Genomic DNA, 72089 nt, shown 5'->3' with positions numbered 1-72089 from the left:
AATCCTTATTTCCAATCATTCCTTCATTGGAGTATCTATGGCATCATTGGCAACCAGAACGCTCACCACCTGTCTACTCAGGGGCCTTTTCAATAGTTCCTAGCCCATAGTACCCGGCAATATAATCACTTATAAAAATCAAGATGGAATCTCCGTTGAAGATCAGCAAGATCAACCAACAGATCCATATAAAAGAGCCATGGACTAATTCGTTGAGGACCAGCAAGGTCAATCAACCAGATCCATGCCTGGTTTCATGCTTGGTTTCAGAAAACAACTCTTACTCCTTGTTCCAATATCTTCCACGATGCACGTGTGGGTATCTTTGGCGACCCAGAGCCCGAGCACCATATGGTCAGCACCATCTAGGATCCTTCGCAGGTCACCTATTGCTTCAGCCCAAGTGATAGTGCCCCATGAAATCATATAGGTCAAGGTCAACTTGTCCATCACAAAAATGCAAAGAATCCATTACCAAACCTGTAGAGCCTTCAGGTAATCCCAAAGACAATTTCCCTGAGAAGCTTGAGGGTGGTCGCACCTCAGACAAGTTGCTAGTCGACCACCAATGGCCAACCACCAAACTCCTATGTGCCAATAGCCAAATAAAGTGGGTGATCTTTTGAGGCCAAAATTTTTCCCAAAGCCACTTTTGAGAATCTGAGAGAGCATTGTGAGAGGCCGTGTCATGATGGCTAGTCTACTACTGTCAGGGTACCCTCAACCTTTGGCATCTCAATCCTTCAGCCTAGCCACACAGTGTATGCAAAGAATGGGTTACCCAATATGTCCTCTTGGTGTGCAAGATCATGCCAAGTTCAATCCCATGGGTCCCACTAGAGGCACATGAGGGGCCGGCTCTCCCAAATCCATAACCACCAAAGTCTCTCCCTAGCCACCTTGGCGAGCGAGGGGTCAATGTGCCACTCATGTGCCTAAAATCTGATCACTCGTGCACCTAGGGTGCAACAAAAATCATCTAGAGAGGGCTTTGATCGCTCTAATCTACCATGGGGTTCAATAGAAAAAGTGAGCAAAGCACAACTTTTATCAATGCCATGGACTACTAAGAGAATATCATGCCTAGTAAACATGCCCAGCCCCACTGTGGGGGGGTTAGGTCTGGGATAGGGGTCAGCCACTCGTGTGGCGAATAGTAGAGTTGATGCCAAGGCTGAATCTCTCTCTTGAGCCTCTAGGATAAGCTATCTAAATGTAAGCAAATCTCCAAAGGGACCTTGGAGTTCCTATTCTCAATCCTCCCCACCATGATACATGAGGTTGTTCCCCCAAAATGTGGCCACTAGGTAAACGGATGAGAGGGTTCCAGATTAGGGGCTACCAAAGATGCTCCTTTGATGCTACCGGAGCTAACTACTGAAGGGCTGGCCTGAGGTGATCCCAATCTTATAGTAGGCTGGCTCTGCGAATCTATCCTCAAAAGCTTGGATAAAGCCACAGGCCCACATCTCTGCGAATATCCGTCTAGTGCTCTACAGCCAGGGGCCCCACACTCAGAGTACGGGCTAAAATCCGAGCCAAGAGGAATTCCTTCCAAGGCTCACCACCTGGAAGACGTCCTCTAATAATCAACTTTTCTAGCAAGGTGTGGCTCTAAATGGGAGGGTCAATGATGCCTAGGCCCCCTCTACGTCATAGTTGAATGATCACTCTCTAGGCCACCTTAGCTCACGTAGGCCTCCCATCATTGTTGGCCCACAAGAAGTTTTGGGTTGACCATTGTACCTAACCAATGCATGCTCAGGAGAGAAGGCCCAACACGAATGTACCACATGGTGGCAAGAAGGACCTAGTTCACCACCACCACTCAGCCACCTAAGAAAAGCCTCATAGAACTCTAGTACAAAAACTTCTTCCAAATGCTCAGAATAAGAGGGGCGAGCTGCTGCTCTGGGGAGATATTGATGCCCATGTGGCATCTATGATAATAGACTAGAGTTCCCCTCACAATCCACTAGAAATCCGTTGGATGCAAAGTCAAGGGGTGGGTGTAGAGCCTACCCAAAAACCACACGCCTTGTGCTAGTTGATCTGTGCTCCTAATGCACAACAAAAGATCTCAATTGCCTCTACAAATCTTTGGAGATTCCCCATATCTCAAGATAGATATGTTATTTTTTCATCTGTGAACTCTAAGTCTAGTACGACAAATAGGAAGAGGTAAGGTGCTAGTGGGAACCAAGTGAGAAAGAGGGAATTTGTCACCTCGGGATCCTTAAATGAGGACCTAACTATGAGAGGCTAAGTAGAGGTTTGAAACACTATAGATCCACTCCACTAGAAACCCCAATCCAATCAAATCTATTATAAGCTTTCTCAAATTCTAAGAGGATCACAATGAGCTCCTACTACTATATCCTGGCTGAAGCTATCACCTCCCAGAAAGTGATGTTGTCCAAAATGCTCCGATCCTGAACAAAACATGTATGAGTGTCATGGAGGATCAAGTAGGGAGGAAAGGCTAAAGTCTTCAGCTAATGGCCTTGGCTAAAATCTTGTAGGTGGTCCCAACAAGGAGGGTGATGGATCTCCAATCTATCACCACCCTCCTTGGGATTCAAGTGCGTAAACCCTTTGAAAGCCTCTCTAGCATGGAACTTCTAGTCATAATCTTTTTGATCTCATGGAAGGCTGCTCGAAGGAGGTCGCCTTCCATGAGATCCCCTAGTGAAGAAAGAAGGAAAGTCGAAGCATGTCTGCCCCCCGAGGCATTTTCCCCTAGGGAGAGCTTCCAATGCCTCTACACTAGCTCTTCTTTTGTGAATGGAGTAATCAGAAGATTTGGAGAGCGGGGGGAACCACCTTTCTCATGTGCCTCGAGACCCTCTCATGCATCCACCACTTGTGGGGATAATGGGGCACCCATCAAGGAGGGATCTTTAAAAATCCATGGCAATGGATCTCTTATGGGGGTCAAAAACAACAACTCCATCCTGGCCGCCACGTAACTTGCGAATGAGGGCCTATAATCTCAAAGAAGTCCCCCATGGCTCCACCTTTGTCTTGGGTCCAGAAGGAAGTTTTGGCATGGTATCTGTACTCCAGCCTCCTCTCCTTGATGATACAGGCATCAATAGCTAAGTTGACTCTTAATCTAGGGGCTATCCGGGGGAACTCTCTTGAAGATGCTAGAGAGAAGCAAGACCCCTTCAAATTCTCCTCTCCTACTCATGAAATCCCTCCAATCTTCTTTGTGCTGCCTCTCCTACAAAAAGCTGCTGAGATCTTGCCCAGGCCCACATCCAAAGTGCATGCTCTGCAAAACCTAAGGTAAAATCTAGTCATGTTGATATTTTCTATATCTTGTTTGCAGATCTAAGGGTCCTATAAGAGGCTTTTCAGGGAAACCTAGTGCTCACATGCATGTCTACCTCTAGGGGTCCTCCGCACGGGCAGAATAACTAGAGCATGATCAAAGAAAGTGGTGCTCACCAAGATGCCAATCATGCCTGTTACATTCCCGTAACGCCTACGGGCGTTACCACAAGAGGGGACGGCCTCTGGCTCACCACCCAACCAGCCATAGAGGAAGAATGAGGATTGCCCCTCATCCCCCAGGCTATATAGTGTGTGGCCTGCCGTCCACACTAGCCTGGCCGCCCATGACTTCACATGGGCGTCCTCTCCCACTGAACCCCGGATATAGCCATCCGGTCTGTCGTCGGTCACAGGCGCTACAGCCTACGTGACATTACCCCCCCCTTAAGAAGAGTTTTTGTCCTCGAAAACAAACTGGGGAAACCTTTTGGAAATTGCACTACGGCGTTCCCAGGTTGCCACCTCCTCATCCCTATCTATCCATTTAACAAGTACCTTGTGGTACACTTTATGTCGGGTTTGTCTGTCTCGATACCCAAGAATCCTTTCCGGTTCATGTGGTATCTTTGGTGGAGTGATCAATTCCACCAAAATATCTAGAGAAACTGCGTTCTCTAACCCGTGAACTGATTTCTTCAGTTTACTAACATGGAAGACAGGATGAACTTGAGAACTCTCCGGTAACTCAAGTTTGTAGGCTACGTCCCCAATCTTCTTAAGGACCTTGAAAGGACCGCAAAATCTAGGAGAAAGTTTATCACACTTTCCCGTTTGCATGGTTGCTGACTCTGCGCAGGAACCTTTAAAAATACAAAGTCACCTTCTGCAAAGGTCATTTGTCTGCGTCCTTTATCGGCAAATGTATTGGCGCGATCTTGTGCGCTACGGATGCTCTCGCGTGCAGCTTTAAGCATATCGTTCATTTATCAAGGAATTCCTTGACAGATTGAATCTTCTCCTTTTCCAGGCCTACAGCCATCGGAGATCTCGGCTAGAATCCATACATTAACATGAATGGTGTAAATCCAGTCGCTGAGTGTTTGGAGCTGTTATAGGCAAATTCTAATAAGAGCAAGTATTCTTCCCAATTAAATTGCTTCTTACTAATATAAGAACGCAACATATCCTCTAGAATTTGGTTAACTCTTTCAGTTTGACCATCAGACTCCGGATGATCTGCTGACTCATACTCAGAGTAGTATCCAACTTTTTGAAGACTTCCCTCCAAAAATGACTATTGAACTTTCTCTATCCGACACTATATCTGCGGGCAGGCCATATAGCTTGTAGAGATATTCAATAAAGAGTTTTGCCAACTTTGGCGTTTTTACAGTTTTCTTCGTGGCGATAAACTTTGCCATTTAGTTATCCTGTCCACTACCACCCACACTGAGTCATTCCCTCGACTCGTCTTGGGTAAACCGGTAATGAAATCCATGGAAATGCTTTCCCACTTCCCTTGAGGAATCTCCAGCGGATGGAGTAGTCCTCCAACCTTAAGACGTTCATGTTTATTGACCTGGTACTTACTGCATTTCAGCACATAAGTTTGGACGTTCTTAAACAAACTAGGTTAATAAAACTGTCTTTTTACTAGTGCATAGGTCTTCTGAATCCCAGGATGACCCGCACTTGGACTATCATAACTATACCCCGAAGACTCGGCTAGCCTCTCCGGACTAACTCTCGCCTCGCTACCCACCGCACCTACGGCCAGTTTTTTCGGACTAGCATTACGTGCCGGCGAGGAAGGTGGGCGCGGCTGTGACAAAGTGCGTACGCGTACAGCACGCCAGACCTCTGTAAAGACAGGATCATGCTCACACAAGCCATGATTTGGTATTTCAACCAAAACCTTAAGGCAAATTTCATGCCTTATTTTGCATCATGTCATTAGCACAGAAGCTAATGTACTGGAGAACATTCTAGTAGCGCAAGTTCTTAGACCATGCTACTAGATATTTGTAGACTACGCTACCATGTTACATCACCAACTTGTTAAAACTTCTCCTTGGAAAGCTCTACAGCCATAGGAGAAATAAACTAGAGCCAATCTAATCATGCATCACAAGAATTAGTTCTAAAGTTGAGAGATACTTTCTCTCTTAGAGTAACATCTTTGCACAAGCATATGCTCTAGAATCTTGTTGAGTTTCTAACTACCATCAATCTACGGATGGTTAAACTCCACTCTAACTCAGAGTAAATGTAACTGTTTTGAAGATTTCCCTTCAAATATAACAATCAAACTTCCTATCTCTTATGCCATACTATATATGCGAGCAGATCATATAGTATGTGGAGATGTTTGATAAAGATTCTTGCACCACTACGGGTGTCTCGAGTTACATCCAATCACTTACAACTCTTTGTTGCTATTACCAGACATATCCCTTCAAGTATTGTCTGGACTCACACAACTATTCGAGTTTATGTGATATTTGAGGATATCCCTCCTTTCCCTCAAGAAAGGTTTTTGTCCTCAAAAACTGTACTCTCAAGCGGACTACGCGCTAGTGTCATAGGTCCAAGAACAAATCTAGACCGTGTTAAATATATTTTTATTCTTGAGTCCTTCCAAGAAACTTTTAAACATCTTGCACCGAAGATGTGGTATAGTGTCTACGCAGATATGGTGGTACTATTGATAAACTGTTTTGCAACAGATCAGTGGTTTCACACTTGTAACAAAGTGCTTCATTGTTGCATATTATTACCCTTCATAAGCGGTTACACACTTATGAATCATTTGGGTGGGTTGTACCATCTATCAAGAAAAATTTCAAACTACTAATAACCACATTATCAATCCACAGATAATGACTGAGCTTGCTGCGAAGCCATAGGTTGCTAGATAATTGATGGTAATTACACAAGCCCAATGTCTCATTACATCATACATTCAATATAAATGCAAACATCACAGTACTTCGTGATGATGAACTTAGGAATATCATCCTATCCCTGTTTGGTGTTGGTCTGAAGTATAACTATGAGAACATTATTTGCTGCCTCCTCATTATAGCGGCAAAGCTACCTACCCCCATCACAGGTGGCAATCTCTACCAAGCTATAACCAATGACCATTAGGAACTCAATGGAGTCTTCTTGGGCCCTTTAATTTGGATGTTTAGTGAAATGCTTAAAATGCTAAATAATCTTTGACCAAGCCTAGAGGCCTAGTTCTAAAAGCATATATTTGATTTTTCACAAAAACAAAAAAAAAATAAAAAAAAGGAGATATTCCTAGATCTGGCCACCTAGGTGACTTTAAAGCTTTGTAATGGGCTGTCAGTCAGTAATCATAGCCTGCAGCAACCTTTTCGAACTCCAAACATTCCAAAAATTCGTCACTTTCTTCCCCCCTTTTTTGTGTGTACACCAGATCTCTTTCTCTCTCTAAATCTTCTCTCTAAAATGCCCTGCACTCCTTCTCCATGGAAAAAAGCGTCTTTCTCTACTCCAAAAGCCATAGCTAACAGATCTGTACTCCTAAATGAGCCTTCTCTCTCCAAACCCACAGTAGTAGCCATGGCTTGCAGGGAAGAAGCTTACCATGAGCATTCTCTCTACAGTACTTGGTCCTCTCTCCATAGCTAACAGGTCTGTACTCCTAAATGAGCCTTCTCTCTCCAAACCCACAGTAGTAGCCATGGCTTGCAAGGAAGAAGCTTACCAGGAGCATTCTTTCTACAATACTTGGTTCTCTCTCCAAACCCACAGTAGTAGCACAGAAGAACCTTTTCATGAAGTATTCTCTCTCTATATTGCTTAGCAGCCATAGCTTGCACTAAAGAAGCTTCCCATGATGCATTGTCTCCTTTGCATTTTCGTCTCACCATTGCCAACCCTCTCTATGTTTCTTTGGCTCCCTTTCTGGCTTCTTTCTCTATCCACAATGTAGCTCTAGAGAAGCAACCCTCATCTCCATTCTTCCCATTATTTTTTGATACCATATCCTGCTCCTTCCACTCCTATTCAACCCAAGCTTACAAGCCTACTTTCTTGTAGATGGCACTACAAGACATCACCAATAAGCCTTCTAAGATCCGCCTTCAGGTTGATTTGGAGACAGAATACGCAACCCTACGCAGTAGGCATGTTGCACCCAATATTTCATACGATCAGCTTCGAATGCAAGGAGCAAAGGCCATTGATCTTTGGATTGATGGAAATCTTTATCCACCAGATCCAATAAACGAGTACTCTTGTAAGAACTTCATAACCATATCTCACACCAAACTCATAATCACTACGGATTAAATGCCAGGGCTTGCAAAATTGAATGTTGTCTGATAGGTAGAGGGGATCATCAAACTACGGATGACCTCGACAACTCACTAGGACTAGTGATGTGTAACTTTTAAGTTACTCCACTCTCCTTGCTTATTCCATACCATCGAACAAATCGGTCCCTCGATTTGAGCAACGTCTACATATTTTTGAGTACCTCGATACTCATGGATTGTGGTTCGGTAATTTAAAATGTTGATCTAGAGTTCATCGAGGATCTTAATTTTATTAGCAGCTATGTGTTAGTAGTGAGTAACTACGTACCCACTATCATCACACTAGTAGCTCCATACTACTCTGTGAGTAATTCCGTACCCAATGGCGTACCTCCCCCGAGTGGGAGTACCATATACAACCATCTATAACAAGATGCTTAAGTCACTTGCTGCTAAGAAGTGACTACACAAATTGACATACTAGTCTATGAGTAACTCCGTACCCAATGGCGTACCTCCCCCGAGTGGGAGTACCATATACAACCATCTATAACAAGATGCTTAAGTCACTTGCTGCTAAGAAGTGACTACACAAATTGACCCCTCCATTGCACATTGCAGTACAATTTCTGGTATTACAACACGAATTTTTGGACGTCCTTATCATAGAGGTCAACTTAAAAACTAGTGCATAGGTCTTGTGGAGTCTCGGCCGACCTAACCACACCACTGGTGACTTTCTACAAAAAATGTGGCGCCGAAGTCACCACCTATGTACTTTAACTCCGTAAAGTACATGGTCTTCATCTATCATCTATGGAAAGTTGTAAAACATTCCTGCGATGGATTTTTATCACCCTAAAATTATTGTGCACTATTTTAGTGTGAAGAGCTTTTTTCCTGGGTACCATGGTTCACTCCAAGCTCATCTATTGCTAAATTCTCCGATTTAACAAAAGATATGTCTGCCTCCAAACATTCCAGTTCAGCCCCAGACTTTGAGTTTACTTCTTAACACTCTGGTTAAGTCAAAACTCACCAGATACAGTAGGATTTACCACTAAGCTCTCCAGCTTAGCCTTCTATCCTAACTCAGCCCAAGTTTATGTACACTTCATATGTCGTATCCGATACTAACAACTGTAACCAGGCTCATCTGGAGTGAGATACTACTCACTATTGCCATGTAAAACCTTATTAAATCCATGGAATGCTCCACTCATTCCCAAGGGGTGTTACGACTTATAGGGTTTACATGCACATGAACTTTGTAAGCAAAATAGCCTGTCATGCAATATTACAATTGCTTATGTAGGAAAGTAATATATTTCCCAAATTCATATGGTAGCATTTAAAATGTGATCACAATTGCACACTTATGTTGAACATAGGCAAGACTACGCTTGCAAAATGCTATAGGGCGTCCCCCATGCATGAAACTGTCCAACCAAACTAGTCTTACTGCTAACCTCTAGATTTAGATCACTTCGGAACTAAATCACTCTGTTAGCACTAGTACACCATCATGGTCTTGCTACCTAGAGCTTCTCCGAACTCTGTAACTGGGTTTTATCCCAACTTATGGCTATATTTGGTAATTTTTAAAGTTCAAATTTTATCTTGCACACTTTATCACTACAGACAAGTGTACATACAGACCTGCCAAAGAGTCAAGTTACATGCACAAGCCTTGGTGTCCCATTCCACCAAGACTACAATCGATTCCGTGAGAATTTAATGTCCCATACCATCAAATTACCACCAAACCAATTGATGTGACATATAAAAAGGCTCTTTCCCCCCTCGAAAGATCACCACAAACTCTCGAGCAGTGGGATGTCGACGCATGGCAATAAAAAGAAGAGAAAACCATGCTAGTAAGTTTAAGAACAGTTCTCTTCGATCAACTTGTATAAGGGCATTGAGCATTACATCTCAAGACTATACCCCTTCAGATTTACCTTTGATTTCTACAAATCAATCCTAAATCTGCTATTATTATCTAGGCGTATGCTAATCCCTCAGATTAGTACTCCTAGATAAACCATTCAATTGAGTACTGCTAGCAGCACTACTAGCCCCTTTATCCCAAGTAATACACACCTTAGGGATTACTTTTACCAGGCAATCACGTGACTAAATCAAACTAGTCTCACTACTCTGTAGGCCCAAGTAGTGACACTATTTTGTTACTTTTAACAAGGGCCAGCTTGCCTCTATGCGCCAAGGCTCTCTTGTTGCTACAAACAGTAAGCAACTTGTTTGGACACAAGGCATAACCACATCAAGACTACGCTTGTACATGGTTCTCATTTGCCAAAGTTTATCACAATCTTCTAGCATCTGTTAAAAGATTGTGAAGGGTTATAAGCACTACGGCTCAATTAGGCTTACCTAGATTTCTCGTGATAAGCACTTCGTCTAATTTGGGCACAACTGACGCCATTGCCGGTCCTCTTAGCCCAAGTAAAACACACCTCAGTTTTAGATTTACACTAGCCAAACTACGTGACTTTGATGGTCAACACTAAGTCTATGCTCAGCTTAAATTTAGTTTCTCTGAACCAAATGTGTGATCACCACATGTGCTATTTTCGAGGTGCTACGGTCATAGACGTGTTCACTAGGCACAACGGCCATAGAACGGCTCCCTTCGAAGGATTCGGCACTACGGCCGTGGGATTTGTCTCTCTCTTAGCACGCGGCGCTACGACCGTGTGCGGTGGTTCTCTTTCGTGGAAAACGGGCACTACGGCCACACGACGCTACGGCCGTGTTGGGTTTGTTTCGTGGGGTGTACTGTTGTTTTGTGTGTTTTGTTTTGTTTTATTTTTAAAAAAAAAAATAAAATAAAATAAAAGAATAACGGGCCGGGCCGGCCCTCGCCGCTTCGGGCGTGGCCGCCCGCTTATGGGGAGTGTCCTTAGGGCCGAGTCTGGCCGCCGCCCCCGCTGGCTGGCCGCCTGCTGGGCTGGCCGCCCGTTTCATTTTTAATAAAAAAAATGAACAATTAATATATATATATATCCGCCGCCCGCTGGCTGGCCGCCTGCTGGGCTGGCCGCCCGTTTCATTTTTAATAAAAAAATAAACAATTAATATATATATATATATATATATATATATATATATATATTTGTGGCGTTTGCTGGGCTGGTGGCTGGCCGCCGTCGCCCCTGGCTGGCCGGCCGCGCCGCCTGGCTGGCTGGCCGCCTATGGCCACCCACCGGCATAGCCGCCTGGGGCTGGCCTGGCCTGGCTGGCTACGCAGCATAGGCAAAGGCGTATCGCCTGTCTCTACGCCCTCCTTAACGCAAAGGTTTTGTCTCTCTTCAACGCACGCGGTCGCCTAAGGTTGGCCACGCAGCCATCGCTTTCGCCTAAGGGTGGCCTGGCCGCCCACTGGGGCTGGCCACCGTGGGGCTATTCGCCCCCCCCTCAGACGGCGCAAATGGACATTCGCCCCACCACAAACTTCAGCAGTCTTCAACGCGAGTAGTGGGCTCTTCGCGTTTCCAAGGCAAGCCCCCCCCTTGTGAGGTACGGGGCTGCTGTTCGCCTTCCCCCACACTCAACGCAAGTCACAGACAGTGGGGCTGGTCTGCGCGCGCCTGCCTTTCGCTGGGGGCTGCTCTTCGCCCCTTCAAGGCGGGTTCCCCAGTCAGCGTAAGTCTCCATGGGCTCTGCGCCCCCCCCTTTCCACACAGCTTCAACGCATCTTTGGCAGACATTCAACGCAGAAAATTTCAATCGTATAGAAAAAAAAACGAAAATTGCTTACCTCCATTGCTTGCTGTGTGTGACGGGGAGAGAGAGAGAGAGAGAGAGTTCTTCCCTTGCATTCTTCCATGGCCGCCTCCCTCCACACCCTCCATTCGAGATAAGGATAAGGAGACGAATGGTCGAAAACCATCGAGTGGGCTCCGGTCCCCCGGTCACGTGCGGGCTCTGACAATCCCATCGAACCACGCTCTGATACCAGTGTTACATTCCCGTAACGCCACTACGGGCGTTACCACAAGAGGGGACGGCCTCTGGCTCACCACCCACAACCATAGAGGAAGAATGAAGATTGCCCCTCATCCCCCAGGCTATATAGTGTGTGGCCTGCCGTCCACACTAGCCTAGCCGCCCATGACTCCGCATGGGCGTCCTCTCCCACTGAACCCCGGATATAGCCATCCGGTCTGCCGTCGGTCAGGCGCTATAGCCTACGTGACAATGCCCCTGCAACCATAAGCCCACTCATCCACATAGAATCTATCAAGTTGAGAGAGGTTGGGGCTGGTAGTGCTCCTCCTATATCAGACCACAAGAAGCACAAGCTCTTGGGCTACACCCAAACTCTAGAAGATGCTAAGGTCATGCCCCTTGAGTGCCATGATCAACTCCTCCCAAGTAGAGTAATCTCTACTTGTTGAGACTATAGGCATGCCTTGTCCTCTAATGACTTGATCATGTTAAAGTCTCCACCCATGCACCAAAAGTAATCCTAAGGAAGGTCCTGACAAAATGTACTCCATAAGATGGCTCTACCTACTGTGACATTTGGGGCATAAACATTGAGGAAGCCCACACAATTCTCTCTAATCCTAGAGGCTGAGTACAAAGTCATAAACCACCTCAGTCTATGAAGCTATATGGCTGAAAAGATGTTTACAAAGAACTAGGTCTTTATGGAGTCAATGGTCCTACTATTCTTTGTGATAACATATTAGATGAAGCCTTAGCTAAGAATCCAGTCATGCATCAAAAGACCAAGCATATTGAAGTCAGAGAACATTTCATCAGGGAGAAGATACACTCTGGTGACATAGTATCGCAACATTACAATACCAAAGAAAATATTGCATACATCTTCACTAAAGCTCTAGGAAAATAGCTCTTTTTCAAACATAGAGTAGGCCTTGGCATGATCGATCTTTCCTTAAGGGAAGGCTCAGGGAAGGTGTTTAAAAAGTAAGGGAAGACTCCACAATTTCTCCATGCTTGGAGCAAGGGAAGGCTCAATAGTCTTTCACAAAATAAACATGTTTTTTTTAAGTTTTTCATTTTATAGGTTTAAGTTAGCTATCTAAATCAGCTATCAGAGTCAGCTATCTGAATCTGCTGACTAAAGTAGCTTGTGGAGTCATCTTTCGATCTACAAAGTTTGTCAAAGTCAGCTTTCTGAATGAGCTGACTAAATCAATTTAGCTGAATCAATCTATCGAGGTTAGTTTTTGACCTACAAAGTCAATTGTCTAAAACAAAGTTTCACAGATATTGTTGATCTTAGAGAAGGTGCTAAATGATGCAAGTTCACACCATCTAAGGTTTGCAAATCCTTGGAAAAATGCGACGCACCTAGTTGGTGAATAGAATTCCTACCATCAAAGGAGGAATTGGAGGTCCATGTCTTCTCTAGAAACATTTCTGCCTAACCAGTGTAATTTAGTTGATATAGGAAGCTGCAAAATTTTTTGGTCACACCTACCTTATTACAGCGCGGCAGGATTATGAAGATGAAGCTACAATCATGTGATGCTTCATAATTTTGTATAAATATTTTTTTGGAAATTCATGTTAGGAAATGTGTAGAATGCTTTACTAGAACATCTAATGTGTTTTGACAAAATTTTGAGCTGTAGGAATTGTTTTGGTTTTGGTCATTTTCAGGTAGTTACCATTTTTGTGGGTGAGTTTTAATTAGGTTAGAGGTAGAATTAGGAGAAGTTTTATATGAAAGAGTTTTTCCATATTGTACATAGAACAACTTTGCTAGAGTGAAAATTTTGTGATTCACATTATTTCACATCCGTTTAGTGACTCCAAAGTGGTCTTTGAGTGGTTTTGTGCTAAAAATGTGCCTAGGTTTTCATGTCAAGACATTGCAAATCCTAAATGAAGGTCAAGGACAAAGATTTAGCCTTGGATGAACAAATATAAAGTCGAAGAGGAGGATGGAATGTTCGAGATGAGTTATTGAGCATCCTCATCATTGAGGCGCAAATGGCATGCCATGAGAAAGGACTATTTTCCCAGTGTTTTTTTTTACGTTCTCATGGGAACAATGATCGCGTGTGAAGAAGGCTTCCCGAATGTTGAGATTACAAGCTCGGGATTTAGGCACGATATGTGTTGACATGGTAGACAATAGCCTGAATGTGGCCAAAGTTTCTGATCCTTTTCCCACTACCTTTCTCTGATTCTTCTTTACTTGATGATGTTGCTTGACATGAGATGTATAGTTTTCTTAATGGTTTGAATGGTTATAACCAAGTTCAAATGGCTCCTGAGACAAGGATAAAATAGATTTATGGGGTGTTTATGCTAGTACTATCATGACTTTTGGATTAAATATTGCATGTGAGAATGGTTCAAGCTAATTTTCTAACTTCCTTCATGAGCGGTTTTCTTTATCATTTTAGTATTTTTGGTAAAGCGATGGATCATCTGACTTCTTTGAGGCTTTGTTTGGATAAATGTAGATCGATCAGGCTTAGTCTAAATACTGCAAAATGTGCCTTTAAAGTTAAGAGAGGTGTCCTTTTGGGTCACATCATTTTAGAATTGCCATTGACCCAAGGAAAGTAGAAGCAACTAGGAAGGCACATAGACCTAATAATGTGAAGGAATTGAGTAGATTTATAGGTCAAATTAAATGGCATAATAGATTTCTTAGGTATCTAGCTCATATTTGTGTGCCCCTAACCAAGTTGACAAAGAAAGAAGTGGTGTAGATTTGGGGTGGAGATCAAGAATATTCTTTTCAAATCCTAAAGAAGATGGTGGTTGGACCAATTTTACAGCCACCCGCCGATTGGAGTCTTGGTTTTCATATTTTTGTGAATGCCTCCGATATTGCTTTAGGAACTATTCTCACGCAAGAGAAAGTTAAGGGCTGGTTCAAACGTGTCTATTATGCTAGTAGGGTGATGACACCAGCTAAAAGGAATTATTCAGTTACTCAAAAAAAAAGCATTGGGAATGGTGTACTCATTGAATAAATTCAAAAATTATTGGTCGGGAGAATAAATTGATATTCCATGTAGATCATTCAACCTTTCTGTATTTGGTCAAGAAACCTCATTTGACTGGTAGACTAGCTTGGTGGATGCCTCTTTTCTTGGTATTTTATTTTTTTGTAATACATACACCAGGAAAGAAGCATGCCATTGTAGATTACCTAAGTAGAATTGATTCAGGGGAAGCGATTGTCGGCGGGGTTCAAGATCAGTTATTTGAGTCCAACTTGTTTCTGACTCAATCTTTAAATATTGATGATTGGTATGATCAAATGTTATTATTTTCTATTGATGGATTGTTTCGAAGTCATGTCCAAAGATTGAAGGAGGAATCTATCTCTAAGGACTAATTCACAGGCTGGATTATGGTGGCTGACAATCTTAAAAAATGCTCATAAATTTGCAAGGGAATGATTGATCTGTCAGAAGGTGGGTCAGCCACTACTACAAAAGATGATAGAATGCCACATCACCATGTATTACCCTTGGAGCCTTTTCAAAAATGGGACTTAGACTTTGTGGGAGCAATCAAACCTCTAACCAAACTAACAGCAAGTAATCAATATATTCTAGTGACAATTGATTATTGCACTAAATGGGTGGAAACAAAGACGCTCAGGGACCATAAAGCTTCTAATGTTGCCAAGTTTCTGTATCAGAACATCATGACCAGGTTTTGGTGCCCCATTGAGTTGGTTAGTGATCAAGGGGTACATTTCTTGAATAAGGTAATTGTTGGAATTAACCACCACACATATGATTGTTCATAAAAAATCAACTTTGTATTATCCTCAAGACAATGGCCAAGATGAAAGTTCAAATAAGATTTTGATTAAAATTCTGAAGAAGATTGTTTCAGAGAGAAGAATAGATTGGGACAAAAAGTTGGATTCTACACTTTGGGCATTCAAGACAGCCTTCAAGGTTAGCATGGGGATGAATCCTTTAAAATTGGTGTATGATTTAGAGGAGGTTGTCCCTATGGAGTTCATATTACCCAATTTGAGGGTGGTTGTGTCTAAAAAACTATCTCTTGAAGAATCTCTAAATCATAGAATGCAACAGCTTCTGAAACTTGAAGAGGATAGAGTGTTGAGTGCTTATACTTCTGATATTATTCAGTAGAGAAAACAAGCATGGGTGAATAGAAACGTCAAGTTCAAAGTGTTTGAACATAGAGATTTAGTAATGCTTTACAATTCAAAGATGGGGCCACATCCAGGGAAATTGAAGTTCGGCTATGTCGAACCCTTCTAGTTTGCCGAGGTATTGGGACACGTGATATTCCAAGTGGCTGACTTACATGGTAATGTGTCTAAAGTGAGTCTAAAGGTGTTGTAAAGCAAAGAAGATATTAACTATAACTATATCCAAGAACATAAATATGGCATTCAAAAAGAGGCAATTAGAAGTGCCCATTTTCCAAGATAAAGCACCTAAAATAGATAAACCAATTTAGGATCAAGTAATCTTGAATGAACAGAAACTTGATAACATGGTTGATAGTATAGTGGCTAGCTTTTCTTCTGGAGGATTGGAACACACAAGTGGGTTTACTGATGCTATTTCTAATATACATAAGCTTTCCATCTTTGTCAATCAGCAAGAATTACTTTTGCAAAAATCTGTTTAGAAAGAGAAGGAGCTATTGGTTCAAAAGGAGGAGTTACAAACTAAATGTCAAGATCAGTTAGCTAAAGTAATGCAGTATGATGAATTGGCATTGAAATATGTCAAAATGGAATCTCAGATGCAAATAGAGTTAAAGGCAAAGAATGTAGAAAATAAAGACTTGAAAAGAGATATATTGGATGCTCAGTTCGCCAAGCAAGATTTGAAGACACAAACTAACAAGATGGAAGATCTGTTTGGAAAAGAGCTTGCTAAACTATCTCACAAAAATCCAGAACTTCAAGCTAAGGTTTCGGTCTTACAACAGAGAATGCAACCTTTACTATCCATTGAGGAGAAATTGAAGAATTCATTGGAGGATGGTGTAGAGATACCAAATGGGGTATACATAAATGTGCTAAAGGATAACATGGTAGAAGTGGGACAGGAGATCTAGAGTGGCATTAAGACTAGATTGTCTAATTAACTCTCATGAATAAGAACACATTTGGTTCATGCTTCTATCATTTTTCATAAATTAGATAAGCTTGTTCAGCATGTTGAGCTTAGTAATGTACTTTCAGGAAAGCTTATACCATCGAATTGGGAAGAAATGTATTATATTCTGAAAGCACATGATAAAGATTGGGCTGCAAAATTTAAAGAATAGTAGTGGGTTGAAGACCACAGCAGAGCAAATGTTCGTATGGATATTCATAATCTATACTTAGATGAAGACAATGCTGAGGCAAAGAAATTAGATCTACTTAAAGGAATAAAGAGTCTAAGTTACTACTAGGATTTGCTCGACATTTCCAAGATGAACAGTTCATAGCTAATTTGATGCAGATTGCAAATCCAAAGCTGGTGATTGGTACCTTATTACCTCAAGATGTTCCATTCCCACTTCCTTCTATAGATCTCTAGGAGTAGATTATTTTCTAGTAGAGATAAAAATATCTTATTATTTTTGAGTTTAAAACTCCTCCACACATGTGAATTAGGCGCCTCCTTGAAGGCTCCCCCTTTCCTTACCAAGGTGTCAAAAATGAATGATTACTTCAAAATATCTCATTTTTTAGTAATATTTCATAATTTTTAACTAATAAATCTTGTACTCAGTCAACTCTTCATGTTATGTGGGCATTTACTCATTTTTGGGTATTTTCTTTTATTCATTGGATTTATCTCATCCCAACACTTAGATTAATCTTACTGGTCCATAGGAACCTTAATTGGATCATAATCCAAAATTTTTAGAAAAGCTTGACCCTTAGGCTAAGGTCTTTTAAATCATTTTTAATTAATTCCAATTGCACCTTCGAAAATTTATTTTGATTTTCTGTTTCAGGGAAACATATTTTTGATATTTATAGAATTTATATATCCAAAAATATCCTAATATTGAATTACCACTCTCTAGAAATTTTTATCTCACTAGGCCAAAACAAGAAAAAATAATATTTTCTTGTATTCAAAATCATGGAATGATTACAGGGGATTGAAGTAAAGGCTTATTCATTATTCAGGCTGAGGAGGAATCTTACATCCTCTCCCACTTGAAAAACGTGAGATGTCCTCATCTCGCAAAGTGGGGATAATCCTTCGCCAAGTCTTCTTCTTTCTCCCAGGTGGCGTCTTCTAGAGGGCAGAACTTCCACTTTACTAAGAATTCTCTGAGGACTCTGCTCCTGAGAATCTTCTCCCGAACATCAAGGATTTCCTCAGGTTGGAGTACCATCTGGCCTTGAGTCGCAGAGATCAATTGTTCGTCATCAAGCATGTGACTCGAGCTGGGTACATATTTCTTAAGTAAATTGACATGGAAGACATTATGTACCTTGAGATGGGGAGGCAGAAGATGTTTGTAGGCTAGATCGCCCACTTTCTTTATAATAGTATACGGTCCATATAGTATCTGGGAGAGAGCTTCTTGTACTTCCCTAAGGATAAGGAACTTCTTTTTGGTCGTACTCGAATGAAGACTATATCTGATTCTTCAAACTCTCTCTCTGATCTCTTTTTATCTGCATACTGCTTTTGTCTATCTTGGGCTGCCTTTATAGCTTTACGGATTGATTGCATTTGCTGGTCCATGTCATCAAGCATTTGTCTGGACATTTCGATTGTCATCAATGGGTCAAAATTGATTCATGTATAAACTTTTTGAAACATGTTTATTTATGTCAAACAGTGTGGTAGGATTAATTAGAAAACAAATTGACGCGTGAGTAGGGTGGAAAGTGGGAGGATGGAATGCCCCGAGGGCACCATCCTACTACGGACGGGTGGACCCGATTAGTCGGGTAGCTTTCCAACAGATTAAGTGAAAACCCTACGCTAGATAATTAGATTCTTGGGCAACTCTATTCTAGAAGACTAGGTCAGCGCGGCTGTGCCTTGCATGGATGAGGAAAAAAGCGTTGCGTCTAGAAATCAAGTCTAGTAGTTGCCCAATTTATGATAAATTACCCTATGGGTGATTTGACTTTTAGAAGATCACGCTTCCCCTCCGTTTATTTTGGTTCGTCTCGGTACCCCTAGGGCCGACACCTCTGTGACTATAGATGGGATTCGCATACCTTAGGATCGCTGGGTGTATGACCAAGTGATGCAGATCTTACCTACTGATAGAGTAGCTATGTTGGGACCTACCCCAATCCAGAGTCTACCACCCTTACCGTTAGTTTTTAGAGTCTTAGAAACTACAGCGGATCCCCCATATTTCACCTATGTGGACCGCTCTACCCTTATGTCATAGTCAAGCTTAGGAAATTCCCTTGATGGCAAATAAGACTAATTATATTAATCTCAGATCTTTGTAATAAAACTCGTCCTTGTAAATCTTTGAAAATAAAATGATTTCAATGTTTTACTCTCCAAAAATAAGCGTTGTGCAAGTATGAATCTTGTAATCTTAAAATTGTTTTTACAATGATGGCCAGGACGATCACCCTCCACTTCCCAATGCGCTTTACACTGATACCCAAGAGAAGAAGCTCCTGCTCAAGCAAATGCAACCTCCTTCCTTTAAAGGAGAAGGTTCAAAGGTTGAGAAGGATGCTGAAGTCTGGGATTGAGGCGATGGACGATTATTTCTCTGCCACCACCGGTACTGGAGTAGCAAATCAGTCTATGCTTGCACGGTTTTGCCTCATCGGAGATGCTAAATTCTGGTGGAAACAGTGGTGCCGTGACAAGGAAGTCACCGAGCATTCTCAAACGTGGGAAGACATCAAGCAGGCAGTGAAGGAAAGATATCTTCCCCCATCCCATCAATCCATAAAGATGAATGAGTTTTTTAGTCTTAGGCAGTGCAGCTTAACTCTTGAGGACTACTATTCCAAATTTATCACTCTTCGGAAGTATGCCCCAACTATGACTACTTCCCAGCAAGTGGCTCATTTTTGCCAAGGGTTAAATGAACCCTTAGATTCCTGCCTTGAAGCAATGAGGCCAAACACATTACAAGATGCTCTCATACGAGCAAAGCCCCTTGTGAAAGAAATGAGGACTGACAAACCTAAGCATCAAAAGAGATCTTACCCTGAGGAAAATCCTAAAGATCAACCCTACAAGAAACCCCAACAAAATTTTCCCTACTACAACAGAGGACGACAAGGCAACTCTTTTGTCCCCCTCTCGTATGCTGCTTCTTCCAGAGAAGGCCCTCTGTGTTTTGAGTGCAATGAGCCGAGATACTTTAGAGCCAACTGTCCCAAGACGGCAACATCATTTCCCCAAGGTAGCAGAGGAAATCAAGGCCGTGGAACCCCTATCCACCAAGGTGCAAGAGGCAGTGGGCATGGCAGAGGCCGCGGAGGAGCAGTTGCTAGGACCGCCTGTATTATAAGTGAAGAACCGACCTTGGAAATGGCTGAAGAAGAGCGCACCACCGTCCATGAGGCAGTAGAACACCAAGGTCTGAATAAACAATTTGGTGTAATCCAAACCCCAGCCACTCATCACGGTAAGCCATTCCAGCTTTTGATTGATTGTGCAGTACCCATTCATTTCTTTCTCCCAGGTGTTTGCAAAAATTAAACTTGAGTCAAAAAACAGCTAGAAGAATGACTGTAGAGTTAGCCAGTGGGAAAGAAGTAGTATCTCACCACTCTATAGGAAACCTTGATTTTGAGCTGGGTAATGAGCAAACTCATGGCCACTTTAGAGTCTTGCCATTAGGAATTTATGATGGAATCCTTGGGATGGATTGGTTAATTACAAACAAAGCTAGCATTCATTGTAATCAAGGGAGTATCGCTTTTGAAAATGAGCATGGCCAAGTAATATCTATTCAGGGGATAACAAGAAAACCTAAATCTAGGGTAGTCAAGGGGCAAAACATCTTCTCAAGGGAACACGTAAGGGTCAGCAAGTTTTCTTAATCAAGCTCAACAAAGCCATTGAACCTAGTATGGAGACAGAACCCTCTTGGCTCCAAGAATTCTCTGACATCTTCGCTGACGAGCTTACAGGGCTACCGCCTCCTCGAGAAGTCGATCATGAAATCGAGGCTATGAGTTTACTGTAATGTCATTCGGGTTAACCAATGCTCCTACAACCTTCAACCGCCTAATGCAAGATATATTCCGTCCTTACTTGGATGAATTTGTACTTGTTTTCTTTGATGACATCTTAATCTACTCCAAATCAATGGAAGAGCATGAGGAGCATGTGCGTAGAGTTCTGCAATTATTGCGCAAACACAAACTCTATGCCAAGAAGAGCAAATGTACCTTCTTTACTCATCATCAAATTGAGTATCTTGGATTCATCGTCTCCAAAGATGGCATTTCAGTAGACCCCGCCAAGGTCAAGGATATTCTGGAGTGGCCACCCCCTAAATCAGTTCATGAAGTTCGTGGGTTTTTGGGAATCATGGGATGGTATAGGATTTTTTTCAAAGATTATGCCTTGGTAGCTGCACCTTTGATGGATCTTTTGACGGATCTTCTTAAGAAGGATTGCAAAATAGTGTGGCTGCCAATCCATCCAAACAGTTTTGATCAGCTCAAGGTCATTATTACTTCTGCCCCAATCCTGAAATTTCCTGATTTCGCCAAGGAATTTGAAGTAGTTACTGATGCTAGTAGTCTAGCACTTGGTGGTGTCTTAGGCCAAGAAGGAAGACCAGTTGCTTATATTTCCCGCAAGCTGAAGCAATATGAAGCAAATTATGCCACCCGTGATTTGGAGCTCTTAGCAGTTGTTCATTGCCTCAAATTATGGAGACATTATCTCTTGGGGGGCAAATTCCAGCTTGTAATTGACCACAAAAGTCTAAAGTGGATCTTCACCCAGCCTAACCTCAACATGCGGCAAAGGAGATGGATTGAAATTCTACAAGAATATGACTATCAAATTCCGCCCTAGGAAAGATAATGTGGTAGCAGATGCACTTAGCTGCAAATCTTTCTTGAGTGCAATTTCAATGCCAAATAATCCCATATTGGTCAAGGTGGAAGAAGTCTCATCTCATGATCCAAATTATCAGAGGATGATGAAGTTAGTAGAAGAAGGGGAAAATTCAGAGAAAGAGAAGAATCTAGTCAAAGGATACTCCACTCATGAAGGAAGCCTCTACTTCAATCACAGGCTATGTATCCCTAAGGATCCTGCTTTAAAGAAACTAATCCTCCATGAAGCTCATGATAGTCCTGCTGTAGGACACCTAGTCTATGCAAAAACATTAAATGCCGTAAGAAGGAGCTTTCATTGGGTAGTCTTGAAAAATGATGTCCTTCGGTACTTGAAGCAATGTCTCTCTCATGCCAAAGGATCAAAGCTGAAAGGGTCAAGATGCCTGGAAAACTTCAACCCTTGGATATTTCCCAAATGAAGTGGGAGTGCATTAGTATGGATTTTGTCACAAGTCTCCCCGCTGTTCAAGGAGGATATGACTCCATTCTGGTAGTAGTGGACTTACTTACCAAAGTAGCTCACCTTATACCAGCAAAGAAGACCTTCAAAGCTTCTGATGTTGCTCGAATATTCATCAAGGAAGTCCTCAAACTTCATGGTCTCCCAAAAAGGATAGTAAGTGATCGGGATTCTAACTTCACTTCAAAGTTCTGGCAGTCCTTATTTCAAGCCCTGGGAACTCAACTTTGCTTTAGCACAGCTTATCATCCAGAGACCGATGGCCAAACTGAGAGAGTCAATCAAGTAATTGAAGACATTCTTAGAGCATATTGTGGACGAGAACCAAGAAGGTGGATTCAATACCTTCCTCTGGTAGAATTTGCCTACAATGCATCTTATCATCAGAGCATAGGAATGTCACCATTCAAAGCACTCTATGGGCAAGAATGCTTGTCTCCTCTAAATTTCTCTGATCCGACCATAAGAGTTGAGGCATCCAGGAAAATGCTCGAAGAGATGGAGGAACAAACCAAGGCAATCCAAAAGGATATTAAAGCTGCCCAAGATCGACAAAAGCATTATGCTGACACCAAGAGGTCTGAAAGGATATTCAAGGAAGGAGACAGAGTTCTTCTACGAGTGCGACCCAAACGAAGTTCTCTATCACTTGGGAAATATAAGAAACTCAACCCTAGGTATTGTGGTCCCTATACAGTTATCAAGTGTTTAGGTAAAAGTGCCTATAAACTCCAACTCCCAGCCCATATCAAAGTCCACAATGTATTTCATGTAAGTTTGTTAAAACCATATATACCCAATCTCGATCATATTCTTGATGATGAACAAGTTGTAATCCCTACTCAAGGAGTCCTTGAATTACAGCCCAGTAGCATCATAGATTCTAGGGAAAGGCAACTCCGAAATAGAACTCTTGTAGAACATCTAGTACAGTGGAAAGATTACCCTGAAGAGGATGCAACTTGGGAAGATGAAGCTACACTCTTAAAGGATTATCCCCAATTCATGAGACGAGATGAGGACATCTCGATTTCTTTAAGGGGGGAAGGATGTAACATACCCATCTCCAGTAATAAAGAAATGTCCATGCAATAGATAAATTTATGAGTTTTTATGGTATAAAAATCAATGACTTTAATATTTGAATCATTTTTACTTAGAATCTTCAAATTTTGAGCCCAAATTTGGAATCTGCGCGTGATTTTACTCTACTATAGGATTTTACAGCATCCAAAACGGACACTGGATCAAGCTTATACGCAAATTTCAGTCATTTTAGTTAAAAAGCGATGACCTTTAAACCTTTATAAATGCACGATTGAGCGTCTGATTGACGAATGGTCTGAACCCCAATGACCAGGAGATCCTCCCGGACAAAAAAAAAAAATCACGCCCCGGGGCGATCCGGCACGTAAATCGAGACGGGCGTCCCAAATTTGGGAACCTCGCCCCAAAAATTTGGACTGTACACACTTACCAAGGTGCCTGTACGATGGCCGCACAAGAACCAAAGGACGACCGCCCACTATGTGGTCCACACATACCCCTACGTGGACACCCATGCTGCCCCAGACCAGATAAGGTTCATGCGTACCACTCCTTTCCCTGATAACCGACACTGTACCTTTTCCCTAGACCCATGCAGGCCACTAATCCATAACCTTTGCTGGTACACCGTCCTTGCTTTGCTTTTGCGCAGCGCCTGTACCCGTACCCCACCGGTATATAAACCCTCGGGGTGCTCCACAAGCAACACGCATTTCTGCGCAGCGTATGCCCTGTTGTACTGCCGTCTGTCCCTGTGCAGTGTACTTGCTGTAGTACAGCCACCCCTCTCACACCCCCTCATTTGCCTCTTTTCAGATAAGGCAATTTTCCTCCATCCCCCTCTTGCTAGGAGGCAGTGTCCTTAACTCTTCTCTCTCCCCCCCCTTCCTAAGAGACTTACAGCAGCCCTCAGCCCTTCTCCCCTTTAGCAAAACGTTTTTGTCTTAAGGACATCTCACAATCCCCCCCCCATTTGCGTAGACTTTAATAAGAGGTTTTTGCCTTGAGAAAGGGTTCATGCGCTATAGTCTTTTGCCCATACGGTGAGCAAACGATCTCAGAATTGAGATCCGACTGAAGCATTTCGACCGCGACAGCGAGCCCTACAAGACGACATCCAAGATGGCCCCATCTCGAAAATGTCAGAATATTGCCTCGAGAGGAGCGCGCAACAATGAGATTAGGGAAGATGCTCCCGATGCAGCTCCAACCCTCCCTTTTCAAGCTCCTCAAGGAAATGGTAGTCAGGTTAGCTTGGTTATATTTTAAAGAAGAGTTTTTTTATATGAGTGCTAATAAATGTGTATCTTTTCCTTTTAAAATAATGACATAAAATTGTATGAAGTTACGAATTGTGTGATGCTGTATTCAATAAATTGCATTGAAGTTGTTATCTTTAAAGAGTGCAAGTTTTTCCTGGCTTCAACGCTAACTCCGTTCCGTGCTTGTGTAGCCGGGTGGCATCGTTAGCAAAGCCCGAGAATGGCCCAAGGTACATCACATCACATCCATTCACATCCCTTATCATTCATGCACAATGCGATTCACATACAAACACATTCATTCACATCCTATCATACCATTGGGAGAATAAGGTTCGCCGATTGAGGCGAGAGATTATGATGTTGCCTAGTTCTGAGGGCCCAGGCTAGTGCGGTGAATAAGCCCACCCTAGTGTGCAGACATCCCTCTGAGGGGGCGGGAGAATGGAGCGATGGAGCCTGAGAGGGCGACAGGTCAGCTTGAGTCCTCGCCAGCGAGACGATGATGAGGGTTTTACCTAGCATGTAGAGGCTGGAAGGCCGAATTCTAGATCGAATTCTAGATCATCGGCAGTATAAAGGAAAAGAATAAGAGAGCCGGTTTGGCTTGTATGGAATTGATTCATGTATAAACTTTTTATATATATATCTTACCTTTGGCATGATTGTATTGTATAAAAAGGATGTTTTAACAAACCTTGTGAAAAGGGCCTTAATTAAGTAACATATTTATTTATGTCAAACAGTGTGGTAGGATTAATTAGAAAACAAATTGACGCGTGAGTAGGGTGGAAAGTGGGAGGATGGAATGCCTCGATGGCACCATCCTGCGGACGGGTGGACCCGATTAGTCGGGTAGCTTTCCAACAGGTTAAGTGAAAGCCCTACACTAGATAATTAGGTTCTTGGGCAACTCTATTCTAGAAGACTAGGTCAGCGGCTGTGCCTTGCATGGATGAGGAAAAAAGCATTGCCTCTATAAATCAAGTCTAGTAGTTGCCCAATTTATGATAAATTACCCTATGGGTGATTTGACTTTTAGAAGATCATGCTTCCCCTGCGGGATAGGACTAGGTCTTACCTATGAATCGTATCCTTGAATCTCTACATGGTCAAGGTGTCGATAAATAGGAAATTTTCTCCAAGTTAAGACTTAGTGGACTATCTTAAGTGTTTCTCCTATTTTAGAAGGGGGGAACCTTACATGTGTTGACAAAGGAGTGTGTGTAATTTTAACCAAGGCTTAAGCATGTGTGCCCGTGTAATGTGTAAGTTCGTCTTTTAACCACTAGGTCAAGCGTGTGTGCTCGTATGAATTTATGATGAATACAACTGGGGGATGATTGTAAGTACTATTTGCTGATGGCATCATGATGATTACTATTTGTTGATGTCATCATGATGATTACAAGTAAAATTTGCTCATGTCATCATGATGACATCTTCATATGGGTTGAGGGAGGGTAAGGGAAGTTGATATTGTTAGGGCTAGAGTAAAGGTTAGGTCTAGGTTTAGGGTTAGGGATAGGGTCAAGGCAGAGAAGCTAGTATATAATTCTTCTCTCTCTCTCTCTCTCTCTCTCTCTCTCTCTCTCTCTCTCTCCTTTACAGAATTCATTTTCATCTTTTTTATTAGGTTTAGGGTTAGGGTTTATATTCATGTTCGTAGAGAGAGGGAGAGATAGAGCTAACACTTATGTTCAGAGAGAGAGAGAGAGAGAGAGAGAGAGAGAGAGAGAGAGAGAAATAAAGAATTATAACTACAAAGAAAGATTGAGAATATGGGAATTCTTAATTCTTTATTTCTCATATTGTTAATCTTTCTTTGTAGTTATAATTCTTTATTTCAGATTTCTCATATTCTTAATCGTTCTTTGTAGTTATAATTCTCTCTCTCTCTCTCTCTCTCTCTCTCTCTCTCTCTCTCTCTCTCGTAATAGTTTATGCTATTTGGGATGATAGCCATTTGGTGCGTATATGGTATTTGGATTCACCTGGAGGGGTGTTTTCGTGCTAATTGGCTATCATACTATACGTTGGATAAATTGATTTTCTTGCCTTCTTGTATAATTTTAAGTATGAGGAAGTTTACAATGTATTAATTTTTTAATGTTTTAAGTTTGAGAAAGTTTGCAATGTTTGAAATCTTCTAACCTCTCACCAATTTCCTAGATTTTGCCAAGGTTAAAGAGCATGTCACAAGATAATTTAGAAAGATAATTCACATGGAATGATTCTTTAGGAAGAGAATTTGGGTGACTTGGCCTTTGAGTGAGATAAAGGTGATGTTTATTTGGAACAAAGCCTTCAGTCGTCTTATTTAGAAGCTTTGGTCAGTTGCATATGTGCAGAACTCTTCATATGTATGTACAAAATACTATTGATTCTATTGGATCAAAGCTAGAGTATATAATTGTTTTGTTACAAAAATAGAAAGGAGTACAAAAAAAGAGTACATAATAAATTTGTTCCAATAAGTGCCTGTTGTTGCAACAAGGTTATTATAGTTAGAGAGGGATTAATTTTGGAACAAGGTTATCATAGATAAAGAGTGAAATGCCTATCAACAAGATGTGTGCTCTAAAATGACATTTATACCATATATAACAAAATCAAAATGTCTTTATTGCTATGTAATCATTATACTTTCTTGCATGTACTTTCATGTCCCAATTCTCATCAAGTGGTTTAAGAAAGTACCGTCTAAATTTCTACAAAGAAATCTTTACTTTGCACTTTCCACCATGAAAAACCTTGAATAGCTCCACAAAAATTGTTATTGGCATGTACAAGACAATTGTCACTACTTGTATGGGTATACCTCAGAGAGTAGAAGTGGTCATAAGAAAGAATACATGTGTGGGTATACTCCCTTCCAATGACCAACAGAGTGTAGAAGTGGTCAGTTAGAAGAATACTTACCTCCACAAGGCTTCTTGCACTTCTCCCCTAATATTGCACTCAATTACTTGCCACTCTTCATAGGAGGAGGGATGCACATCTGCATACAAAAAATGTTAAACACTTGAATAGAGAATGCAAACATAAGAAGGAATAAGCTACACAAGAACCTCTTGAAATTTGTTTTCCGAAGCTCTACCTGAAAGTCTTTATTATGAAATCTTTCTCCTCCTTATTGGTTCCATTTTTGAAAAAAAGAGAGAAGAAGAAGAATAGGCTGAAAGCTTTTTTCTCCCTGTTTGCACCTGGGCCAAAGAGTGGGAGAGCATTTCTGAAAAAAGAGAGAAGAATACGCTAATAGTAAGAAGAGCAAACGTGAAGAAGCATTTAAATTTTTCCCTCCTCTATAATATTTTTCCCTCCTTCTTTGTACTTTGTCAGGCCTCTTTAATGCCATTGGCAGTCATTTTCCTCAAAAAGGTACTACTTTTAAGATGAAAACAGCAGTTTTTGAATATACTATAAACTTTTTTAATAGATTTTTATGTTCTTTTATCTATTTTCCAACGTTACGTTGGCCTCTTATTGATTGGTGGGCTTTTATTTTCTCTCTCTTCTAAAAGGCCCTCTAAATGACCTCCAAAATGTCCTTATGTTTGTTCTAGCATGGTATACAAGGTTACTTTGGCCAAATGTATTCTACTCATATTGTCACAAATAATTAACAATAGCCCTATCCCCATGGGCTCACCCATATCACCAAGTAACTTTAGAAACTAAGCTACCTCACAAGCTGCCACATAGCAGCACCCCTGTACTCTACCTCTATAATCAACAAGGAAACTATCCACTGTTTCTTCCTACTTTAACTCACATTAGCACTCCAAAAAGAAAACATAAAGCCATTGGTAGATCAACAAGGCAACTATCCACGACTGTTTCTTGCTACTTTAATTCATAGCAACGCTCTCAAAAGAACAAATGTAATGCATAATTGGGCATAATAAAACAATGCTCCCCTTGTAATGATTCTACTTTTGTAGAGGGTTGAAAGAAGGAATTCAAAATGAAGGATATTGCATATAGGAGGACTTATACGTGTTTTTTTAAATACTAAGAAGCCTTTAGGCTCACAATTTTAAAATGGGAAGGGGCTTGTATCGATGGTTTATTGAAGTAGGGTTCTCAAATGTTGCATATAGCATGATTTCTTTTTATACTAAAACCCTTTTGGCTTGTAGTGGTGTTTACCATCCATGAAACTTTGATGTTCATGACTTGCCTTAAAAATGGATAGTAGTTAGCTTGCTATTCTTTAAACACTACAAGTGTGAATGATAAAAGATTTAAGCATATGCTTGGAAGTTGGAAGCTTTGTGAAAACATTAGTGTCCACATGTATAATTGTATAGACATGTGGGTACAAAGTATTTATAACTTGTATACACTTCGTGTATGTAGCTTGTAAGAGTGGGGGACATGGAATCTCGTGGGACCACTCACGGCAGGGATATACCTCGTAAGGAGAAAGAGGTGGAAGCTTGAGGGACCACTCAAGAGTGATGCATTTTTACTTGGGTAAATTCTAAAGGCTTTAATCACTTCACTTGTTTTTTCCTCCCATTTGTTTGTTTTTCTGGCAATTTCATTGTTTAATGCATATAGGGTGGATGCAAACTAATGTTGATCAAGACGAGCACAATGTTCAAAAAAGATAAGAGGTTTACAAGGAAAAAATATCCATTTAAACATTTCCATGTAAACCTCAACTTTCTTAAACAATTTGCATAAGAGATGAACCCATTCCAGCTTCTCAACTTGTAACAAACTTTATATTTTTGGAGTTATCTTGTAGAGAACTTCATTTGAAGCATATTTTTTAATGAGATAATGCATTATAGAACGTAATGGTGTAATTTAACATTGGAGTTAGCTTGTAAAAAACTTCATTTCAAGCATAATTTTTAATGAGATACTGCACTATAGAACATAATGATATAATTTAACATTGAACGGCCCCTTAGAAGCATCAAGGAAACCACCAAGGTGAAAAGGCCCACAAACAAGTAAAGAAATTACAAGGTGCATGGTATGTGTAAGTGTCAGAAATAAACTTTTTTTCTAACCAGTGAAAAAAAGGATGACCTTTGTGTCAGTGTCAGAAATAAACTTTTTTTCTAACCAGTGAAAAAAAGGATGACCTTCAAGGCCAACTGGTTTTTATTGAAAACTTGCATAGATTAATCAGTTTTATAACTAAAACTTCAAAAAATTGAATCTTTAAATTCAAGGCTAGGCAAAATTATAACTAGTTTTTCTCAATTTCAGCCCTGAAAATTACACTAAAGGACGTTTTTTTTTCTGACACTCGTATGTGTCATCATCAACCTTTTGCCCCCCAGAGATCAAAAATCATCGGAGTGCAGAGGACTGGTTGATCATCTGTGCTAGCCATGGGTTTTGTGTAGCCTTGCGGTTTCATTTCTGCACGCAAAGTGGCCTTCAAGTTTGCCGCACATCCTCTCCCTGCCGCAGGCCGGATTTAAAGCACACAACCAAAAACCACGTTTGCAAAAATGGTGATGAAAGGACGCACATATGTTAGTTAGGGTTTGGATTTCCTCTCATGATGCAGTTTGAAAACGCCCACAACGGTGATGATGATAGAGCATTTAGCAAGACTATATCTACTATGCGGATTCCTGTGTTACAAGCAGTAGCAGGGTTTTCTGTGATGCTAGGGCTTGCGGGAGAACGGTTGCCATAGCAGAGGCTCTGAGAGTGGCGCTACGGTTGCTGCCTGCCGCTAAATCTTCCGCCAGATTCAGCAGTGCCTCTGGCGTTAAGGCATTGCTGGTGGGGTTTCCAGACCAATCTGTTCGGCAGGTCGCACATCATAGTACGGACCTCGCTCGCTTTGCCAAAGCCGTACGGACGTACGTGGGAGTCGGCCGGTCCGTGGTGACGGCCAATTAATTCACCGGACCGTCATCTCTGCTTGCCAAGTATGTTCTCTCTCTCTCTCTCTCTCTCTCCTGTCTAAGTCTGTTATTGAACTTCATAGCCTTTATGTCTCGCAGATGGGTCATGACTTGGAAGGCAAGATGCCCTGCCCACCCTGGTATGCCCTTTGACGAGGCAACACATGTCCAGATTTGTATACCCATTTGATAATGTGTTGAATAGCACGCCCAGGTTGCCTACATTTTCGATGATTCGCCAGGGCGGAGCCAGATTGTCTGTGTGGATAGGAACTCGCTGGTCCATAATACAATGTGCACTCGAACTTTGGTGGGGAATGGGTGTGTTTGCTGTCCGTAGATGGACAAATTTGCCTGCCCTGTTTTACTGTGTCCATGGGTTCGTATAACCAAAGGTTGCTTCTGTTGCCCGCACACAACCAGGGGATGGGCTTATGGGGAAAAAGTGTGGAAGCCCGACTTTTAGACTATGCTTTTAAGTACTTAGAATTCACAGATCCTTAAGAGCAAACATGAAGGACATATATTTCAAAGAAGGTGAGCTTTTGAATCTACTTATAGAAAAGGGGAACATACACTGTAATTTTTGTCCTTTTTCAATGTGTCATTGGTAAAATAATGAGGCCAATGGCATTGGAATATAAGTTCTGCCAAGTGATTGCATCAAGTCAAGATATGCTGGGTGGGCTTGGAGATGGTGATGTGACGAGATTGATTTTGCCTCACATTTTGCTGATTTGCAATGCACCACCCCACGGGAATGGTCATTGTTGAGAGATTGAGAGGGCATAAGATTGGAGCAAACAAGGGCAAAAGCTGTGTGTACATAGATGTAACCACTTCCTACGGGAGGCCTACAGTTTGGAATATAAAATACACATTATTAGATCACTTAACAATACAAACAATGGAACAATACTTCCAACATTAAAATTGGAAATGACGAAGAATACTTGATACCATCATTGGGGCCGGAAAGGGCCGCCTCCCCTCAATACAGTTTGTATTTCTTGGAATATTTATATGTACAAGTGTTCAAGGGTCCCAAGGCAAGATTTCTCCATAACATGGAGTGAATACAACTAAAACAATAAGATTTCTCCTCATCTACCCACTTTGCATCAATGGGTAAATAATTTTTAAACTTCACAAGGTATCTCCTGGAAAGCTTTTCCGCTGGTAGCCTTCTCTCCTTGTGAAACACAATCTGCTCTGGCTGGAGGATCTCCTCAAGCTCATCAACCTCGGGCGGATCTTTTGTGACAGGCTCCTCAGGATCTGGCCCGACATACTTCTGTAAAAGACTCACATGAAAGGCATTGTGAATCTTCCAATGACTGGGTAAAGCAAGCCTGTAAGCTACTTCATTGATTTTTTCAATCACTTTTAAGGGTCCATAATACCGAGTAGAAAGCTTAGGGTATAATCCCTCTTGTCTTGGCCTCTTCCGAAGCCTAGCTTTCTCAAATTTCAGCAATACCCAATCACTATCCTTGAGTTGCATGTCCCTTCTATGCTTGTCGGCAGCCCTCTTATGCTTGTCTTGAGAGCGTGCAATGGCTGTCCGGACTTGAGCAAAGGCGACATCCAAATCACGCACATACTCATCGGCTGCAAAAATCTCATCCTTTGTACGAAGGATGGGTGGCAAGATCACTCTGCCATAAATAATCTCAAACGGGGTCTTTTCCGTGGAGGCATGTATCGTGTTATTGTAGGCAAACTCTACAAGTGGAAGATATTTCTCGCAGGCACTCTATTGATCTGCCACATAACGCTTCAACAAATCCAACACAGCAGAATTCGTAGCCTCACTTTGACCATCTGTTTGGGAGTGATAAGCAGATGAGAACTCAAGCTTAGTGCCCATGTTGTCAAATAGAGCCCTCCAAAAGAGGCTCGTAGTCCTGGGAACAATGGACTTAGGTATACCATGATGCTTAAATATGTGAGCAAGGAAAAGCTTTACCATATGATCGGCTTTAATGATTTTCTTGACGGGCAAGAAGTGAGCAACCTGTCAACTATGGTCCAAATAGCATCATTCCCATGCGAGGATCTAGGCAAGTCCATAGTAATGCTTTCCCATGGCTGCAAGGGAATAGGCAAAGGTTGAAGCAAACCTGGAGGCTTTTGTCTATCAAATTTTACTTTTTGGCAAGTGATACAGGCGTGTACATAAGCTTCAATGTCCTAACGCATGTTCGGCCAAAAGAAATATCTTTCAATCATGCGTGTCGTAGGCATAATACCTCTATGACCAGCATAGGGTGGAGCATGACATTCATCCAGTACCTTTGGACGCATATACTTCACAACACAAGCAATTATCCTTCGTAAGATAACCCTCTTTGATCACATAAGAGGCATGCAAGTGACCAGCCATCAAATTAGTCCATATCTGGGAAAAATCAGCATCCAAATGATACAAATCGCGCATGGCAGATAAGTTCCCATGAGAGGCCACTGAAATTGCAGCCACATAAGGCCTCTTGGACAAAGCATCTGCCACTATATTCTTCTTTCCCGGAGTATGTACAATCCGAAGATGAAATATTGAAAGAAAGTTTGCCATTCTCATTTGCTTCTCTGAGAGCTTTGTTTGAGATAGAAAGTACCTAAAACTTTGATGATCTGTCTTGACTACAAATTCAGCCCCAAGAAGATAATGCTTCCATATTTTTAAGGCATGAATTACAACCAAGAGCTCTTTTTCATAAATGTCCATTGGCATCATGCAATCGACGGCTCTCATAAGCAACTGCATGATCCTCTTGATTTAGGACAACCCCTATACAATTCCCACATGCATCACATTCCACTGTGAATGGCTTGTGCAAGTCGGGAACAATCAACACGGGCCCACAAATGATAGCATTTTTGAGTTGCAAGAAGGTATCTTGCTCATTTGAAGTCCATTTGAAGGTGGCTTTCTTCTTTGTAAGATCATGTAATGGCGAGGCAATCTTAGTGAAATGCCCTATGAATTGCCTATAGTATGAACATAACCCAAGAAAGCTACACACTTCATGTATATTTTACAACTCCGGCCAATTCCGAATGGTTTCAATCTTAGCACGATCCATTCTTACACCATCTTTGGATACAATGTGGCCCAAATCACTCTTCTTGGCATTTATGAGGAGTTTATGCTTTCGCAACTCTTTAAACACTATAGCCAAATGAGAATTATGCTCCTTCTCATTCTTGTAGAAAACCAAGATACTATCAAAGAATACACTTGTGAATTTACGATGGGGTGGACATATCCGCGGTCTATTCTCCAAACCACTCTGTCTCTGATGAAGATCTATGCATCTGGTCTTCCTCTAGTCCACAATCCATTCCTGCCCTGACTTTGAACACCGTCTTGGTCTTCATTCCTGGAACTGAGTCTGGCACTCTCACATCACCCTTGGAGGATAAACCTCCCTTGGGACCGTTACTTGAGAACCTATCTGGCTCACGGAACTGCCATCCCCATCTGGCACTGTGGAACACCACCAACAAACCTCCTGGGAGTTCTTCCCGCTTCTGTGCTCCTGGCCTTGGGCTTCGAATCCGTGTACTTTCCTGTACCTTGGACCTGTACACCATCATATGGGACTGAATCAGCGTTTAGCTTGGCTGAGCCTGATGCTCTGATACCAATGTAACATGCGGAAGCTCTGGGTAGTCTTCTTTCAGCCCTAAACACTCTTGGAAAACCTTCTGATGCAAAAACGCACCATCTGATGCAAAAATGCAGGTAGAGAGAGAGTAGAGAGAGAGAGAGAGAGAGAGAGAGTGAGAAGTGCTGGAAATTCAGTATATACTATGGTACAAAAAGGTACATATCTTTGCAGCCCTTGGCTGCCCTCTTGAAAAGGTGATAACACACCAAAACTGCCCTAGACTAGGACTCCTAATGACTCATACCCCTAGTGGGCTGAATGAATAAAACAAGGAGCAAGGAGCCCTATTTATAGCCCTTGGAGTATGTGGGAAACTGGCCGACTGCTGGTCGGCCAGTTCTACGACCATCAATGCTGCCCGACTGCTGTACACATTGGCCGACTGTACTCCAGTCCACACACTTCAGCGCCTTCAGCCGACACACCCTTCTGGTACTGCTGACGTCAGCCTTCATGCAGCCGACAGCCCTCTGATCCATGCTTTGCTCCAAGTCCTGCTCCATGTCCATCTTCTACTGGTTCATGGTCTTTATCTGTTTGCCTCTTCTGGATCTAGCCCTGGAAATGTCCATGGCATCTATGATGCACATGACAGTAAAAGGCTGTAAACAGCCTGCAGAAGCAGTCGACCAGCTCCCATGCACCAAGAAAAGCACGCGCCTACCCCAGAACTGGAGTTTTTCTCCCATAATATGGCTTCCTGCTGAAAATAGCCTACACGTGTGCTTTTTTGGTCCAGAAGGGGCACCTACCATCAGTTGGTTCAAATCTAGCCCGGTGCCCCACCTTATGGTGGCCACATGTATTAAAATAGTCATGCCTAGTGTGAATACCTTATAAGTTGTTCGGCCACTTATAAGTGTGTGTGAACCTGCACCCATAATTATTAGTATATGAAACCATAAAGCTGTAAATTGGGTTTTTGGGTACACTTACCACCTACAAAACACATGTAGACCACCTATCGGTCCCAAACAAGTGTGCACATACACGTCCACAGGGTGCCCAGGCGTCCCCGGCCCCATGGACAACGCAGGCAGAAATCTCAGACATTGTCCAGGCAAACAAGACAAGTCATGCACACACATGAGTGCAGCTAGATTGGAAGAAACACCCATCTGCTCAGTTGTATTCGATAAAATGTCCAGGGCTCATGATCCTTCCGGAACCTTCCCAGAACATAAATACAAAAGATCCAAGATAGCTAGTCCCAGAGAATTACATCATGTCAGGCTCCATGAGCCATACATGTACACCATGTCAGGCCCCACAAGCCACACATGTACTATCATGTCAGGTTACACCAGCCATATATGTACTGTCATGTCAGGCTCCATATGCCACACAGACAAACCATGTCAAGCTACACCAGCCCTACATGTATGTCATGTCAGGCTTCACATGCCACACATGAATAGTAGAAAAATAGAAGTTGTAAGGAATTTTGTGACATTATATCGTGTGAGTGCCGCACAACAAGAAGAGATCATGAAGCAGGTTAATGAGCTTTTGGAGAAGGGTTTGGTTCAGCCATGCTCCTCACCCTTTTGTTCTCCTGTATCCCACGCATAGCTGACATCTTGGATAAGCTTGATGGCTTGGCTTGTTTCAGCCGTATAGACTTAAAGAATGGCTATCACCAAATTCATGTGGTACCCGAGGATGTCCATAAAACCGCATTCAAAATAGCTTTTGGATTATGAGTTTTTGGTGATGCCTTTTGGCCTTACCAATGTCCCGGCAACATTCAACCGTATGATGTGGTACCAGATTCATGTGGTACCCGAGGATGTCCATAAAACCGCATTCAGAATAGCTTTTGGATTGTATGAGTTTTTGGTGATGCCTTTTGGCCTTACCAATGTCCCAGCAACATTCAACCGTATGATGATGGATGATGACAGAGGGACTTCGGAACAGGATTGGGATGATGACAGTCATCCAAGAGCAGGTTGGATTCCCGTCATCAAGTTTAGCAGAGGGGGATGTCATGTGCATCATAGATGCCATGGACATTTCCAGGGCTAGATCCAGAAGAGGCAAACAGATAAAGACCATGAACCAGTAGAAGATGGACATGGAGCAGGACTTGGAGCAAAGCATGGATCAGAGGGCTGTCGGCTGCATGAAGGCTGACGTCAGCAGTACCAGAAGGGTGTGTCGGCTGAAGGCGCTGAAGTGTGTGGACTGGAGTACAGTCGGCCAATGTGTACAGCAGTCGGGCAGCATTGATGGTCGTGGAACTGGCCGACCAGCAGTCGGCCAGTTTCCCACATACTCCAAGGGCTATAAATAGGGCTCCTTTCTCCTTGTTTTATTCATTCAACCCACTAGGGGTATGAGTCATTAGGAGTCCTAGTCTAGGGCAGTTTTGGTGTGTTATCACCTTTTCAAGAGGGCAGCCAAGGGCTGCAAAGATATGTACCTTTTTGTACCATAGTATATACTGAATTTCCAGCACTTCTCACTCTCTCTCTCTCTCTACTCTCTCTCTACCTGCGTTTTTGCATCAGATGGTGCGTTTTTGCATCAGAAGGTTTTCCAAGAGTGTTTAGGGCTGAAAGAAGACTACCCAGAGCTTCCGCATGCTACATTTACCTATGGGACTGTCACTCCATAGGAAGACCATGTTATGAAAAATGGGGTAGAGACAAAGCTGAAACTGAAACTAAAATGAAAGCAAGACTAGAAAAAGACACAAAGCGTAGACATACCTTGAGATGAGTGTAGACAAGACACAAGATTGATACTTTCATTGATGTGACACCCACAATATATAGGTGAGAAGTACAAGATAGAGTAGACTGACTTATGGGACAATTATAGAGGTGCCACATGGCACATACTCAAGACTTAAGACAAAAACTGAGACTAGACAAATGTAGACTAGAGAAATAGTACACCTAGTGTGCACTTATTTCCAACACCCTCCTTAAGTGGACACTAGGAGAAAGATAGAAAGACAAGACTAGAAGACAGACATAAAAACCTATAGACTGAGAGACAAGACAGAAGACATGACAGACAAAGATCCTGAGACACCCCTCCTCAAGTGATATCCTCATATGGGTCCACAAGGATAGGGACAAGATGGATCTAAAACAAGACACAGTCAGATTGATAGACAAATAGACAGACAGACAAGACTAGATAGACAGAAGACTGACTGTAGACAAACAGATGGACCTTGAAGACATCCCCTCCTCAAGGGCAATCTCTGCCTCTCGGGTAGGGACAAGAGAGAGGTCCTAAAGCAGAATGAGTAAGACATAGAACCCTTTGACCTACATCATCGGTGGTCAAAGTGGTAGACAAGAAAGATGAAGTAATCAGAAAGCCCACTCCTCATCATATGAGGAATGAACAGCAAGATTTGCTGATGGAGATGCTGCAGCAACATGGGCTGAGGTAGATGCAAGGGTTGATGTAGAGGTTTTAGAGTAACAGTCCTTCTCTCGGTGATTATCACGGCCACAAATGGTGCATGGATGAGCCTTGAAGCAGTCCTTCTGTAACACGCGGAAGCTCTGGGTAGTCTTCTTTCAGCCCTAAACACTCTTGGAAACCTTCTGATGCAAAAACGCAGGTAGAGAGAGAGTAGAGAGAGAGAGAGTGAGAAGTGCTGGAAATTCAGTATATACTATGGTACAAAAAGGTACATATCTTGCAGCCCTTGGCTGCCTTCTTGAAAAGGTGGTAAAACACCAAAACCTGTCCCCTATGGGACCTCTAGTGATCCCAACCCCTAGTGGGTTTGAATGAATGAAGCCTTGAGCAAGAGGGGCTATTTATAGCCCCTTGGACTACATGGGGAACTGGCCGACTGCTGGTCGGCCAGTTCATACTTCATTAATGCCTTTTTTAAGCCAGCCGACTGGATATCCTCCTGCGCATGCTGTTGTCCCCTTATCTGCTGGTTCAGCCGACCCTGTTAGGGGCAGCCGACACCTCCTGTCCTGCAGCCGACTCACTTCTGCAGCCAGCCTACTGCACTTATCTGGATCCCACTTGTCCTGCTCCACGTCCACTTCAGATGAGACACCTGAAGCTCTGATCATTCTGGTTCTACCTATCTTCTACTGGTTCATGGTCTTTATCTGTAATATGCGGAAGCTTCGGAGAAGGATCGGTACTTCAAAACTCAGAAATCAGCACTCTTTTCGCGACGGAATTAACGCACAAAACTGAAAGACGATGTGCAGAAAATAGAGAGAGAAGGGGGAGATGGAGAGGACACAGTATTGGGTCCCAATTACCCTCTGTAGGGCCCCCACCACGGATGGTGTATTTGCTTTATTAGAATGATGTAAATCTGAAAACAAATACAAAGTACTTGACCTTTTCTTGGCTGGAAAACCTGCCCTTGACCTTCAGTCCTTCACCCCTTTGCTTTAGCAAGTTCTTGGCTGTCCTGGCCCTTGTTTGCTTGGAGCACTTGGTGAATTATGAGATGAGATCAATGAATATTGGCTGGAGTATTTATACTCCACATGGCATCCAGTCGGCTGGCTTCAGGAAGCTCCACGACTGGGTCTTTTATTAAATAAATGCTTTCACACTTAATAGATGCTGTCCAGACTCCAGCCTGCGCATGCTTTTGGGGCAGCATCCTGGCTGCTGGGCAATCATGCGCATGGGTGTGGGACTGCCCCCCACACCTGGCCGACTGGCTGGGTAGGGTTTCTAACCCTGTCGGCTGCCTGTCCAGCAGCAGTACAGCTGGCCGACAGCCCCTCCAGGCTCCAGTCCATGCCATGGCTGGTGGGCACAATGTGGGCCCTCCTGGCCCCTTGGGGGTGGTTCTACACCTCCCCCATGCCCACACTACAAGTGCAAGTGTAACTTGGTTGAACACAATGCTAATCAATACACTTAAATACACTAAGATTTGAAGGACACTTGCTCAAATACAAGAAGTAAATTGCTGAATTGACAAGAGGCACACAATGAGCCGGAACGGCCGACCCCTCCCTTGAGTAAATTGTATTACTATTGGAGAAATTCAATACATAGTTTCACGGGTATCCATTGCCAAATCCTCCATGCCAATGCATATGAAATTCAGCATTTAGAAAACAATGGTATGTCGATGTAGATCACCAAGGAGCTGCCTTGATGCCCGGCCCGACTTCAGTGCCCATATTCTCTACCATTGGCTCTATGTTCTACCAAGCAAGGTAGCAACATCTTCAAGAGCACATAGGACAAGAGAAATACTACACAGGGCGGCTAAACAAGGAGTCCTGCCCTTCTACTGAGTAAGTAATGACAACACATTGTCCAATTAGCTTACCAGTCTTCATAGAAGTTGTTGCAAGCGGAAGCCTTCGCGTTGGAAGCTTTAGAAGTGTTGATATCTTCGATTTGCCGCAATCCTTCGCGACAAAAGTGTTCAAGAGGATGAAGGGAACCTTGGGAAAGCTTCCCCTATGGTTCAACTTGAGAAAGGAAGGCTGAAATTAGGGTTTTCAGCAAAAAGACCAGAAATTACAGCAAAAATGAGAGCTGTTTTGCTGAATTTCAGTCATTGGGAGTGAGTAGGAGAGTGATTAGCACTTGGAAACACTCTTGGAAGCTTGGAAAACACCCTAGCAAGTTGGGTATGGCTATGGAGAGCTTGGAAATGGAGAGAAATGGTGGAAAAACAGAGTTTTCAGCCTCCAAAAATCCTCATGAAGAGAAAACACATAAGTAAGTGAATTGGGGTCCAATCAAGTGAAGGGACATGGGGAGATGCCCATTTATGAGTAAAAAGGGAGGATCAGGTCCTGGACATTGAGTCTTGTCCGCCTCGGGACTTCAGTGAGTGTGAACTTGGAAGCGGTCATAATTTATAAGTGACTTTTGGGCGCCCAAACTTTAATGAAGTGGGAACGCACTCACTTATAAATATTGGCTAAGTCCTAAGGGCTATTTGAGCCTAGATTGGGTAATACTTACCACCTGTTCACATGCCACACAACCATGTCAGCAGACAGTTTCACACGCACGGTTCACGGGCGGGCGTCCCCTAGCCTGGAACTACACATAGGTCATGCAGGCATGAAAACAGCATGCAATTTCATTTGCAGGCAAGCACATAAAGATGCTATGCAATGCAGCATTGGCATGAGCAATTTCCGTTCATGAAACCATATAAGACCAGGCGTTTCCAGGCAAGTATATGCGATACCAGACCCAGTGGAAAGCCAATCCTCTAGGCGTTTCCGGGCATGTACACAAAGGCACAAGTCCCAGCGGAAAGCCAAGTCCTCCAAATATTCCGGGCATGATAACATCAAGTCCCAGCGGAATATCATATCCAACTATACAGCATGACACGTGTCAATCACCTGCATAGGCATATTCCATAAGCCATGGACACCAATCCAATATGTACATAGTGTGAAAGCAAGAGTGAACCATTGGGTGGCCAAATGGTGACATTCCCCCCCGCTTCTAAACAGTTGTCCGCAACTGAAATGCATCCAAATATGTCTGAAGCACATGCGGGCAATCTTTGAAGAACTCTTCATCTACCCATTTAGCATCAATGTGAAGATAGTTCTTAAACTTCACAAGGTAACGCCTCACAACTTTGCCTGCAGCAAGCTTGCGTTCCTTGTGATACACAATCTGCTCTGGCTGCAAGATCTCCTCAAGCTCATCCACTTCTGGTGGATCCTCAATGACCATTTCACTGGGCTCCGGTCCTACATACTTGCGAAGGAGACTCGCATGAAAAGCATTGTGTATGTGCCAATGACTAGGTAATGCCAATCTGAAAGCCACTTCATTGATCTTCTCGATCACTCGAAAAGGTCCATAGTACCTAGTTGCAAGCTTAGGATATGCACCCTCTTTGCCAGGCTTCTTTGCAAGTCTTGCTTTCTCAAATTTCAGCAATACCCAATCATTCTCTTTAACATCCAATTGCCCTCTATGCTTGTCGGCAGCCTTTTTATGCTTGTCTTGTGACCTTGCAATGGCTGTCCGCACCTGAGCAAAAGCAATATCCAAGTCTCTTACATACTCATCAGCTGCAAATATCTCATCCTTTGTGCGAAGGATGGGTGGCAAAACCACCTTACCATAAACAATCTCAAACGGGGCCTTTCCCGTAGATGCATGCACCGTGTTGTTGTATGCAAATTCCACAAGCGGTAAGTACTTCTCCCAAGAAGACTTCTGATCCGCCACATAACATTTCAAGAGATCCAACACGGCTGAATTTGCAGCCTCACTTTGCCCATCCGTTTGAGGGTGATAAGCTGATGAGAAGTCCAATTTGGTACCCATATTATCAAATAAGGCCCGCCAAAAGAGACTTGTAGTCCTGGGATCTCTATCCCCCACAATGGACTTCGGCATTCCATGATGTTTGAACACTTGTGCAAGATATATTTTAACCATATGCTCAGCTTTGACGGTCTTTTTGACCGGCAAGAAATGAGCTTGCTTGCTAAACCTGTCCACAATTGTCCAAATTGCATCATTACCGTGTTGGGTACGTGGCAAGTCCATAATGAAATCCATTGTAATACTTTCCCATGGCTGCGTGGGAATAGGCAATGGCTGAAGCAAACCTGGTGCCTTTTGCCTATCAAATTTGACCTTTTGATAGGTGATACATGCACGTACATGTGCCTCTATGTCCTTCCGCATACCTGGCCAAAAGAAATACCGCTCAATCATGTGCGTAGTAGGCATTATGCCTCTATGACCAGCATATGGAGGAGCATGGCACTCATCCAAAACCTTTTGCCTCATGTCAGACACCACACATAGGCAATTATCTTTCATGAGATAACCCTCTTTGATCACATATGAGGCATGTGCATGACCAGCCATCAAATCAGCCCAAATAGTGGCAAAATCAGCATCCGTATGATACAAATTACGCATGGTAGACAAGTCCCCATGAGAGGCAACCGAGATAGCTGCTACATACGGCTTTTGTGACAATGCATCGGCCACTACATTCTTCTTTCCCGGGGTGTGCAAGATCTGAAAATGAAACATAGAGAGGAAATTGGCCATCCTCATATGCTTCTCTGACAATTTAGTTTGAGTAAGAAAATATCTCAAACTCTGGTGATCTGTCTTCACAGTGAAATCAGCCCCAAGAAGGTAATGTTTCCATATAATAAGTGCATGAATTACAGCCAAGAGCTCTTTCTCATAAATGCCAAGAGATAGCTCTGCATCATGCAATCTACGACTCTCATAAGCCACGGCATGTCCCTCTTGATTAAGGACAGCCCCTATGCAATTTCCAGATGCTCACATTCCACACAAAAAGGCTTTTGCAAATCCGGAACGATCAACACTGGACCATGAGTAGTTGCATCTTTCAATGTGAGGAATGCATCTCTCTCTACATTAGTCCATTTGAACACGGCCTTCTTCTTTGTCAAATCATGTAAAGGAGAAGCAATCCATGCAAAGTGCCGAATGAACCTGCGGTAGTAAGAGCATAATCCAAGAAAACTACGGATCTCATGCACTGAACTCAATTCGGGCCAATTCCGAATCGCATCAATCTTTGCAGGATCCATCCGCACTCCATCTTTGGACACAATATGCCCAAGATAATATATCTCTGACAAGAAGAACTCACTCTTCTTTGCATTTATGAAGAGTTTATGCTTATGGAGCTCTTCAAAAACAATAGCCAAATGAGCTTTATGCTCTTCTTTGGTCTTCGAGAAGACTAGTATGTCATCAAAGAAGACACCTGTAAATTTCCTGTACCCACGGAATATACGATCCATCATTCTATTGAATGTAGCCGGGGCATTTGTAAGACCAAAAGGCATAACAAGATACTCATAAAGCCCAAATGCTGTCCTGAAAGCAGTTTTGTGTACATCCTCAGGCACTACACGCACTTGATGATATCCACTCTTGAGATCAATTCGGCTAAAGCATGCCGATCCATCCAACTTGTCAAGGATGTCGTCTATGCGTGGAATCAGAAATCGATTCTTGATGGTAAGCTTATTCAAAGCTCTATAATCCACACACATACGAAAGGATCCATCCTTCTTTTGAACCAAGAGGACGGGTGAACAATATGGAGAAGAGCTTGGCTGAACCAAACCCTTCTCAAGAAGCTCATTCACTTGCTTCATGATCTCCTCTTTTTGGGATGCACTTACACGATAGGCTGAATGTGTATGCGCAACTTGCCAAAAATAGGCATGACCTGCACTTCTCTACCAACAAAGGCAGCCCCTGCTTCAATTTGAGGACCCATGTCCTCCACTTCAATACCCAAAGCAGCTGTCATCTGAGTGGATATGAAATTCTCCGATGCACAATCATCAAACATGAACAAAGGGGGTTGATCTTTGAGCTGTCCCTAAGCTTTACATACAACCCTATCTTTGCTATCATGTGAAGTGTTGCCCTGCACATCCGGAACCATATGCACATTAGGCTTCGGTACATTAGCATTTTCAGCTTTGTTCTTCTTATTTGGGCATGCTCTTGCCATGTGCTCAGTGCTGCCACAAGTAAAGCATTTGCCTTCACGCATATATTGCTCCTTCTTCTCAGCACTAAGACCAAAGTTTGCCGGCTTATAAGGGCGCTTGTTAGCAAACTTATTTTCAGCTTTTGGACCTGATTTGGCTTGGTTTTGGTCCCTTTTAGGTGGCTGTCCATCATTTTGCAGGTTTTGGACAGCCCTCTCTTTGCCTTGAAATGAGGGTTTAGCCTTATTGGATCGACTCAATTTGAGTTCCAATTGCTCGGTGGCGGTGGCGGTGGCGGCTGCGATTAATTGGTGTAAGGTATGACCAGGATACATTTGTAATCCCGCTTTGTACACGGGTTGCAATCCCGATTGAAACCTTCTCTTCCTTTCCGCCTCGGTGACATGCATAAATGGAGACACCTCCAAAAGCACTTTCCAAAACTTTTGTACATATGCATTTACCGATTCCCTCTCATTTTGCTTTACCCAATCCCACTTCATTGTTATCTCATTCAATGCATTGGGAGGCAAGAATTGAGCATAGAACCTCTCCTTGAACTCTTTCCATGATCTAACAGGATTCGGTGAGAGCTTCTCCGTGAGCAACCAGTGGGCAGCAGTGCCTTTCATGAACATGCTTACATGTCGGATCATGGATTTCTGAGTGAAATCCTCATCACTGAAAGCAATATCAAACTGGGCAATAAAAGCAAGTGCCTTTGATGCATCATATTCTCCATGATATGTGTCAAACTTCACAGATTTGTCTCCGGCTTTGAAGTCACGAGACTTTGATGCATGTGTGTGCATCTCAACATGTTTTCCCCCATGTTTGTCCATTGGGACAGTCCCTGTAATTGGCATCATTTTTGGACCAAAAGGTGATGCATAAGGCATAGATACATGTGCCCTGTAAGCATGAGGCATGGCTGGCCCCTCAACATGCATTGATACATTTTCAGCCATAGCTTCTCCCTCACGAGCACACTCGAAGGCATGAGTGGCATGAGAGATACGCGGAATACCTGCACCAACAGAAAATTGCAGCCCATGTTGCATGTGTTGTGCATGTACATTTTCAGCCGGCAATGGCATTTGACATACATTTTGACCACTGCCATAAACATTGTATCCTTCACGGGCTACATGAGATATTCCTGCATGGCGTGAAGTCACTGATTGTTCCTCTCCCATAGCATGGAGATTCATCCTCTTAGACATAACTTCTTGTTCGGGCACTTGTGGGGATTCCAAGACATGTGGGATGGTTGCCTTTTTTGCATAGGCATCCTCGGTACGAGCCAAGTATGCACGTGCTGCATCCCTTGGTTGCATGTGCAACTCTTGAGCAATCATTGCCATTGCATGATCCATATAAGATTCAGCTTTCTTGGTCTTCAAACTGTCATGTACCAATGGATCCTCGCGGCGATAGAGATTCAATTCTTCTTGTTGTGCTTGGAGAAGAGCCTGCATACGAGTAAGTTCAGCCCTCAAGACTATCGACTCTTCTTCTTGCATCTTCTCTTTGCCACGAGACGGCTGTCCCACATATTCATGTTCCCTATTGTGCACCACATGAGTTTGCTCATCCTGTAAAGCATTGGAGGCATGCATTTCATTGTCCCTGCCTCTTGTATTAGCATCTCCAACATTCATTGTATGGCTGTCCATAATGTTCTAAGTGTAGAGATAGCTAGTGTTCACGGTGATCGTCTCTCACGATAGAAGTGAAAGAGAACCGTATGCTCTGATACCAATGTAACTTGGTTGAACACAATGCTAATCAATACACTTAAATACACTAAGATTTGAAGGACACTTGCTCAAATACAAGAAGTAAATTGCTGAATTGACAAGAGGCACACAATGAGCCGGAACGGCCGACCCCTCCCTTGAGTAAATTGTATTACTATTGGAGAAATTCAATACATAGTTTCACGGGCATCCATTGCCAAATCCTCCATGCCAATGCATATGAAATTCAGCATTTAGAAAACAATGGTATGTCGATGTAGATCACCAAGGAGCTGCCTTGATGCCCGGCCCGACTTCAGTGCCCATATTCTCTACCATTGGCTCTATGTTCTACCAAGCAAGGTAGCAACATCTTCAAGAGCACATAGGACAAGAGAAATACTACACAGGGCGGCTAAACAAGGAGTCCTGCCCTTCTACTGAGTAAGTAATGACAACACATTGTCCAATTAGCTTACCAGTCTTCATAGAAGTTGTTGCAAGCGGAAGCCTTCGCGTTGGAAGCTTTAGAAGTGTTGATATCTTCGATTTGCCGCAATCCTTCGCGACAAAAGTGTTCAAGAGGATGAAGGGAACCTTGGGAAAGCTTCCCCTATGGTTCAACTTGAGAAAGGAAGGCTGAAATTAGGGTTTTCAGCAAAAAGACCAGAAATTACAGCAAAAATGAGAGCTGTTTTGCTGAATTTCAGTCATTGGGAGTGAGTAGGAGAGTGATTAGCACTTGGAAACACTCTTGGAAGCTTGGAAAACACCCTAGCAAGTTGGGTATGGCTATGGAGAGCTTGGAAATGGAGAGAAATGGTGGAAAAACAGAGTTTTTAGCCTCCAAAAATCCTCATGAAGAGAAAACACATAAGTAAGTGAATTGGGGTCCAATCAGGTGAAGGGACATGGGGAGATGCCCATTTATGAGTAAAAAGGGAGGATCAGGTCCTGGACATTGAGTCTTGTCCGCCTCGGGACTTCAGTGAGTGTGAACTTGGAAGCGGTCATAATTTATAAGTGACTTTTGGGTGCCCAAACTTTAATGAAGTGGGAACGCACTCACTTATAAATATTGGCTAAGTCCTAAGGGCTATTTGAGCCTAGATTGGGTAATACTTATCACCTGTTCACATGCCACACAACCATGTCAGCAGACAGTTTCACACGCACGGTTCACGGGCGGGCGTCCCCTAGCCCGGAACTACACATAGGTCGTGCAGGCATGAAAACAGCATGCAATTTCATTTGCAGGCAAGCACATAAAGATGCTATGCAATGCAGCATTGGCATGAGCAATTTCCGTTCATGAAACCATATAAGACCAGGCGTTTCCAGGCAAGTATATGCGATACCAGACCCAGTGGAAAGCCAATCCTCCAGGCGTTTCCGGGCATGTACACAAAGGCACAAGTCCCAGCAGAAAGCCAAGTCCTCCAGATATTCCGGGCATGATAACATCAAGTCCCAGCGGAATATCATATCCAACTATACAGCATGACACGTGTCAATCACCTGCATAGGCATATTCCATAAGCCATGGACACCAATCCAATATGTACATAGTGTGAAAGCAAGAGTGAACCATTTGGGTGGCCAAATGGTGACAGCAAGTGCAAGATCTTCTCACTTGGGGTAGCCCTATGGGCTGGCCCCATCTCTACATGCAAACCTACATGCCTACAGAGGCCTGGCATCCAGTTGCAAACCAGATACACAGAACATCTGACATCATTCCAGAGGGAGACTCACAGCGCGGACTGGCACTGCTTCATGTGCAGGACAGTGCACACCTGACCTTGGATGCGTGTGCAGGACAATGCACACCTGACCTCGGACAACTGAGATGGATCCCTGGCTGACTCGTCCCGGACGGGGCTCACATGGGACCAGTTCACCATCCCAGGTCATGCACCTTCTGTACAGAAATGTCTACGTGGCATCCAAGTGCGGGATGCACGTGACATCCCCTTCTGCTTAACTTGACGGAAGCTGCATAGCCTCCAAATAATCCGTCAATAATGCCGGATAGTCTTCGAAAAATTCTTTGTCGAGCCATACCGCTTCATGAGTTCCTCGGTCCTGAAACTTCGTGAGGAACTGTCGTAGTCTTCGGCCTGAGCCATGCTTGAAACGGTGCAGAAGGATCTGTTCTGGAACCATTACTTCTGCTTCATCAACAATGTCTGGTTACGCTTCGTCTTTGACCTCTGAAGGGGGTGGACCTGCATATGGCTTTAACCAACTGACATGAAATACATCGTGCATAGTCCAACTCGGAGGTAGCTTTAACTGCATAGACACCTCATTAATCTTTTTCCGGATGGGAAATGGTCCGAAGCTCCTGAAAGACAACTTTGGGCATCGCTTGCCCACCTGCTTCAATCTTTGCTTCATAATCCGAAGATACACCCAATCCCCTTCCGAAAACTTCATGTCCCTTCGGTCTTTATTGGCCTGTCGAGTGTAGGCCTCTTGCGCTTTAGCCAATCTGTCTTTAACGGACTCTAGGATCTCCTGGTAAGACTCCGTCACTCTGTTCGCCTCCGGCACTGAAGACGAAGTCCTGGTTAACAACGACTGGAAAGGCCTTCCAAACGCTGCCTCATATGGAGTCCTGCCAATAGCTGAAGAAAAAGAGTCATTCAAAACAGCTTGAACTAAAGGCAAAAACGATTCCCACTTACCTTGCTGATCGTGGACATAACACTTCAGCACATCAAAGGCCAACTGGTTGTATATCTCTGTCTGGCCATCTGTCTGTGGGTGGAAAGCACTGGAAAAATTCAACTTAGTATCAAAATTATCAAACAATGCCCTCCAAAAATGACTGGTAAACTTGGCATCTCGGTCTGACACTATGGTCCTAGGAATCCCACCAATCGGGTACCAATGCCGAATGAATAGCTGGGCAACATCCTCGGCGGTCACATTGGCCCTGCAAGGAATAAGCATAACAAATTTGCTGAACCTATCAACAATAGTTAAACACTGTGTATTACGCTTACTCGGACTGGGAGGCAGATTTGTGACAAAGTCCATTGAAATGTCTTGGAAAGGACCCTCAGGAATTGGCAAAGGCTGTAACAACCCTATCTTCTTTCCACGAGGAGCTTTCACCTTTTGACAAATGTCACAGCGTTGTACATATGTAAACACATCACGCCTCATCTTTGGCCAATAGTATTGCCGTTCTAATTTCTCCAGAGTCGAATTCATGCCCCTATGACCACCTGTACTGGCGTCATGGGCATCATGGAGAAGAGCTGCCCGGAATGATTTCATGACACACAGTCGGCCTTTGTAGAAAAGCCAACCATCGCGTATCAGAAAATGGCATGGTCCTGTGGCATCCAATGCCTGTTCCCACTGAGTACCGAATTCCTCGGAATCCGCGTACGTGTGCTTCATGTCTTCTAGTCCTGTACCAACAAGGTCCAGTCTAGTGGTCTGAATCGCAGATACTTGTCCCTTCCTGCTCAAAGCATCGGCCACTGGATTGGCCTTTCCTGGAAGGTACTCAATCATGCCACCGAACTGCTGGAATATCCGACTCCAGCGGTGTTGTCGATCACTCCACTGTGCACTTGGCATCGTCTGAATCCAGCGCAATGCCTGATGGTCAGTGCGAACCTCGAAGTCACGGCCATACAGGAAATGTTTCCAATGTTTCAAGGCCTGTATAACTGCTAGGAGTTCACGATCATAGACTGAGTAGTTCTTTTCGGCGGGCAGTAACTTACGAGACATGTAAGCTACTGGATGACCATTCTGTTGCAATACACGTCCAATTGCGATGTTACTCGCATCGGTGATCACCTGAAATGGTTCGTCCCACGAGGCAAGGGCTAAACAAGGCGCTTCTGACAAAGCCACCTTGAGGTTCTGGAATGCCTCCAACGCTCGTGGAGTCATTCGGATCTTTTGCCTCCTTGTTTTCACTCCCTTTAGCAGATCGGTGAGGTCTGCCGAGAGATCAGAAAACTTGTCAATGTGGGTGGAATATGCCTGGCATATACCCACAAATGATCTAATGTCATAAGCAGTCTGAGGTACTTCCCAGTTAACAATCTCGGCCACTTTAGCCGGATCAAGTCGAATGCCTTCAGCACTAATTATATATCCCAAGTAATGTACCTGGAACAGATAAAATTCTGACTTCTTTTCATTGACATAGAGCTCGTTGCTTTCCAGCAACTTAAGGACTTTCTCCACATCAATGTCATGCTGCTCAACTGTAGCTGAAAATATGAGTATGTCGTCCAGAAATATGAACACACACACTCCAATCAACTCCCGGAAAATACGCATCATCATGCGGTTAAATGTAGCTGGGGCGTTCGTCAAACCAAATGGCATGACCACAAATTCATAGTGGGCCCGTTCTGTACGGAAGGCTGTCTTGGGGATGTCCCCCTCTACAATCCGTACCTGGTGGTACCCACTCTTTAAATCCAATTTGGAGAACACCTTAGCTCCATTCAGCCTCTCGAGAATATAGTCAATTCGAGGCATCGGGAATCTGCTCTTGATAGTCAGCTTGTTGAGTGCACGATAATCGACACACAACCGAGAAGACCCATCTTTCTTCTTGACAAATAAGATCGGTGCTGCAAATGGCGACACGCTGGGGCGGATGAAGCCAGCTTGCAACAATTCTTGGAGTTGGCGATCCAACTCCGATTCCATTGCCTTAGAAAGGCGATACGGAAACTTGCTCGGGGGTTCCGAGCCTGGGAGGAGGTCAATCTTGTGATCCTCCGGTCTGGACGGGGGGAGCTGGGGAGGGAGACTGTCCCGAAGAAAAATCTTCTGGAACTTTTCATGGAGAACCGAGTACTTCTCGGAAGCACTGGCCACCGTCTGGGCTGTCTGGATGTAAATCATCGCACACTATGCGCCTTTCCTGACTGCTTGCTTAGCCTGCAAGTGGCTTATGAGCGGAAAGTTTGGAATACCTGGCTCACACTTAATGGTCACAGGGGTGTTTGACACATTCCGATCGATCTGGAACGTGTGCTTGTCCCACTTGACATCAGGAAGGAACTTGTGAAACCACTGGATACCCAAAATTATGTCTGCTCCTACAAGAGGGGCAACCATAAAGTCACGCACAAACTCTATGCCCTGGATCACTAACTTAGCACCTAGAGCTTCATACTTGACCCTCGTTGTCATACCTGTGCTAAAACCCTCAACCTGTTTGTCCACCGGAGTCAGCTCGAAACGGGCACGCCTAGCGGCCTGTTCCGTGACCACATCCTCTGTGCTGCCGCTGTCAAACAAGACAACGACTCTCTGGCCACCTATGTAGCCAAAGGACTTGAGCAATTCGTTGCGCTCATACTCCTGGTCATGGGCGCCCTTCTGCTTATCTTCGAGCTCCTGGCTAATAATTGCTCCAATTGAAGCACCGGGGGTTGAAGAACTAGGGGTAGCCGCTGGGGTCTGTGTGGGAGCTGTGCTCACCACGGAAGCTGTGGAGGCGGCGGCGGCCTTTGGAGGCTTCTTCGGACAATCCCGAGAAGTACGTCCTTTTGTGTGACAAAAGTAACATCTACCCTCCTTCCTGTACTGAGAAAGCTCCTCAGCACTCAACTTGCCACCTGTCTTGCCTGCCTCCGCTTTTTGGTCTGGAGTAAGCTTAGACGCATTGTTCGAGTTCTTGGAGCCAGAGGCTCCCGGGCTCTGTCCTGGGGAAGACCCCGTCTGGTTCTGGCTTTTGCCTCCCGAGGCGTTAGCCTTGGGAGAAGCCGGCTGGGAAGTCTTGGGCTTGCCACCATTGTGTTTCATTTCTGCACTCTGCGCAAGCGAGAGTGCGTCCTCAAAGGTGGCTGGCCTAAACATACGCACCTCCCATTGGATTTGCGTGTCCAGGCCATACAAAAACTGCCCTTTCTTGTCCGTATCAGATAAGCCTAATTGCAGACACAAGGTCGAAATTCTATTGGCAAACTAAAGGACTGGTTGCGCGTTCTGACGCGCTCCCCTGAACTCGTCTTCGAGTCGCTCAAGGTAGTGGGGCGGTAGAAACCGCTGCTTAAGGTCTCGGACGAACTCGTCCCACACATAAGCGGCCATACCTGCTCTGGTGTGGGCATGAGCCCACTGAGTCCACCAAGGAATGGCCTCACCTTCCAAGTACCAACTAGCTAAGATCACTTTGTCAGTATCTGTTTTCCTAACTGCGGCAAAGTAAGCTTCAAATTGATGTAACCATGAATAAAGAGTAGTGGGATCGAGTTTACCATTATACTTACTGAAATTCATTTTCTCGGGAAAATGATTCGAGGGCGCCGCCGGTGTCAATCTGGCATCGTCTTCTCGTTGTCGAATCTCCAATGCACGCATCTGCATCTCAAGCAAGGAGCTTGGCTGCGGCTGACCCCTCGAGAGGGTCCCTGTGACGAGGATCTGGTATCTGGGGTACGGAAGGAGAGGGAGGAGGAGATGGAAAACGCGACGCTGGAGAGCGAGAACGCTCCTCCAGAGCCAAAATCCGCGCCTTCTGCTCATCCAACTTGGTTGTCTGGTCTGCGATTGCTCGCATCATCTGCTGGAACATGTCTTGTACACTCAAGCCGGGTGCCCTAGTTGGGCTGCCTGGTGCACTCTGGTCCCATGGTTCTGGTTCTCTCTCGTCGCCAAAGCTCGCCATAGCGGGAAAATGCAATTCCTTTCCGGAACGCAATCTGACCATCCACTATCTGTGTGGGAGACTTCCGGAGGCTTCCGGATGGCTGCTGGGCAATCATGCGCATGGGTGTGGGACTGCCCCCCACACCTGGCCGACTGGCTGGGTAGGGTTTCTAACCCTGTCGGCTGCCTGTCCAGCAGCAGTACAGCTGGCCGACAGCCCCTCCAGGCTCCAGCCCATGCCATGGCTGGTGGGCACAATGTGGGCCCTCCTGGCCCCTTGGGGGTGGTTCTACACCTCCCCCATGCCCACACTACAAGTGCAAGTGCAAGATCTTCTCACTTGGGGTAGCCCTATGGGCTGGCCCCATCTCTACATGCAAACCTACATGCCTACAGAGGCCTGGCATCCAGTTGCAAACCAGATACACAGAACATCTGACATCATTCCAGAGGGAGACTCACAGCGCGGACTGGCACTGCTTCATGTGCAGGACAGTGCACACCTGACCTTGGACGCGTGTGCAGGACAATGCACACCTGACCTCGGACAACTGAGATGGATCCCTGGCTGACTCGTCCCGGACTGGGCTCACATGGGACCAGTTCACCATCCCAGGTCCTGCACCTTCTGTACAGAAATGTCTACGTGGCATCCAAGTGCGGGATGCACGTGACACCTTCTCCATATGATTAGTTTTTCCACAATGGGTGCAAGGCTTTCTTACCTTAGAGCTTCCTTTCTTTGCTAAAAATGCAGTGTCAGTTACCTTTTGTTGTTGAGTTCTTTCCTCTTCTTGGAGAGCATTGATGATACCTTCAAGAGTAGGATTATTGTGATACTTGAAGGTAGTGACAAGAGTAGCATAGGTGTTAGGTAAGCTTTTGAGAAGCACAGCAATAGCAATATCTTCGGAGATGGGGGACTTCACTGATGCAAGCTGAACCATAAGGCTGCGAAAATAATTGACATGAGAGGCTATAGTAGCTCCCTCCTGCATATATAGATCAAAGAATGAGATCATAAGTGCAATCTTAGAGTTTTTAGAGCGGGGTCCAAAAAGGGTATCCAAAGTGATCCATGCTCGAGAAGCAGACTGTATGTCGGAGATGTGATGAATGTAATCATCTCCAAGACCGAGCAAGATGATAGCATAGGCTTTGTCATTCTTGGCAGCGGGAGCATAAGTGATAACTTGCTCAATGTCGGAATCTTCGGGAGCAGCATGGTGAACAACGTCCCAAAGACTTTCTTTCATAAGATGGCACTTGATTTTGATTTGCCAAGTATGAAAGTTGGACCCATTGAATTTGTCGATAGACATGAGAGAATGAGTAGAAGAGGCCATGTGGGAAGGTCTTACCTCTTGCTAAAATGCAAGGGCAGTGTCTATTCCCTTACAAGATTGCAGAAATGAATGAAAGAAGGGATCCAAACTGTTTTTAGAAGCCGTCTCTCTCACCACTTGTCAAGGCCATAGCATGTGACAGCCCATCGAAGCATGAGGAACTAGCAGTTTGCAGATATGAGGATAAGAAAAGGACTGACCAGCAAACTGAAGGAGACAATGCGCAGTACCTTGTAGACTCTTCAAGAGGAAGCTATGGCAGAACTGAATGCAGCAAATAGCTCGTTAACAGGAGGAAAGTCGATGTGTAGCTGCTTCTAGATGATGCGCACCCTTGAGTCGATGAAGAAGGCAGCCAAAGGAGAGCAGCAATAGTACAACGGGCAGCAGCAGCTCCAAGAAAGAGAACAGTAGCAGCTCCACGAAAACGAGCTGTATGAGCCTGAACAGGGCGGACAGCAAGAAAGTGGGCGGACAGAAAGTTCAGGCCGGCGGGTTGCTTATTGATATGACGAGCTGCATGTGCAATACTAGAGGACAGGAGCGAACATATAGAAACGGTGAGATGCAAAAAAAGGCGTGAGGCAGCTCCCAAAAATGTGGCGGCAGTTAGTTAATCTGCTACAGCAGTAGGTCGATTACCACGAGCAAGGGCAGCACCCAGCTAAGCGGCGGCCTGTTCTGAAACAAGTGACTGCAGCAAGAGAGAGAAGAGGGGCAGTCGCTCACAGGAAACAGGGGCAAAGATGAGGGGAGCCAGGATAAACCTGCTCTGATACCATGTTATGAAAAATGGGGTAGAGACAAAGCTGAAACTGAAACTGAAATGAAAGCAAGACTAGAAAAAGACACAAAGCGTAGACATACCTTGAGATGAGTGTAGACAAGACACAAGATTGATACTTTCATTGATGTGACACCCACAATATATAGGTGAGAAGTACAAGATAGAGTAGATTGACTTATGGGACAATTATAGAGGTGCCACATGGCACATACTCAAGACTTAAGACAAAAACTGAGACTAGACAAATGTAGACTAGAGAAATAGTACACCTAGTGTGCACTTATTTCCAACAGACCAGGACTTCACATTTCTGTTATGCCAGTTTTGTGCCCGACAAGAAATTCTTGTACAAGTTTCATGAAAGGGAGATCGTCCATTACATGTGCACATGCATTCATGTTTGCATGCATAAACTTGTTTTCGTGTGTTTGTCTGCTATGATGTGCCAGTACACTGGATGGGGACGCCCCCAGTGTACCGTGGATGTGCTGTTAGCTGATGAATTGGTGTGGCGTGTGAACAGGTGGTAAGTATTACCTTTTTGGCCTTTCTCAAATGTAAAATCTATAAAGTAGTGTAAACCTTAATATTTATAAGGTTGGGTGTTCACACATATTTAAAATAATGACTAGACAGCTTTCAATGTGGGTGTCCAAGGATAAACCCTTAATTAAGGCATAATAATATCTAAGATTAAGGATTGCATGGGAAGAATTCTCTCTAGCACGTGGATGATGGAAAGGGGGTGGTGGATGGAAAGGGAGGCGCGACTGGATTGGTGGAGGGAGGAAAGGTTTTTGGCCCGCTCGCCTGCTGCTCGTGTACTTGCCTGTGGTTGCTTCAACACCCGCCATCTGTTGCTGCTCTTGAATCCACCATCAGCGCTGGTTGGGGTACCCACCATCCAACCTGTTGGTTGCTCCTGCCCTGTGCCCGCCATGTGTTGTTTGCTGGGGTACCCGCCATCCAACCTGTTGGCTACTACTGCCCTGTACTCGCCTACAGCACCTGCCGGCTGCTGCTCCTTACCTGCCTATGTATCCGCCTGGTTACTGCCCTTGTACCCCCATGGCTGCTGCTGCCTCTGTACTTGCCAACAGTACTTGGCTGCTGTTGCCTCTGTACCCGCCAACAATACCTGGCTGTTGTTGCTCCTATACTTGCCATTAGTACCCATCGACTGTTGCTGTTCGCACCAACCAGGACCACATTAAAGGAGACATGTTCTTCTCATTAGATCCCAATTTGAATCTAAATCAAGTACTTGTTTCTGTAATTCAAATTCAGTTAAGATTAAATTTAAATGTTGTTTTTCCAAGTCTTGTGTAGGCAATCATCACGACCGGTTTCCTTCACCATGGAAGGCCACTGGGATGGTGATCTTTCCCCGTGACTACCCTAACCGCGCCCTCACATTTAGAGGAGCGAGTGAAGGTCAATGGGGTTTGAGGGAAACTGGGAGCAAAGCTTACTTGGGAGCACTAGGTATCACTTCCTCCGCGGTGCCTTAGCTTGCTAGGTGTTAGTACGGGCGTGCTTGTTGGTGCACAGTCCCGGAAGACTAGTGTTCACCCAATGAAGGTTGGAGATTGTCTGTGATTTGGTCTACTCCGACAATCGATTCTTCATCAACAGAAATCTTATTGTTTTCAGTTGTATTCACTCCATGTTATGGAGAAATCTGGCCTTGGCACCTTTTAACACTTGTACATATAAATACTCCAAGAAATACAAACTGTATTGAGGGGGAGGCCGGCCCTTTCCGGCCCCAGTGATGGTGTCATGTGTTCTTTGTCATTTCCAATTTTAATGTTGCAAGTATTGTCCATTGTTTGTGTGACGGGAGGCGGAAGCGTGAATTGGAATCGTATAAATGTGAACAAGATTTCTGAGCACTTAACAATTGAGCATTACAACCACAAAGCTGAAAATGACAGTACACCACATAAAGGGGCCGATGATAGGCTGACCCCCCCCCTTTAGGTTATATTACCAAAAGAGTCTACAAAGTACAAGATTATGGGTGCCTGGGGATTCACCACCAGCCTGCACCTGATTCTTCCAAATACATCATGTATGAATACATCTCAAACAAGAGAATCTGTAGGTACATCCGCCCTACACACAGGTACATCCGCCCTGCACAAGCCTCTTCACAGGTACATCCGCCCTGCACAAGAGTATCACAATCCTCACAGGTACTCCGCCCTGCACAGGATGTAAATGGATCTTTAGGCCCTGTTTCCACGCGAGAAACTGATCCAGAAACCTGTGTTCTCCGCGAGCAAGTGTTCCCAATGCTTGCCCTAAACACCTGTTACACCAGGAATCCTTGAGACACATCCATGCTCACATATTCCATTGCTGTCCAGCCTGTTTTATGCAATAACCAGTCCAAAACAGCAACTTTCCATCGCGAGAAATCCACCTGTTAAGGGTCCTACAGCCCTGTGGAGGTCCCTAGAGCTGTCCTGTATTGTCCAAGTTGACTTTGGACACCTGTAACCAGCCCAAAACTCGCAATAACCAGAAAATACAGGTCTGAAATTTACCAACCAGCCCTTTAGAAGAGTGTGGGGATCGATATCCAAGCTTGTGTGAGTCCGGGAAGCAAGCAACCAGCCCTGTAGCAACTCCCAAAGCTTCAATCAGCTCTCCAATGTGTTGAGTTATGAATAAAACAGCCCAAATGGTCTCTTGAAGGAGGCGCCTTTCTTCAGTGCCACCTATGGGGCTTGGTGGGTACACATAATGGCTGACAAGTGTCCCCATAAGGTGTCCAGGTAGGTGTCCAGCCCATAGTGCTCCATTTGTCCTGTTTGTATAGGTTTAGGTCCAACCAAATGGGAAATGGCCATAAGCTGTCCGGACTTCATTAATTTTGGTCCAACCAAATGCGAACGCATTATAAGTTGTCCGGCCACTTATTAATGAGTGTGGACCTGCAAACCAATAAACTTTAGTAGTAAATGAAATAAGCTGTAAATTGAGTGTGGACGCACTTACCACCTGCAAAACCCATAAGCCCACAGTTTTAGGCCCAAGCAGGAGTGCACACACGTGTCCACAAGGTGCCCGGGCGTCCCCGGTCCCTCGGGCTTCACAAGCCAAAATAACAAGCATTGTCCAGGCAGCAAGACAATGTCACACAAAGTAAAATAAAGTTATGGCATGCATCATTTATGCATTGTGCACATGTAAACTTGGAGAACCACCTATCATCATTCTTGTACTTGAAAATATTCCGCCTGCCATCATAACACACCATGTGTGCATGGCCGGAATCCACACGGGCACCGCCCGAAAGTCCACAAATGTCCTGCCATGTCCTTGGACTCATATGCATCCACTCATATGATCCATACACATGCCCAGGTATAATACATACATGCATCCGCATGTTTCTAGGCCTGACACGCATCCGCATGTCCCTAGAATATAGGGATTTGTGACATCCCCCCGGCTTCTAATCAGTTGACCGCAACTGAAAAGCCTCCAGATAGGCCTTCAAAAGATCTGGGTAATCCTCGAAGTAGGCCTCATCCATCCATTTCGCATCCAAGGCTGAATAATTCTTGAACTTCACAAGGTACCTACGAACAAGTTTGCCTCCCGCAAGCTTTCGTTCCTTGTGAAAAACAATCTGTTCAGGTTGAAGAATCTCTTCCAGCTCATCCACCTCGGGTGGGTCTTCCAAAACCGGCTCAAACGGTGTCGGTCCCACATAAGGCCTCAATAGGCTCACATGAAAAGCATTATGCATGTTCCAATGATCTGGGAGTACAAGCCGAAATGCAACATCATTGATCTTCTCCAAGATCTGAAAAGGTCCATAGTACCTGTTGGAAAGTTTAGGATACTTTCCCTCTTTTCCTGGCCTCTTCCGAAGGCGTGCCTTTTCAAATTTCAGCAAGACCCAATCACCTTGTTTGAATTGTACATCCCTTCTATGCTTATCAGCTGCCTTTTTATTCTTGGTTTGAGACCTCTCTATGGCTGTCCGTACCTGTGCAAATGCAGTATCCAAGTCTCTGACATACTCATCTGCTGCAAAAATCTCATCCTTTGTACGAAGGATGGGTGGTAGTACCACCTTGCCATAGATAATCTCAAAGGGCGCCTTGCCCGTAGAAGTATGTACCGTATTGTTGTAGGCAAACTCCACAAGTGGCAAATACTTCTCCCAATCCGATTTGCGGTCGGATACATAAGATTTCAGCAAGTCGAGGACGGCTGAATTTGCTATTTCACTTTGCCCATCTGTCTGTGGATGGTAAGCTGATGAGAAGTTCAGCTTTGTACCCATATTGTCAAACAATGCGCGCCAAAATAAACTTGTGGTTCTAGGATCTCTATCCCCCACAATAGATTTAGGCATGCCATGGTGTTTGAATATCTGTGCCAAAAACATCCTAGCCATATGATCTGGCTTTATTGTCTTGCGCACGGGAATGAAATGTGCCTGCTTGCTAAACCTGTCAATAATGGTCCAAATAGCATCATTTCCCTGTGGCGTCCTTGGCAAATCCATAATGAAATCCATAGCAATGCTTTCCCATGGTTCATTTGGTATAGGCAAAGGTTGAAGCAATCCAGGTGCTTTATGTCTGTCAAATTTGACCTTTTGACATACCATACATTCACGTACATATGCTTCAATATCCTTGCGAATATGTGGCCAAAAGAAATACCTCTCCAAAGCTTGTGCTGTGGCCAAAATGCCTCTATGACCTGCATATGGAGGAGCATGGCACTCATCCATAACCTTATGGCGAAGGTTCTTTACCACACACATACGATTTTGCATCATGAGATATCCATCTCTTATGACATAAGATGGGACAGCAATACCCTCTTGCAAATCAGCCCATACATGTGCAAAATCCTCATCCAGATGATAAGTATTACGCATATCCGATAAGTCCTCATGGTATGCAACTGTAATAGCATGAACCTGTGGTCGTCTAGATAAGGCATCCGCCACCACATTCTTTTTCCCTGGAGTGTGTAGAATCTGAAAATGAAACATTGAGAGGAAATTTGCCCATCTCATATGCTTCTCTGAGAGCTTGCTTTGAGTCAAAAAGTATCTCAAACTTTGATGATCAGTTTTGACCATAAAATCAGCCCCTAAAAGATAGTGTTTCCAAATAGTAAGGGCATGAATTACAGCCAACAACTCCTTCTCATAAACCTGTAAGTGAAGCTCTGCATGTTGCAAGCGTCTGCTCTCATAGGCAATGGCATGTCCTTCTTGGTTCAAAACAGCCCCTATGCAGTCCCCACTTGCATCACATTCCACCACAAAAGGTTTATGCAAATCCGGAATAATGAGTACCGGTCCCGAGATGATTGCACTCTTCAACTTTTGAAAGGCATCTCTCTCTTTTTGTGTCCATTTAAAGATTGCTTTCTTCTTCGTTAAGTCATGTAACGGAGCGGCAATAAAAGCAAAATGCTTGACGAACCTCCTGTAGTAAGCACATAAACCAAGGAAGCTCCTCACTTCATGGACTGATTTCAGCTCTGGCCATTCTTGCATGGTTTGTATCTTTGCGGGATCCATGCGCACACCATCCTTTGATACAATGTGACCAAGATAGTGAATTTCTGGGAGGAAGAATTCACTCTTTTTTGCATTTATGTAGAGCTGATTTTCCTTAAGCTCTTTAAACACAATAGCCAGGTGTTCACGATGTTGGGCTTCATTCTTTGAGAATACAATAATGTCATCAAAGAATATACCTGTGAACTTTCTATGCTTTCTGAACACCCTGTCCATCATCCTGTTGAAGGTAGCGGGTGCATTTGTAAGACCAAAAGGCACCACCAAAAACTCATAAAGACCAAAAGCTGTTCTAAATGCAGTCTTGTGAACATCTTGAGGTGCCACTCTCACTTGATGATACCCACTCTTGAGGTCTATTCGGCTGAAACATGCCGAACCTTCAAGCTTGTCCAAGATGTCATCAATGCGCGGAATCGGAAATCGATTCTTGATGGTTATCTTATTGAGGGCACGGTAATCAACACACATCCTGTAAGTACCATCCTTCTTTTGAACAAGAAGTACCGGCGAGCAATATGGCGAGGAACTAGGCCGAATCAAACCCTTTTCCAAAAGTTCATTCACCTGTGCCATAATCTCTTCTTGTTGACTAGCACTCACCCTGTATGGTGGCCTATTAGGTGGAGAGCTACCGGGAATTAGATCTATGCAATGATCTTCCGGCCTCTCTGGTGGCAACCTGGAAGAGGTATGGTACTTCCAGTAGTACCAGCATCTATAGAGTGCTCACGGCCTCTATGTACAAAGCTGATTTTCTTCTCTTTGTAGGCCTTAACAGGTTCTAAACGGTGATGCCAGGGCATCCCCAACAAAACATCACAACCTGTAAGAGGAGCCACTAGAAAGCTCTCATAGTCGAGGTAGTCCTGTATATGTACACGGAGCTTACCAATGACCGGAGTTACATCAACCTGTTTGCCCTCAAAGGCGGCATCTGCATTCATTTGCATTCCCATGTCTTCCACATTGAGACCTATGGCGGCAGCCATCTGTACGGATATAAAGTTATCTGTGGAAGCATCATCAAAAAGAAACAAAGCGGGCTGATCCTTCAATTTGCCCCAAGCCTTGCATATGACTCTACTCTTGGGCTCATGCCCTGTATTACCCTGCACATCGGGTACAACATTCACAAGAGGCTTTTGCACATTAGGCTCAGCATTCTTAGGATTCTGTGGGCATTTAGGATATATATGATCTTTACTGCCACACTTAAAGCATTTTCCAGCCTTCCTGTACTCTTCCAATTGCTGTTTTGAGAGCCCAAAATTGTGGCGTTTACCCCCCGGCTTCTTTTCGGAGTCATCCTTAGCATCTCGGCCATCTTTGGGAGCATTCTTAGGTGGCTGTCCACCCTTTTTCTGGTCATAACCAGCCCTGAATTTGCTCTTGTTTTGACCTGCAAATGGCTTATTTGTGGGTGCTTTTATGTGCAAGTTCTCCGCAATCATGGCTGAGTGTATAAGCTCTTGTATGGTCTTATTTGGGTACACTCCCAAGCTTTGTTGAATGATGTGATGGAGCCCCGATTCAAACTTTCTCTTCTTCTCGTCCTCTCCAATCTTCATGAAGGGAGTAACCTTGAGGAGGACTTTCCAAAACTTTGCTATGTATGAAGCAACGGACTCTCCCTCATCTTGGGACAGCCAATCCCACTCCTTGCGTACATCCTTTGCAAAGTTTGGTGGTAAGAATTGATCATAAAACTGAATTTTGAAAGAAGACCAAGTTGGGGCAGCACTTCCATCAAGTATTTTTGCAAGCCACCAATCACTTGCCGTATCCTTGAGATGCATTCCCACATGCCTGAGCATAGACTTTTCCGAAAAGTCTTCATTGCAAAAAGCTATCTCAAACTGTCTAATGAAAGCAAGTGCTTTGGTAGAGTCCATCCGTCCCTGAAAGTTTTCAAACTTTACATCCTTGTCACCGGATTTGAACTCTCGAGGCTTCTTCCTTCTATATGCTTCCCTATGTACATCCTGTTCATCTGCATGATGATGATGCCGCGATGAAGATTCACGATCCCTCTTCATTCTCTCTTGAGTCACACTCTCCAAATGAGTGGAAAGCTCAACACGAGAACGGACATGTCTTCTTGGAGCATAGCGGGAATGAGTAGAGGATCCCTCATCCTTACTCTTCTCTTGACCTGCATCAAGCCTAGCACCAGGGACTCTTGTCCTTTCAGCATTTGGCACTTGCTGTGCTCTTTCTGCTTGTTGTGCATCATGTGCATCACCATGGGCAGCCATGAGGGGTGGCTTCTTGAAAGCCAAACTACCATCTGCTTCAGTGTATACATCACCCTTAACCATTAGGTATGCAAGTGCAAGCTCTCGGGGTTTCTCAACATCCATTTCCTTTGCAATTGCTTCAAAAGTGACTTCATGGACCGAAGCCTTTGCCTTCGCAGCCAACACCCTTTGTACATCCGGGTCATTTTTCAATGACCTAAGCTCTTCGGTTTCAGCCCTATAGCGTCGCACTTGACGCCTCAAAGATTCCAAATCAGAATGCATAGTGTCATGAGTACCTGCATCTCCATAGACATCATTGCCTGCAGCATCTCTTGCATCCTTTGTACCATGAAATTCACGGTCCTGTGTGTTTTCCACACTGTCAAAAATGTGGCTGTCCATGATACTCAAATCAGGTCACCACTTATGATTCCAAGTCTCAAGACCGTTTTCCAATGAGGAGAAAAACTGAGCTCTGATACCAATGTGACGGGAGGCGGAAGCGTGAATTGGAATCGTATAAATGTGAACAAGATTTCTGAGCACTTAACAATTGAGCATTACAACCACAAAGCTGAAAATGACAGTACACCACATAAAGGGGCCGATGATAGGCTGACCCCCCCCCTTTAGGTTATATTACCAAAAGAGTCTACAAAGTACAAGATTATGGGTGCCTGGGGATTCACCACCAGCCTGCACCTGAGTCTTCCAAATACATCATGTATGAATACATCTCAAACAAGAGAATCTGTAGGTACATCCGCCCTACACACAGGTACATCCGCCCTGCACAAGCCTCTTCACAGGTACATCCGCCCTGCACAAGAGTATCACAATCCTCACAGGTACTCCGCCCTGCACAGGATGTAAATGGATCTTTAGGCCCTGTTTCCACGCGAGAAATTGATCCAGAAACCTGTGTTCTCCGCGAGCAAGTGTTCCCAATGCTTGCCCTAAACACCTGTTACACCAGGAATCCTTGAGACACATCCATGCTCACATATTCCATTGCTGTCCAGCCTGTTTTATGCAATAACCAGTCCAAAACAGCAACTTTCCATCGCGAGAAATCCACCTGTTAAGGGTCCTACAGCCCTGTGGAGGTCCCTAGAGCTGTCCTGTATTGTCCAAGTTGACTTTGGACACCTGTAACCAGCCCAAAACTCGCAATAACCAGAAAATACAGGTCTGAAATTTACCAACCAGCCCTTTAGAAGAGTGTGGGGATCGATATCCAAGCTTGTGTGAGTCCGGGAAGCAAGCAACCAGCCCTATAGCAACTCCCAAAGCTTCAATCAGCTCTCCAATGTGTTGAGTTATGAATAAAACAGCCCAAATGGTCTCTTGAAGGAGGCGCCTTTCTTCAGTGCCACCTATGGGGCTTGGTGGGTACACATAATGGCTGACAAGTGTCCCCATAAGGTGTCCAGGTAGGTGTCCAGCCCATAGTGCTCCATTTGTCCTGTTTGTATAGGTTTAGGTCCAACCAAATGGGAAATGGCCATAAGCTGTCCGGACTTCATTAATTTTGGTCCAACCAAATGCGAACGCATTATAAGTTGTCCGGCCACTTATTAATGAGTGTGGACCTGCAAACCAATAAACTTTAGTAGTAAATGAAATAAGCTGTAAATTGAGTGTGGACGCACTTACCACCTGCAAAACCCATAAGCCCACAGTTTTAGGCCCAAGCAGGAGTGCACACACGTGTCCACAAGGTGCCCGGGCGTCCCCGGTCCCTCGGGCTTCACAAGCCAAAATAACAAGCATTGTCCAGGCAGCAAGACAATGTCACACAAAGTAAAATAAAGTTATGGCATGCATCATTTATGCATTGTGCACATGTAAACTTGGAGAACCACCTATCATCATTCTTGTACTTGAAAATATTCCGCCTGCCATCATAACACACCATGTGTGCATGGCCGGAATCCACACGGGCACCGCCCGAAAGTCCACAAATGTCCTGCCATGTCCTTGGACTCATATGCATCCACTCATATGATCCATACACATGCCCAGGTATAATACATACATGCATCCGCATGTTTCTAGGCCTGACACGCATCCGCATGTCCCTAGAATATAGGGATTTGTGACAGTTTGTATGGGTTAAGTGATCAAATAAACCACCCCCATACAGCCATCCACATGCTGGAGGGAATTTTTCCCATGCAATCCCTAGTCTAAATATTATTAGGCCTTAAGCAATGGTTAATCCTTGGGCACCCACATTGAAAGGTGTCCAATCATAATTTTAAATATGTGTGAACACCCAACCTTATAAATATTAAGGTTAACACTACTTTATAGATTTTATATTTGAAAAAGGCCAAAAAGGCAATACTTACCACTTGTTCACACACCACACCAACCCGTCAACTAAGAGCACACCCCCGGTACACTGGGGGCGGCCCCGTCCAGTGTACTGGCATGTCATAGTAGGCAAACACATGAAAACAAGTCATGCGAAAACAAGTTTATGCATGCAAACATGAATGCATGTGCACATGTAATAGACGAAATCTCCCTTTCATGAAACTTATACAAGAATTTCTTGTCGGGCACAAAACTGGTGTAATAGAAATGTGAAGTCCTGGTCTTCCTATGGAGTGACAGCCCCATAGGCAAAACACAAGTCCTGGCACGGACCTTCCTATGGAGTGACAATTCCATAGACAAAGCTCGGCACAAATATCAATCCTACCATGGAGTGACAGTCCCATGGGTAAGACGCAATCCTGGTCATACACGGGTGGCAGCAAACATGCTCCTGTTCATATGGCACGATACTGGTCACACACGGGTGGCACAAAATTGGTTCCCGTCCATGTGACACAAGATGACTGACCCTTTCACATGGGACACTGGCCTGGCCACATGTAAACATGGGACAGCTCTATGGAGTGACAGTTCCATAGAAGTGGCTCCAGAAATGGAGATGACCAAATGGTGACAATAGACCCCTAGTCTCGAATTACGATGCCAACACTCACCTAGTCTACCCTGTACTTAGCCTCAATAGTCATGTCCATCTGAGGTCTCATGCATGTCTTGCTTCTACATGCCGTCAGTTCTTCAATAATCTCAAGCAGAACCCTTGTCAGTCGTGAATAATTTGAGAAATAGATGGCTGAATGAGAAAGTGTCCAATATCCAACGTCTATAAAGGGCCCACTTCCCCCCTCATTTGTGATTTCAGTCTCCTCAACCCTCAGCCCACTTGGAACAACAGAAGCCAGCAGCAATCAGCCCCCCTGTGACCTAGTGCCCATGCCTGTGCTTGTGCCCGTGCCCACGCCCTGTGTGGATGTATTTGTGAACGATTCAAGTTTTGCTTGCTGTCTAAGACAAATTCAGAACAGAAAACTCTCATCTAAAGATTACCACTTCCTTTAGGTTATTCTGACATACATGATATTTTCTGAACCTACCTTTCTTTTTACACGCACTCTTATTCTTTTCTTAGGGACGTCATAGGCATGGACATGTCAATACATCTCTCATAGATCTTGTTTTGGCCACGTTTGACCTGCAACTTTTGTTCTGTTTGTTTGTGTGTAAGGTGTTTTTGTATTCATCAACTTCTGTTTGGGTGTTCTTACAGGGAAGCTAAGGGAGAGAGAGTTTTATAATGGCAGAAAAAAGGTCTGGGTCCAGAGTGTCCAACAGGTGCTTGACTGACCGAGAATCCGAAAGAGAGATTGTTTGTCTTTACAGACATTATGAGATGCTGTCTGTAGGGAAGGGTATTTCAATGTCCAAGGGCATTGATACAATTGAAGGGTTGTCCTTTTTGCCTGGTGAACAGTGGGGCTGTGTTAGTGACAAGACTGATTTGCCCTGGCAATTTGGTCCTGGTAGTCCCCTTGATTATGGTTCCCAGTACGTAACTGTGGAGAAGTCGCCCATGCCAGAGTTTCAGGACTTTTTAAGAGTGGCAAAGAATTATTGCGGGAAGTCTGCTGAAATAGAGCTCGAATGGCAGTGGATAATGGATCAACAACAGGCTCCAAAATGTGAATCCTTTCCTCTAACCAAATTAAAAGACAGCAACGAGGAGAATTCAGATGATGCTTTGGACAAAGATGCCAAAGAAGGTGTTGTGAGAGCTGAAATGGAGTCATCCATAACGTTCTCTTTGCTTGGTGGATCAAAGACTGAACAGTCTTCTGATGCTGGGACTAGTAAGTCTTCAAGGGTATCTGGAAACTTCTCTGTAGAATTAAATGCAGCAAAATTATCACATAAAGATGGGGCCTTAATGGCATACAGCTGACAGCAAGGAGTTAGCAGATTTGGTCTCTCAAAAAGGTTATGGGTATCCAGAGAATTGTGATTTATCACCTTCACAAAGCTCCCTTACATGGAAGGGACCTTTGGCAAGTTGTGACTTCACTACCTCTAGATCTATCAAGTTTAGTACCCCTCCATCTGTAGACAAGCTTCTCTTAGCTTCACTGCGTATTGGACACGAGCTAACTCAACTGCCAGATCCAACACCAATTTGTGAGCATCTGTCAAGTGTTTCCCAACCTCTTGCCATCCCATCAGCTCTACCACGAGCTTCCACCCGAGACAGGTAAAGATTAACTTCTCATTTGCATCCGATATCAACAGGATACAAGGTGTGATACTTGACAGGCTTCAGTGAATTCAGCCCGATGGTGCTTCCGTTGGCTAACATGTTTTTTTACAGTTCTGATGATTGGAACACAAACTGGAAAGCGAGTAGTGGAAAACGTGTTGGTGTTACTAAGCGAGGATATGGGACACTCGGTGTGGCTCTTTGCCATTCACAAACACGAGCAAGACAAGCAGAGAAGCTTGCAGCACAGGCATTGCAAGAGAGAGAGAGAAGCTTGTGCAGCTGCTATTTAGAGAGGCATGGACTGCTCGTACCTACAAGCAGTGGTGGGTGCAGACTCTGGAGTTGGAGAACTTGTTGCTTAAGATGTGTTCTGGAAGTGATTTGGAGGTCTGGATGGACAACAAGATTTTGAAACCTTCTACTGCTTCTGAGCAGATAGGAAATAACCCTTGGAATCATATCTGGAAGCGCTCGTCTCGGAAAAAAATGCATCAGCGTTTCCCCCCTCTATGGTGGCAAGGTAAAGATCATGCTCGTTGTTGGGCCCCTGAGAGCAATGTTTTGGTGCGTTGCACCGTTGGGTTTGCTTTTGCTCTTGGTTTGAGCTTTCCAGGTGTGATCTACATGCTTGGAATGCCTAGACCCACAATAAGAGAATAAAAAGAAGAGATGAGAAGATAAGGAGAAGAAATGCATGATTTACAGAATGTCTTTACCTTTCCAAACCTTAAAAGCACAAACATGGACAAATTAGGCAAAGTTTGATATAATCACACTTCCAAAGTATAAATTCATGGTATTAATCATTAGTATAGCTACATTAATAGCGATAAATTCAATAACAACAAACACTAATGACCATTCACGTGTTTCCACAAGGTCTCAGGAAAAGTTACCAAACAATGAAGCTCGAGTCATGGTCAAGGGCTTCAATTTTATGTGTTAAGAGCTCACTCCTTAAGTGGTTATCTTACTTTCATTAATCAAGGTGACTCCGTATGTTGTAAATGTTGTTGCTTTTAATAAGTAATGGCTCATGTGGTTGGGATGGTCTTGGTCTACATGCTTGCAATTCATAGACCCACAAGAAGAGAGAATAAAAAGAAGAGAGAAGAAATGTGTGATTTATGGGATGGCATTGCCTTCCCAAACCCTAAGCATCAACATAACACCACACACTTAGAGTTGAAATGGTGAGAAATACTAGAGCGAACACTCGTTCTAGTCTTGCATAAATGGGAAATAGTATTACAATATATCACTAATATACTTCACAAGTCTTTTCTCACTAGGTCTTCCAAGAATAAATGACCCGAGTGTCCATTCACTAGTTCTAAAACATTACAATAAGTTTTGTCTTGCTTGCTTTTCTAATGATACATGATCTCGGGGGGTGCACTACTAAGAAGTCCTATGTATTACGTGCGTTCAAGGGGTATCAAAAAAACCCCTTAACTATGAATTTTTCACGAATAAAATGATCTCTTTTTCTTAATGGACTTTCAGGTTTTTTTTTTCAAAATAAAAAAAAGCCTCTTTTGTAAATGTATTTTTGTAAATTTATCTTAAAATTTTGAATTAAAAAATCCCTTCATTTGAATTCATGTGCTATACTCATATTTTTGGGTGAAATCCCCGAGTACATGATTAATGGCCAAGATGTGTGAACAACCTCAACTTGGAAATAAAAGGCTTGAGTTGTTGGAATGCTCCATGTTAATCAACAAATCTCCCTTATAATGAAGAGATATTTAGCCTTTATAAGATGTCTTCAGGATAAACCTAATGAATGTATACTTGGCAATTATAGACTTGAGTTGTTGGAGTGCTTCATGTTATACTCAAATTAATTAACATATCGTCCTTATTTTTCTTAATCATGTTCTCATGATTAGATTGAAAGTGTGGTCCCTTTGGGTCTTACTATAAAGATAACTACATTTGAGAAACCATTATAGGATTCTAGAGGTTGCAACCTGTAAAATTGACATCATTCAAACTCTCATTGGCTCTTGGATAGTTGTGGAGAAATCTGGCTTGGTGTTGAGCATATAAATAAGATTTGAGCATTATGATCACTAGGAGATCTTGGATGTGTAGTTTGGTCCTTGTAAGAATGTCCAGCTAAACATACACTTTATGGGTCCTTTAGGGTTAATAAAATCACAAAAAGAGAACGTGCATTTAGTATTTTAAAATATAATCCCAAATCTTTACAAATATTTTAACCGAATTTAGAATCCAATTATATAGAAGATTTGAAAATATTGACATTTATTAGTATGAAATAAGTAATAAAAAAAGTGATCTTTGGATTTATGACTCTTTGTACCGTAAAGATCTTTAACATCATCTTTTTTTCAAGTACTTTTTAATGCCACATCTTTTTTTCAAGTACTTTTTAATGCCACATCTACTATGAATTTTATTAGAGATGGGATTAATGGCTTAGTATTATCATCCTACCATCATATGGCTCATCATGTGGCTCTCCTTAAATTGATGTTCTAAGATGACATTTAGTTTGGAGTTTTTTAGCAAGAGAGATTAAGAGGCACTATCAATAACTTCTTAGAAAAAATCCAAAATTAGAACAATAATACACCTTGAAAAATAACTTTGAAAATCAAGGAAAAGAAACCTAACCATGGGTATTAGGTGAAGATAAAAAAAAATCAGCAATATTGAACCGCTTAAGATTGGTGGTGGAGGTTGAATACAAGCTGCAACATATATGAAACTTTGTTTTTGTTTTATTATAGAAATAATAGATCTTAATCCTTTTTTTAATTAATTTTAGGATACTATTGCATCCAACTAAAGAGAATGTAGACCCTCTCTTAGTAAGAAAACATTGCTCTTCATTTGTGTTTGCTGCAATGGCAAATAGTACACTTTTGATGCTAAAAGGTAAAACAATGTCAAAAAGAAAGTTGTTGAAGACTTTATGGACATCAATAAGGTGAACACAATGATAATTCAAAATGCGTTTGGGATAATATTGGAACCAATTAGAATGGATAAAACACTACATAATACGCTTGGTTAAAGAAACAAATATTTTGTGAAAAATAACATATGGCATAAGAAGTATTAAATGAGGAGATTTAATATTTTTTTTCAAGGAAATCCATTCCATATTCAAGATAAATATTTGGACAAAAAGAATGAGTTTTCTCCAATGAAGCTAATAATTTTTTATTTTTTTTTGACTTGAGGACTATCCAAGAATCTATTGATGAGGAAACATAGGGTATATCGAAGTTTGTTTATAAAGGTGGATAAAAGTAAAATTATAAAAATAATAAGACTAAAATAGTAACTATCACATTGATGAATCAAGCACTTAATCCTTTGATTGAAAAAAATAAGACCATTGTTATATTAGTAAAAAATGACCCTTGTATCCATAGAACAATATTTGGTGGATTGGGCTTTTTGAGGTAGTTTTGTTAGTTTGATTTTGAAATAGCTAAAACATATTTTCAGTTTTTCTTTGTCTTACACTTACTGTTTTTTGAATTATAGATTGATTTCAAAGATCTTGACATTCTTCATATTGAATATTTCAAATGGAAATACCAAACATTATCAAAGAGCAAACTAATGGTACAACTTTGGAGGTTGAGGGTGTTAGAGAATATAAGATTGAACGACATCTTGACAGGTGATCTTGGCAGCCTAAAATTGCATGCACATGTATATAAAGGAGCTAATTCCAAGTCTCCATATATTTATTACATGGACATGTCAAAGTTTGTGAATCTTCATATTGCAATTTGCCTTCACATCATAGAGTGCACAAAAATCCAAATCTGAAGCTTGTGCTTGAGATTCCTCTTTAAAGAGTTCATATTCGTACTCTTCATGCTATTTACATAATTAAGGAGAAGTTTGTTTATTTGTCTATTTTCTTTGCATATGGAATCTCAAAACTGATGTAGTAAAGACGAACAACTGTAACTACTTTTTCACACATTACATGGTAAACTTTTATCTAAACTACTATACTTTTTCACACGTTATATGGTAAACTTTTATTTAAGCTTCACAAGTAAGGTTACATTAGGAAATTTTGGAGGTCATTTGTAGGGCCTTCTAAGAAATTCACAAACTCTTATTTTCTCTCTTGAAAAAATGTTCAAAAGATACCCTCATTAAATGTGTACTTGACAAGAAACTATTACAAGTTACAAAAAAGTGGATTTGACAAGGTATTGAAATATGTGCACTAGCTACACATCACTCTCAACGTTTAGGGTTCGCCAAAAGGCACTCACATCATATGGCACCTTTTTCAAAACTTTCATGCTACTCTTCTAACAATCTACACTTAGTGGTAGTTTGGTGTATAATTTGGTACTTTTGACATCACAAATGTGCCTGAAGCGGCCAAAAATCCCCGAAACGACTTTTGAATCACTTAAATCGGACACCCGGAGCGGTAGAAACGACCAAAACAAAGGGAGAATTGAATCATAGCCAATTGACGCGCATAGAGGCCTTGGCCAATTCCAAAACAAGGGAAGAATTGAATCATAGCCAATTGACGTGCATAGAGGCCTTGGGCGAAGTTGCCAAGGCCTCTATGCACGTCAATTGGCTATGATTTAGTTCTCCCCTTGTTTTGGTCATTTCTGCCTCTTCGGGTGTCCAATTTAAGTGATTCAAAAGTCATTTTGGGGCTTTTTGGCCACTATAGACGCAATGGTGATGTCAAAAGCTCCAAATTCTACACCAAAATACCATGAGAAGAAATGTATAGACTCCATTGTCTACAAAGTTTAGCTTCAAAGTGCTTTTTCTTATCCAATGATGATGTAAGCCGTATTTAATAAAGTAAATGTACCTCATTTGAAACAGATACCCACATTGAATGTGTACTTGATCGTTTCAAAAAAAAGATACCCTCATAAAATGTGAGCGTGACTATTTTTTGAAAATTTTCAATGAATTGAGCTATTTTTCGATGTTACGTTGGCTTCTTCCTCATTGGTTGCGCTCTATTTTCTCTCTCCTCTAAAAGGCCCTCCAAATGACCTCCGAAATGTCTTAATGGCTATAAACTATAAACTATTCTAAATTTCATACATTATATGAAAAACTTTTATTTAAACTTCACAAGTAGTTAGCTATACAACTATAACTACTTTTTCACACATTACATGGTAAGCTTTTATTTAAACTATTATAACTACTTTTTTACATGTTATATAGTAAACTTTATATAAAATTCACAAGTAAAGTTAGCTATAAACTATAAGCTATAACTAATTTTATAATTGACTTTGAATACATAAGCTACAAGCTTAGTTGGTGTGAATTAGAGTGAGAAAAGTGTGTTTTTTTGTTCATGGATTTCATAAATTATGTTTATGCATGATGAAATTGGTAGCTTAAAGCATGCAAAGTAAAAAAAAAAACTAAATACTCAATCAATTGTACAAACACCATTAATCAGGATTAGGAACCTAAATCACCGCCCGCCATCCAAGTCGAAGAAACCACAAAAAACTTATAAAACCAGGCCAAAAATATCTCTTGGATTGGGAGACTTGAGCTCGTATGTCCGTGGGAAAGAAGATGCAAGTCTACCAGATGTGCCATGATTCTATATACATGAGATGAGTCTAGAGACACAAGCATGATTCTAGAGGTGGGTGAATATTGTGTCAAAACAACCAAATTTAACTACCTTAAGGACACACCTACTTTGGTTCTATAAAGATTTTCTTGTCATACAATTTATACCAACACCAAATACAAAGAAAAATTCTTAT

At 43.2% G+C, this 72089-nt stretch overlaps 1 pseudogene across 1 annotated transcript; it reads left to right on the top strand.

The window, feature by feature from the left end:
- Positions 1 to 29598: 29598 nt before the first annotated feature.
- LOC147621024 (uncharacterized) lies at positions 29599 to 67384 on the top strand (annotated as a pseudogene). The gene is made up of 3 exons (XR_015270034.1): positions 29599 to 30284; positions 65326 to 66300; positions 66418 to 67384. The product of XR_015270034.1 is annotated as an uncharacterized LOC147621024 (transcript).
- The last annotated feature ends 4705 nt before the right edge of the window (positions 67385 to 72089 follow it).

Source organism: Cibotium barometz, chromosome 31, assembly GCF_041138505.1.
Source record: "Cibotium barometz isolate CiBa-2024 chromosome 31, ASM4113850v1, whole genome shotgun sequence".
NCBI classification, from domain to species: domain Eukaryota; kingdom Viridiplantae; phylum Streptophyta; class Polypodiopsida; order Cyatheales; family Cibotiaceae; genus Cibotium; species Cibotium barometz.
This window is presented reverse-complemented; position numbering and strand designations above follow the sequence as displayed.